The sequence below is a fragment of the Bufo gargarizans genome, chromosome 5, assembly GCF_014858855.1.
Source record: "Bufo gargarizans isolate SCDJY-AF-19 chromosome 5, ASM1485885v1, whole genome shotgun sequence".
NCBI classification, from domain to species: Eukaryota; Metazoa; Chordata; class Amphibia; order Anura; family Bufonidae; genus Bufo; species Bufo gargarizans.
The window spans coordinates 341673423-341745511 of NC_058084.1; the positions used below are offsets into that span (position 1 = coordinate 341673423).

General features: G+C 45.5%; 2 protein-coding genes across 3 annotated transcripts in view; both read left to right on the forward strand.

The window, feature by feature from the left end:
- The first annotated feature begins 2711 nt into the window (after nt 1-2711).
- On the forward strand, nt 2712-14650 carry RBFA (ribosome binding factor A). The gene is made up of 7 exons (XM_044294177.1): nt 2712-2988; nt 3099-3138; nt 5546-5719; nt 9048-9160; nt 11110-11194; nt 11875-11948; nt 14230-14650. Exons 1-7 carry the CDS (start codon nt 2804-2806, stop codon nt 14594-14596), a joined length of 1038 nt encoding a protein of 345 aa, XP_044150112.1. The 5' UTR covers nt 2712-2803; the 3' UTR covers nt 14597-14650.
- A 48778-nt stretch (nt 14651-63428) lies between these two features.
- Nucleotides 63429-72089, forward strand: part of ADNP2 (ADNP homeobox 2) — a 19488-nt gene continuing 10827 nt past the window's right edge. For both annotated transcript variants that reach the window (XM_044294584.1, XM_044294585.1), the window contains exons 1-2: nt 63429-63711; nt 70241-70358. In XM_044294584.1, the coding sequence (XP_044150519.1) occupies nt 70251-70358 (108 nt within the window). In that variant the 5' untranslated portion in view covers nt 63429-63711; nt 70241-70250. The remainder of the gene's footprint in view (nt 63712-70240; nt 70359-72089) is intronic.

The following is a 72089-nucleotide window of genomic DNA, read 5'->3' on the forward strand; positions in this document are numbered from 1 at the left end:
AAATTTCTGTAAGACTCTTTCAAATATATGTGAGTCACACATTCCAGTCTCTCTGAGAGAATGTCTATTTGGAGTGTTCGGGGATCTTAAAAGCTCTAAACAAACACAAAATCTATGTAAAATTTCACTTGCATCGGCTAGATTACTTGTTGCGGTGCACTGGAAACAACCGGAGCCCCCACCTATGCAACAATTATTTATTTCAGAGATGTGATCAACTCTATCTATTGGAACAAATCGCTCACTGGGATTCCCGAACACCCCAAAGAATCTCAAGCATATAGAGTCCTTGGCAAAAATGTTGACGTTTCACTGTATGACGAGATCAACTATGACTATTAGTCCCTTGATTCACTTAGGTACTTTAAATGTTGCAGTACATATGTTACATACACTCACCTAAAGAATTATTAGGAACACCTGTTCTAGTTCTCATTAATGCGATTATCTAGTCAACCAATCACATGGCAGTTGCTTCAATGCATGTAGGGTTGTGGTCCTGGTCAAGACAATCTCCTGAACTCCAAACTGAATGTCAGAATGGGAAAGAAAGGTGATTTAAGCAATTTTGAGCATGGCATGGTTGTTGGTGCCAGACGGGCCGGTCTGAGTATTTCACAATCTGCTCAGTTACTGGGATTTTCACGCACAACCATTTCTAGGGTTTACAAAGAATGGTGTGAAAAGGAAAAAACATCCAGTATGCGGCAGTCCTGTGGGCAAAAATGCCTTGTTGATGCTAGAGGTCAGAGGAGAATGGGCCGACTGATTCAAGCTGATAGAAGAGCAACGTTGACTGAAATAACCACTCGTTACAACCGAGGTATGCAGCAAATCATTTGTGAAGCCACAACACGCACAACCTTGAGGCGGATGGGCTACAACAGCAGAAGACCCCACCGGGTACCACTCATCTCCACTACAAATAGGAAAAAGAGGCTACAATTTGCACAAGCTCACCAAAATTGGACTGTTGAAGACTGGAAAAATGTTGCCTGGTCTGATGAGTCTCGATTTCTGTTGAGACATTCAAATAGTAGAGTCCGAATTTGGCGTAAACGGAATGAGAACATGTATCCATCATGCCTTGTTACCACTGTGTAGGCTGGTGGTGGTGGTGTAATGGTGTGGGGGATGGTTTCTGGGCACACTTTAGGCCCCTTAGTGCCAATTGGCCATCGTTAAAATGCCACGGGCTACCTGAGCATTGTTTCTGACCATGTCCATCCCTTCATGACCACCATGTACCCATCCTGTGATGGCTACTTCCAGCAGGATAATGCACCATGTCACAAAGCTCGAATCATTTCAAATTGGTTTCTTGAACATGACAATGAGTTCACTGTACTAAAATGGCCCCCACAGTCACCAGATCTCAACACAATAGAGCATCTTTGGGATGTGGTGGAACGGGAGCTTCGTGCCCTGGATGTGCATCCCTCAAATCTCCATCAACTGCAAGATGCTATCCTATCAATATGGGCCAACATTTCTAAAGAATGCTGTCAGCACCTTGTTGAATCAATGCCACGTAGAATTAAGGCAGTGCTGAAGGCAAAAGGGGGTCCAACACCTTATTAGTATGGTGTTCCTAATAATTCTTTAGGTGAGTGTATGCGGCCATAATCTCTACTTGTACCAAGGGTTCTGACACTGGTTAGCTTGTACAGTGCCCTCGCCCCACCTCCTACCTTCCCTGGTAACCCCGCTGTTCTTTTGTTCTACTATTACGATTTCTTTTCAATGATATATGGCAAGTTATTACAGTGTAGACCTCATTTAATCCTGTATAAGATGATCACTGTTAGGCTAGTTTCACACTAGCGTTCGTCGGTCCGCTCGTGAGCTCCGTTTGAAGGAGCTCACGAGCGGACCCGAACGCCTCCGTCCAGCCCTGATGCAGTCTGAATGGAGCGGATCCGCTCAGACTGCAACAGTTTGGCGGCGTTCAGCCTCCGCTCCGCTCGCCTCCGCACGGACAGGCGGACAGCTGAACGCTGCTTGCAGCGTTCAGCTGTCCGCCTGGCAGTGCGGAGGCGAGCGGATCCGTTCAGACTTACAATGTAAGTCAATGGGAACGGATCCGCTTGAAGAGGTCACCATATGGCTCAATCTTCAAGCGGATCCGTCCCCCATTGACTTTACATTGAAAGTCTGAACGGATCCGCTCAGGCATCTTGCGCACTTAGAAAATTTTCTAAGTTATTAATGCAGACGGATCCGTACTGAACGGAGCCTCCGTCTGCATTAATATGATCGGATCCGTTCAGAACGGATCCGATCAAGCGCTAGTGTGAAAGTAGCCTTACCAGCACTGTATACTTCTCTCCTTGGTTATGATGCCAATGTTTGAACTCATGTACTATTGTTCCTTGTATATGTCTTCTAAAAGCATTAAAAACTATTTTTAAAACACACTTCAATGGGGCCCCAAAAGACGCTGACAGCACTCTGTGTGCTGTCTGCATCCGTTGCTCCATTCTGTGCTTTGCAGACAAGAATAGGCAGTTATATTAAAGGCTGTCTGTGCCATTCCGCAAATTTGCGAAACGCGCACGGACGCCATCCGTGTTTTACAGATCTGCAATTTGCGGACGGCAAAACACACCATAGTCGTGTGCATGTAGCCTAAGAGAAACAAAATAAGAGTATTGCAGGTTTGACTTTTACCTTTTATCCCTAATTATATGTAACGTTATTGCTCTAGTGCGCCATCTGCTGATCGTGAACGAAAGTAGCTTGCTTCTTCTGGTAAGGTCTGAACAGTCAAACCAGCCGATCGCCTATCTACAGGAGGGCTGCCATGAGGATGTCTGCTGTCGTTTTGTCCGGACTCCTCCGTGTCACTAACTGTAGGAAGGCATCACTGTGCCCCCGCTCACTCGCCAGGCCCGAGCGGCCATCCGCATGTTGGCACAGAAGAGGTGTTCACCTCTCGCCAGCCCTGTCCGCTAAGACCCTGCTCCATAAATTCACTACCAAATCCAAGTAAGCAGAGCGCCACCTGCCGGCGTCAGTGAGTTTTGCTGCGGTTGGCATACTGTCCTTTACATCCGATGTCGTGTAACCCTTTGTTTTCTTCACCTCTGTCTGGACAGAAAGAAGCCTTGGTATGACAGTCCCTCGTTTCCCAGGCCGGTAAGTATTGTGTGGTTACATTTCTGCAGGGGCCACAATTACCAAAGTGTAACCCCCCCCACAGTAAAGAAGGGTCGATGTGCTCTGTGTTTGCCCAGTTTGTGCTTTTCTGACACAGTTGGTACTGTGTGGATTTCCAGTTGCAGATGGTCTTTATCAGAGTCTGTTCACATGGAGTGAATGTGCTGCAGTTTTTCTCTCTGGACTTGCAGCATGTTACAGTAGCAGCAAAGTGAATGAGATTTTAACCTGCGGTGCAATTCTTTCTGTGGACTTTGCAGTGCATAATGCGACATCCATGGTAATTCTGCCTGTAAAATTGGATTTTCCCTGAATTTCGTTACACATTGTTCTGCAAATTCGCGCAACAGGCACTGAAGCTCTAATTCTGCGTTGGTAGCAGCGGCTGCACGTACATAACTGTAGCAGCGCATGCGCAGCTGGTGCTCCTGAAGCTGAATTTGAGCAGCTTTGCAGGGTCCATATTGTCAAGGCCGTGCGTGGCGAGTCGTCCAGTTCTGTCAGTCAGGTGGGCGCTGTTTTACCGCGTGGACAGCCCCTTACAGCTGAAGACCTCTTAATGAGAGATTGAATCGATTCACTCATCCCTACTTTAAAGGTACGGCAATCTGTCAGCCCGATTTTGCATTATAATCTACAGTAATATGTGCGTAATACTGCAGAAAAGGAGTCCAGATCACTATTTTTATTTCCTTTCTTACTGCCCCCGGTTCCCCCACTGTCTGCGCTCAGGACTGCTGTGCTTCTCTGACATTATGGAGAGGACTCGTGCGCATGCAGTCCTGACAACTCTGAGCAATGACAGCGGAGGATTGGGGGGGGGGGGGGGGGCTTAAAAAAATGACCTGGACTCCATATCTGCAGTACTACTCATGTATTGCTGTAGATAATAGTCCAAAATCGGGGTGACAGATTTCCTTTAAAGGCTATGTACACCTTCGGGCGCAGTTATTTTTTTTTTTATGATTGTATTTTACTCATTTTGGGCTAAAAATAATTTTTTCAGTTGGTCATTATTAAAAATATTCAGCCATACTGTCACAGAGGCTTAACTGTTTTTCTAGCAGTGTGAATTGTACTTTTTACTTTTACTTTGTGCTGGTCATGTAATAAATAAATCTCTACTACTAAGGCCTCTTTCACACGGCCATTTTTTTTTTTTTTTCGTTTATGGGCCTTTTTTTGCGTTCCGTATACGGAACCATTTATTTCAGTGGTTCCGCAAAAAAAACCTGAATGTACTCCGTATGCATTCTGTTTCCGTTTTTCCGTTATGTTGAAAGATAGAACATGTCCTAATATTGCCCGCAAATCACATTCCGTGGCTCCATTCAAGTCAATAGGTCCGCAAAAAAAACAGAACACATACGGAAATGCATCCATATGTCTTCTGTATCTATTCCGTTTTTGCGGAACCATCTATTGAAAATGTTATGCCCAGCCCAATTTTTTCTATGTAATTACTGTATATGCCGAACGGAAACACAATGGATCCGTAAAAAAACGGACCGCAAAACACTGAAAAAGCCATACAGTCGTGTGAAAGCATTGTCAGTGTTTTGCGGGACATTTTTTCCAGATCCGTTTTTCAGTTTTTTGTTTCCGTTTTGATTCCGTTTCTCCGTTCCGTTTTTCTGTATGGCATATACAGTAATTACATAGGAAAAATTGGGCTGGGCATAACATTTTCAATAGATGGTTCCGTAAACGGAACAGATACGGAAGACATACGGTGGCATTTCCGTATGTGTTCCATTTTTTTTTTTGTGGACCATTTGACTTGAATGGAGCCACGGAACGTGATTTGCGGGCAATAATAGGACATGTTCTATCTTTCAACGAAACGGAAATACGGAAACGGAATGCATACGGAGTACATTCCGTATTTTTATTTTTTTAGAGACCATATACGGAAAGCAAAAAACAGCCTGTAAACGGAAAAAAAAAAACGGTTGTGTGAAAGAGGCCTTATACTCTCCTCTACTTTCGCTATTTTAGTTGTTCTGCTCCTGTAACATAGCGGAACAACAGAAATAAGTAGCGGTGATGTAAATGGCGCCTTAGACTTGTAAAGTTGCATTTGTATTAATCTAATACTACAAGAATTTCAACTCCCCTTCTAGATATGGAAGGATAAGTGTGATTCTTTTTTCAGTGACATTTTTGCCCATCTGCAGGATTTTCCGATGGTGCTTTTCAGAGTCTGTAGAAGTTTTCTACCTGCTGGCTTTCTCCATAATCCGCTGTAGGGTTAAAGGGCTCTTTCAGCCATAGTAGATCATGTCCTATTGCTTGGACCCTCATGGATCGGTAGAAGTTCCATCTTATACTTCATTCATGTAATATAATTTATACTGCAATTTGTTTTCATTGGGTTGCTTTGCAGGATGATAGGCCGCATGGGTTAATGAGTTTGATGAAGGCACAACAGAAAGAAAATCGGGGAAATAATGCTCGTGTTAAGATTCTGAATTCAATCCTGTACAAAGCGTTGACCGGTCTGCTGAGCACGGCGGAAGTCAGCGAGGAGGTTTTTGATCTTCAAATTGAACTATCAAAGGTAAGCAGCTCCTTTTTAACCCCCTTCCGCAATTTTATGTACACGTATACCATGGAATGTGGTTAGTTGCAGTATTGTCACATACATGTATGCCATGGAGATCCCCCGCAGAAGCCTGGCTATACTTGACAGATGGGGTCCTGCAGCAACAGCCGGGATTAGAGATAACCCATTAGATGCCGTTGATAACATCCACAATGACTGACCTCTCTGTTTCCCCCCTACCCCCTGCACAATGCACTCACAGAATGAATGGGTTGCTAAAACAGCCATAGGCCCAACATTGGCTTTCAGGCCTCCAAGGTGTCTGAGGCAGGGTCTATTTGGTTGCCCGTAGGCAGGGGCGTAGATAGAAATCATTGGGCCCCATAGCAAGAATTTAGATTGCCCGTTCCTAGTCCCTCCCACTATGCGGCCTGGCTCCTCTCTCTACCCTCCCTAACTTCTCCCCTGCCCCACCTCATGCAACAGTATTTTGCTCTTCAAAATGGCAGTACTAATGCCGGAACCCAACAGACCCATTATAGTAAGGCCTCCTGCACACGAACGTTGTGTGCATCCGTGGCCGTTGTGCCGTTTTCCGTTTTTTTTCACGTGGAAAAATCGGAAAATGCACCGTTTGGCAGCCGCATCCGTGAGCCGTGTTTCCTGGCCGTGAAAAAAATATGACCTGTCCTATTTTTTTCACGGCCAACGGTTCACGGGCCCATTCAAGTCAATGGGTCCGTGAAAGAACACGGATGCACACAAGATTGGCATCCGTGTCCGTGATCCGTGGCCGTAGGTTAGTTTCATACAGACGGATCCGAAGATCCGTCTGCATAAAAGCTTTTTCAGAGCTGAGTTTTCACTTCGTGAAAACTCAGATCCGACAGTATATTCTAACACAGAAGCGTTCCCATGGTGATGGGACGCTTCTAGTTAGAATACACTACAAACTGTGTACAAGACTGCCCCCTGCTGCCTGGCAGCACCCGATCTCTTACAGGGGGATATGATAGTGCGGCACCTGAAGGGGTTAATTGTACTATCATATCCCCCTGTAAGAGATCAGGGCTGCCAGGCAGCAGGGGGCAGACCCCCCCCCCCTCCCCAGTTTGAATATCATTGTGCGGCCCCCCCCTCCCCTGTTGTTAACTCGTTGGTGGCCAGTGTGCGCACCCCCCTCCCTCCCTCCCTCTATTGTTTTAATACATTGGGGCCAGTGTGCGCGCGCCCCCAACCCCCCCCCTCCCTCCCTCTATTGTTTTAATACATTGGGGCCAGTGTGCGCACCCCCCAGCCCCCCCCCCCTCCCTCCCTCTATTGTAATAATAGCATTGGGGCCAGTGTGCGCACCCCCCCCCCCCCCCCCCCCCCCCCCGATCATCGGTGGCAGCGGAGTAGAAGATTTTCATACTTACCTGGCTGCTGCGATGTCTGCGTCCGGCCGGGAGCTCCTCCTACTGGTAAGTGACAGCAATGCGCCGCACAGACCTGTCACTTACCAGTAGGAGGAGCTCCCGGCCGGACACAGAGATCGCAGCAGCCAGCAGCCAGGTAAGTATGAATCTTCTACTCCGCTGCCACCGATGATCGGGGGGGGCACACTGGCCCCAATGCTATTATTACAATAGAGGGAGGGGGGGGGGGGGGGGTTGGGGGGGCGCGCACACTGGCCCCAATGCTATTATTACAATAGAGGGAGGGAGGGGTGGGGGGGTGGGGGGGCGCGCACACTGGCCCCAATGCTATTATTACAATAGAGGGAGGGGGGTGCGCACACTGGCCACCAACGAGTTAACAATAGGGGAGTGGGGGCCCACTGGCCACCAATGAGTTAAAAACAGGGGGGGGGTCTGCCCCCTGCTGCCTGGCAGCACCTGCCAGGCAGCAGGGGGCAGTCATGTACACAGTTTTTTTGTATATTCTAACCTGAAGCGTCTCCATCACCATGGGAACGCCTCTGTGTTAGAATATACTGTCGGAAATGAGTTTCACGATGTAGCTCATATCCGACAGTATATTCTAACATAGAGGCGTTCCCATGGTGATGGGGACGCTACAAGTTAAAATATACCATCGGATTGGAGAAAACTCCAATCCGATGGTATAACAGAACTCCAGACTTTACATTGAAAGTCAATGGGGACGGATCCGTTTGAAATGGCACCATATTGTGTCAACATCAAACGGATCCGTCCCCATTGACTTGCATTGTAATTCAGGACGGATCCGTTTGGCTCCGCACGGCCAGGCGGACACCAAAATGACTTTTTTTTCATGTCCGTGGATCCTCCAAAAATCAAGGAAAGACCCACGGACGGAAAAACTGTCACGGATCACGGACCTACGGACCCCGTTTTTGCGGACCGTGTAAAAAAACGTTCGTGTGCAGGAGGCCTAAATGGGATCTGGTAGGTTCTGGCGGTGTTCAGCATATTTTGACAAGAATCTGGGGCATTAGATGATGTAATACCACCCAACTTTCCTGCTGTCCAGCATGGCACATGCGCAGAGACATGAGAAAAGTGTGAGGAAGTGAGTGCCCCCCTTCCCCCATCCTCTGTGTCATGCAGGACAGCTGGGAGACACTGACATTACTTGCTATCCTGTATGACACATGTGCAGAGACAGGAGTCTCTGGGAAAGCTGGGTGAACCCCTCAGTTACTATTAGACTGACTTACCCCATATTTAATAAGATTCAGCCCTTAGCAACCAGTCTGCATAAAACTGCAATTTCCCTATTCAGTTAAGATGGCCGCCACTGCCCTCCCCCGAGGCTAATCCTGCCTGCCCTCACTAGCCAGTAACAATAGCCCCCCAAAAGTGTCAGTGACCACAGGCCTCCCCCTAAAGGGTTAATCTCCTGCAGCACAAAGGGGTCCTCTTACCACGTTTCTTTCATTTATACACTGAGCAGACGGCAGATCTCCCTTCCCTGGTCTGCGCTGCTTCCACTCTGCATTGTCCCAGTCTGCTGAGTGAGGGAGCGTCTACCAAGCGCAGGGACAGGGAGAAGTGCATACAGCCCAGGCACTGTTATCAGCTGCTGGGGAGGACCTGGCTTTAATCATTTACTTACAGTCCCTGGCTGTCAGTAATGTGACCTTGCACACTGCTGCTCCCTATCAACACATAGACGGACCCTGCCTAGCAATCTGATTTTAAGCACAGGTAAAAGTAGGCAGTACAGGGAACAAAACTGTGGAATTAAGGGGTAATTGAATACACAGTGAAAAGTTTAAATAGGGCCACCAAGGAGATATTAATAACCACAATCCACTACTCCAAAAAATATATATATGACAGTTATACTTTAATATTTTTTTTTTTTATAATTTCAGGTGTCTGTAACGGTGGACTTTTCAGTCTGTCGTGCCTATTGGTTAACCAGCGGCAATAAAGAAACTGATGCTGAGATTGAAACAGTTCTTCAGAAATGTGCTCCTTGTTTTCGGTACTGCATTTTTTCATATTTTTTTTTGCCTCCTTTGTATTTTTGTGCAGTATTTTATTTTAAAGGGAGTCTATCAGCAGTTTTGACCATGCAAAACTGCTGACAGCATTAGGTAGGGGCTGGGGAGTGCAGAACAAGCATATTATCAGGAGTAGTGTAAATATTAACTTTTATTCTGCCAGGCACTGCTCCTGCAAGTGCACTGGAGGTGGTGCTTTGTTGTGCAGTGCTTTCTGCACTAAGCTGCTTCACAGCCCCTCCTACCTTCTCTGAGTGACAGCTGTAGTCATCTCCTGGTTGAATGCCACAGCTGTCACTCAGAGCTGAGGGGAGGGGTGGTGAAGCGGCTTAATACAGAGAAGAGAGAGCACTTCACAGTGAAGCTGCACCTCCTGGACACTTGCCGGAGCAGAATCTGGCAGAATAAAATTCATATTCACACTACTACCTATAAAAAAGCTCCACAAAAGGTATTACATAGATAGTGGCTCACCCTACCTGTTATCGCAGATAGGTGCTCTCACTATGCTGTGGTTCACCCCAACCACAATGGATTAAAGCAAGAATGTGTTGTATAGTGGGCACTCAATATCTGGCGCTACACATTGGGTACAATGTGGACAATCCACAAAAGGTACGTTTGTCCTTCTCTCCCCAGCGGCCCTACTCCTCTTTAATTATATATGCATATATTATGACATCAGGCGGCCCACTAGGTATCGGCCCTTCGGGAAGTTTCTCAATGGCTTCTATGGCCAGTCAGCCCTGCCAGTGGTGAGGTAGCCATATACAGCCATATACATATACAGCAATCAGCCATCATATTAAAACCACAGAAAGATGAAGTGAATAACATTGTTTATCTTGTTACAATGGCACCTATCAAGGAGGGGAATTTATTACACAGAAAGTGAGAAGTTAGTTCTTGAAGTTGATGTTTTGGAAGCATGACATTTGGTCGAGCAAAGGGAAAATGGCTCTTTTCAAAGTCTATGGGGTTCACAGAAATGGCTGTGAATAGGAGTTAAATGTATTTGCTGGACAACTCCTAGGGGAGCTATTAAAAAATAAAATAAAAATGTGTTATATATATTTCAAATCGCCTCCCTTTCCCCAAAATTTAAAATAAAAAAAGCATAATTAAAAAAAATAAACATGAGCATCACTGTGTGTGAAAACGCCTGTATTAAAATATATTTAAAAAAATGTGATGGGGTACCAGTAAGGAGAGACTAGTTGGGACCTGGGAAATGTTGGAGCAGGGAATCAATGAGGTGAGTATCACTTTTATTTTATTTATTTTTTAACTCCATTATGACCTTTTTTTTTTTTTTTTTTTTTATAATAAAAAAAAATTACTGGCCAGACAAAACATTTGAATGTTTAAGGCTACTTTCACACTTGCGTTTTTCTTTTCCGGCATAGAGTTCCGTCCTAGGGGCTCTATACCGGAAAATAACTGATCAGGCATATCCCCATGCATTCTGAATGGAGAGTAATCCATTCAGGATGCATCAGGATGTCTTCAGTTCAGGCTTTTTGACTGATTAGGCAAAAGAGAAAACCGTAGCATGCTACAGTTTTATCTCCAGCCCTAAAAACTGAAGACTTGCCTGAATGCCAGATCCGGCATTTTTTCTCATAGGAATGTATTCGTGCCGGATCCGTCCTTCCGGTCTGCGCATGCGCAGACCAAAATAAGGTAAAAAAAGTAAATGCCGGATCCGTTTTGCCGGATGACACCGGAAAGACGGATCCGGCATTTCAGTGCATTTTGATCAGTCTTACTAATGCCATCAGTTGGCATACGCTTTGCCGGATCTGGCAGGCAGTTCCGGCGACGGAACTGGTTGCCGGATCTCTCTGCCGCAAGTGTGAAAGTAGCCTAATGAAGCTATTTTGTATGCAAAGTACCGATACATTAAATACATCTGATTCATATTTTACAGACATCTTCTTATAACTCATCAAGTTCTTGGAAATGTTCCGACGATTGTGTTTTTAAAAGACCAAGAGGATGCAAAAAGACAAGAGGTATGTGTAATAATGTTTTCTGAACAAGGCCTATGGTGCCAGTGATAAGAAGTGTGAATTGTCCCTAATAAGATGCTTTTGCAAGACTTATTTAAAGAGGTATTCTGGTTAAATCCTGTGGATAGGGGATAACTAATAGATCAGTGGAGGTCTGACTGCTCGGAGGTGCACCATTTGTGAGAACGTGGGCCCTCAAAATGAATGGAGCGACAAGCCTGTAAATAGGGGAAAATGTGATATAACCGGAAAGCCCCTTTTTAAAGGCTTTTTAAAGCAACTTTACAAACAGTCTAAATTGAAAATATCCTACCATTTAGAGTGTACACAACCTCAGCAAACCTATGTGTATCCATGGTAACAGACGGCAAACAAATCCTGCGTAGTCTGATCCTGCAGTCATCTCTTCATCTATCCCCTGGTTTTCCTAACCTACATTTGGTAGATTAGAAAGAAGTAGGGGATAGATGGAAGAGAATGCTGATTCTTTGTTTCGATTGAATATTAGAAGGGGTCACAGAAGAGACTTATTCATGTTACCAAGACAGCCCCAGAACAAGCAGTAACTAATACACACATTACTGCAGCCCTATTTGAAATGTACATATAATTATTTTCTTTTATAACTTGCATCCTTTTATAGTTATAAATATGAAACCTTACATTTTATTTTCAAATTATAGATTGAAGACTTATTGGCAACTCTAGATTTTGGAGACAGTAATGACCCTGCAGTAAAAAGCAGTGATATATCCAGGTATTCTCATTTTTGTTTACTTCTTTATTTTTCAGATGCTTCTTAAGATAGAAGTAGAGAAATATGTGTATGTGACATTACATTTCCTTTTACATCATGTAAAATTGTGCCTGTGGCACCAACAGTGGGTGTCAGCCGCAATATATGGCCAATATCTCAGTGCAGCGGTCTGGATTTCCCTAAGTGGTTTTCCCATAACTAAAGCCCCAGGCTTGCAATGTCTTTGAGGGCATTAGGTATTCAGATCCACAAAAGTTTCCACGGTAAAAAAAAATAATTATAAAACGTTTTCTCTCCATAAAAAATGTCCTCATTGTGTGCAGTTTTCAGGCTACTTTCACACTAGCGTCTTCCTTTCCGTTATTGAGGTTCGTCATAGGATCTCAATAGAGGAAGAAAACACTTCAGTTTTGTCCCCAGTCATTGTCAATGGGTACAAAACTGAACGAAACGGAATGCACTAAAATGCATTCCATTCCGTTTGGTTGCGCTCCCATCGCTGTACGCAGCGTTTTTCTGTCCGCGATGTGGTGCGGAGCAAGACAGATCCTTTTTCTCTGACATAATAGAAAACTGATCCGTCCCCCATTGACTTTCAATGGTGTTCATGACTGATCCGTCATGGCTATAGAAGACATAATACAACCGGATCCGATCATGACGGATGCAAACGGTTGTATTATTGTAACGGAAGTGTTTTTGCAAAAAACGCTAGTGTAAAGTAGCCTTAATTTCCCACGCCGTCCCGAATACTAAACGGACTGCGCAGGCGCAGGATTTACTGGACAAAGAGGAGAACTCTCCATTCAATCAACTGGACCTGGGCGTGCCAAAGGGTGCGTAGACAGAGCCTCTAGGTGCTGAAGCAACGCCCTCATAGCACCTGGAGGCTCATTAGCATATTTTAAAAATCTTTATTTTAAGAGAACGGCAGGGAGATATAAAACACACTGTTATGTACTGCTGACATTAGCCCATCACTAATGTCAGTCAGCTACATAACGTCATTTCTGAGGACAGAAACCCTTTAAGGCTGTAATGTAACAAACTACGGAATATATTTTTATACTATGGGCGTTTTCGCACATGGCGACATCCATGATATATATTTTTTTTTGTTTTTAGGTGTTTTTTTGTTTTGTTTTTTACACTTTTTTATAGTTCCCATAGGGAACTATAACCAGCAATCATTAGATTGCTATTCCCATAGACCCCAATGCACTAGCATTGGAGTCTGTGAGAAAATGGCTAGTTTCCTATGGAACCCTATTACAAGCAAGCTCCATAGGAAATACAATGCAGCAGCCTCCTGTCATTCACAAAGACAGGGGCTGCTGCACACAAGCTCCGGGCTCCTCCGATCGCCGCAAGGGGGAGCCGGAGCATTACCAGAAGCGCGCGCTGCTGGTGTTTCACGCGCTCAGATGCCTTGGTCAGGATTGACCACATCATCGGCATTAAATGACCCCAATCGGCATTACTGTCGGTTACGGACATTAGCCGCAGGTGTTTGCTACAAGAAACAGCAGGCCTCCTGCGGCTTTGGCACCCTCTCCGCTCAGGAGTGGGCGCTATCTTTAGACCCAGCCAGCGCCGTACCATTACAGCACTGGTCGGGAAAGGGTTAAAGGGGGTTATACCATGATTAATGTAAAAAATGAAAATTGGACATCATACAGTACATTACTAACTCTTTCTAACAAAGCTAGAACCAGCCTTGTACCTCACATGGATCCAGAGATCTCCCCATTCATTGCTCTGCTAGATTTATATCAAGCTGACAGCTCAGGCTGTGTGTATTTTCTGCTGGAGCTAAGGGAGCGCTGAGACACGCCCCCTCTCACAGCTCAGGAGGCAAGTGAAGGATGAAACTGAGCATGTGCGGCCATCTCAGTGAGCGGGACAAAGAAATAAGAGGAAAACAAACAGCAGATAGCGTTATGCAGATACATTTCATTGGATAACTCAGTGGCTATGGTCAATTTTTTATTAAATTCAATTACAAAAGAATTCAGATCAAGGTGCTGGTTTAAAAACTAGAATATTTTCTGTGGGACAACCCCTTGATTAACTATTTAATTCATCTTTGGTACAGCAGTTGAACATAATAAGAGAAGTCTCTAATGCATAAAACATTCTGTTTAATACTAAGACAATTTACTGCCTTGACCTTGTAAAATGATGGTTTCTGTTGTTTTTCCATTAACATCTGGAACAATAGCATTTATTTTTTTCATGTCCATTAATCTTTTTTACATTTAATATATCTTATTTGTTTCAGGAAGCAGGATGCTACACCCCTTGCCGAATTGTCAGCGCCCTCAGCTCCTAGTATGTTTGGAATAGACCATAATGAATTTAACAAGAAAATTGCAGAGTACAAGAAAAGAGTGAAGGAGAAGCAAATCGAAAATGAAGCCACTGAATTCTCACAGCAGCAACAAGAACAGTTGGCAGAGATTAAAAAGCAAAAGATTCGAAAGAAAAAATTGAAAAAGCAAAGATGGACTGAGCTCAATAATGAGAACCCACAATACTATTTAATTGCCTCAGACAATGACTTGTCCTATGACGATCAGGAGGAGTATGATGCAGAACTTGAGGAGGACACTGAGGACAAAGATGATGGCAGCAGAAAGTTACACTAACCACTTTCCATTTGAACAGTGTATAAATAAAAGTATACATGTGTATAGATCTTCCACGCTATCCATATTGTCTGATTTATAGTAATAAAGTAATTGTTAACTAACTGAAAGTGGACTTCTAAGAACATTTAGCAAATTCCTTGTGGAAAGTGCTTAGAGGTTTTTCCGGGACTTGGATATCGATGATCTATCCTCAGGATAGGTCAACAATATTAGGTCGGTGTGGATCTGTCACCTGGAACCCCTGTCAATCAGCTCTTTTGGGACTGTGCTGGAAACTATACAGTGGATGGAACCTTCTGCTTTTATTATTTCAGGCGGCTGCCTGGAACAGCTAATTGATAGAGGTGTTGGAACCCAACAATCTGGTATTGAAGACCTATCCTGAGTACAGGTCATCCATATCTAAGTCCTGGGAAATCACTTTAAGGGTCCATTCACACGTCCGTTGTTCTGCAATTTTGGGGTCGCAAAAGATGCGGACAGCACTCCGCGTGCTGTCCGCATCTGTAGTTCTACTCCACGGCCCCGCAAAAAAGATAGAGCATGTCCTATTCTTGTCTGCAATAACGGACAAGAATAGGCATTTGTATCATTGGGTTGGCCATGTGCAGTCTGCAAAACCCAAGTCTAAGGCAAATCCCACAACACATTTGTCCACATCGTCCACAATGTCGCCCTATGAGTAAATATTATGGAATTATCAAATAGTAAATGTAAAATACCATTAGCACTATACAAATTGCCACATTTCTTAATCCAGAAAACTCTATTGGTAATCTATTCTACACATATACACACACAGGCTTAAAGCAGGATGCTCTCAGACAGAAGTGGCCACTGAGCTTAGAGTGTCACTAAGTGTCATCAGCAGGTTGCAACAGAGAGACTGGAAGAGTCACAGAAAGGCATAGAAGGGGATGTCTTTTGGCCATATCCCACACTGATGACCACTTCATTGTAAACAAAAGGTATACATCTTAGGTATCGCCGCGTCCGTAACAACCAGCTCTATAAAAATATCACATGAGCTAACCCCTCAGATGAACACCTTAGAAAAATAAAAACAGTGCCAAAAAAGGCATTTTTTTTGTCACCTTACATTACAAAACTTGCAACACCAAACGATCAAAAAGGCATATGCTCCCCAAAATAGTACCAATCAGTCACCTCATCCCGCAAAAAATTAGAACTTGCGTAAGACAATCTGTCAAAAAATAAAATAAAAAATATGACTGAAAATGGAGACACTAAAATGTTTTTTTGTTTTCTTCAAAACTGCTATTATTGTGTTAAAGGGGTTGTCCAAGTTATATTTATTGATGACCTATCCTCAGGATAGGTCATCAATATCAGATCGGCGGGGGTCCGACACCCGCTCCGATCAGCTGTTTAAAGAGAAGGTGTGCGCGGTGTCAGCGCTGCCTCCTCTTCACTGTTTAACTTCTAGCCGTTGCATCTGCAGTGGTGAGCTGGTGTAATTACACCCAAGCTTTCCTATTGAAATGAATGGGACGGCTTGGGTGTAATTACACCTGCTCACCACTGCAGATGCAACGGCTAGAAGGTAAACAGTGAAGAGGAGGCAGCGCTGACACCGCGCACGCCTTCTCTTCAAACAGCTGATCGGCGGGGGTGTCGGACCCCCGCTGATCTGATATTGATGACCTATCCTGAGAATAGGTCATCAATAAATACAACTTGGACAACCCCTTTACAGTGAACTAAATAAAAAAGTAGGCATATTGGGTATCGCCGCATCTGTAAAAAACAGCTCTATAAAAATATCACATGACCTAACCCCTCAGGTGAACACTGTAAAAATTTATAAATTAAAACTGTGCTAAAACAACCAATTTTTTGGGTCACCTTGCACCATAAAGTGAAATAATGAATGATCAAAAAATCATATGTACCCAAAAATGATACCAATAAAAAAAACGTCAACTCTTCCTGCAAAAAAACGAGCCCCTGCACCAGACGATCGGCAGAATAAAAAAAAATGGCGCTCAGAAAATGGAGACACAAAAACATAATTTTTTTTTTTTCAAAAATGCTTTATTATGTAAAACTGAAACAAACAAAGCAAGTAGACATATTTGATATCATTGCGCCCGTAAGTACTTGGTCTATAAAAATAGCACATGATTTACCCTATCAGATGAATGTTGTAAAAAATAAAATCAGTGCCTCACAAAAAATGTAATGTAGAGCAAATTAAAATATGTACCCCAAAATAGTACAAATAAAACTGGCATCAGGGGGGCTTCAAATGGGACATGGCATCTAAAAACCAGTTCAGGTAAATCTTCCTTCCAAAAACCATACGGCGCTCCTTTTCTTCAGCGCCCTGCCGTGTGCCCTTAAATCAGATTACGACCACATGTGGGGTGTTTCTGTAAACCGCAGAATCGGGGTAATAAATATTGAGTTTTGTTTGGCTGTTAACCCTCGATGTGTTAAAAAAAAAATGGATAAAAAGAAAAAATCTGCCAAAAAAGTGAAATTTAGAAATGTCATCTCCATTTTCCTTTTAATTCTTGTGGAACACCTAAAGGGTTAACAAAGTTTGTAAAATCAGTTCTGAGTAACTTGAGGGGTGTAGTTTATACAATGGGGCCATTTATAGGTGGTATCCACTATATGAGCCCCACAAAGTGACTTCAGACCTGAACTGGTCCTTAAAAAGTGGGTTTTGGAAATGTTCTTAAAAATTTGAAGAATTGCTTCTACAATTCTAAGCCTTCTAACATCCTTAAAAAGTAAAATGACATTTCCAAAATGATGATAACTAGTGTTGATCGAGCACCATAGTGCTTTTGGGTTCGGGCCGAACACATCGGGATGCTCGGGTGCTCTACCGAGCACAATGGAAGTCAATGGCAGAACCCGAGCATTAAACCAGGCACCCCTTGCTCTGAATAGGGGAGGGTGCCTGGTTCATAGGAGAAGGTCAGAAATGGTTCGGGAACAGCGTGGGGAGGATGTTGTCCGAGTAGTACGCCACTTTTACAGACTGACAATAATACGCACAAAACCAAAGATAAAATCGATTTTAGAGGAAAAATTGTTTCCTGTATGCTTACTTGTATAGAAAGTGCAAGTGCTGCCAAAATTTACAAGGAAGAGGCACTCCGATACAACCTGTATATCACATAAAGGAGGGCCTCATTCACATTATGGTACAATTGTTCAGGTAGTGGGACTCCTACACTCCTAAAGGCTATGCACTAAGAGAAAGGGCCGCCAAAAATTACAAGGAACAGGCACTACAATATACCCGTTGTTACACATAAAGCAGGGCATCATACACAGCCTTAAATAAATCTGATTGATGGCCTGCTGGTGACCCTCAAAAACATTTGGAGCAAGGTCCTGCTGATCTGACCATCTAAAACATTATGGGTGAGGGCCTGCTGCCACTATGGTGACTCTAGATAACCTGGGCCCGATGGCACGTCCCCGTGACGGCGACGATCCATTCGGATGTCTGCCCTATCAACTTTCTGTGTTATTTTCAGTGCAAACCACGGTGCCGATGGGTAACGGGGAATCGGGGTTTGATTCTGGAGAGGGAGCCTGAGAAACAGCTACCGTTACCACTTCCAAGCAAGGCAGCATGCGTGCAAATTACCTAGCGGTAGCGAAACATTTTATTGACTGCGGGCACTCCATTAACCAGCTCAGTTTTCGTGCAATAGATTCTGTGGGGCCACTTAGGAGGGGTGGTGATAAAAACAAATTACTCAGGAGGAAGGAATTGAAATTGATTCATACTTTGAGATTGGTGGATGATCCACATCAGTGTTCTATATAGGTAGTGTTTTTATGATATTCTATAGGGGGCTGAGGCAATGGCGGATCCAGGGGGGGGCAACGGGGCAATTCCCCCCCCCCCCCCCCCCCGAGAATCCCTCCCCTCCGCCGCCACAACGGGTCTCACACAGACACACACACTGTCAAATTCAAACTTCATTCAGACTTCAGACTAACTACTAGTGTAGCGCAGCGCAGGTTGCGCATGCGCAGCAGGCAGGTCTGACTGGCCGGAGCAGCAGCTGCGGGGCGCGGGGTGGGCGGCAATGTCTGGCGGCGTCTCTGCTCTGCAATGTCAAGAAGGGCAGGCTACGTCTACGTCACTCACTTCGTCAGGCCGGCAAGCGGCAGCGCCTACTCCTCCGGCTCCTCCTGCTTCATTAATAAAGTGGGAGGAGCTCGAGCTGGCGAGTGACACAGTGAGTGACATGACATGACGTGCGTGCCTGCTACGGCAGCTACGCTCTGCGTCAACGGCCAGCCGCCAGTTTATAACTTTAGTAGTGACTGTGAGGACTGAGGAGTGGAGTCAGTCACTTGAGTGAGAGACTGTGAGTCGGAGACGGAGTCCAGACTGTGAGACAGTACTACTAGTCTTGAGTAAATTACAAACTCCTATAAATGCACAGCACGCCAGCGCTGATATTCATACAAAATATTTTATTAAACACATATGCAAAAAAGTACAATACATATTAAAACTCAGAAGGAAATGCAGACAAGTGTGGATGAAAAATACCCCCTAAAACCAGTATGTATATCCATACATGCTTGCAACAAATTGCCTCTGTCTGCATGATACAGTAGGGACCCCCGCAAAATTGCTGCAGAAAATGATGATGAATCACACCAGAAAAATACTGGATGCGTCAAAGAATCTATCTATCAGCATAAACAATTGTTATGTAAACCTACTCCAGAAGGGGAGTCACCTCAGTGAAAAAATATATTCACATCACAGATGGGATACCATACTGGAGAACTGAGGAGACATTGGAGTGTGGAGAAGATGCAGCACAGCAGGGGCACCAGTGATCATACAAACAGCCAAGGCATAAAAAAGTGCATAGCAATGACGAGACCAATCTGGATAGGGGGAACAAACCCGACGACCGTTTCGCTCTCTGGCTTTTTTTAAATTAGAAGACAGTGACAGACAGACTAGAACCGGCAGTATTAGTAAATAGTGAAGTCATGAGTCATGAGTATTATATTATGTGTGTAAAAAATGTCATAATTCAAAAGGGTCAGTCAGTCAGCCGCAGCGTCAGTGAAATCAGTGGAACCGCGGCCTGGATTCCTGCTGAGAGCAGGAGCGCACGGCGTCATTGGTTGCTATGACGCCGTGCGCTTCCTGCTGCCGCCACAGTACAGTAATACACTGGTATGATCTATACCAATGTATTACTGTATTGCGGCGGCAGCAGGAAGCGCACGGGCGTCATAGCAACCAAAGGCACCTTGCGCTCCTGCTCTCAGCAGGAATCCAGGCCGCGGTTCCACGGACCGCTCATGGCCGTGAAAAATGGCCGTGGGCATTCGGCCTTAGGGTACTTTCACACTAGCGTTAGTGTGATCCGGCAGATAGTTCCGTCGTCGGCGCTGCCTGCCGGATCCGCCGATCAGTGTGACAACTGACAGCATTTGTAGATGGATTCGGGTGCGGATCCGTCTACAAATGCATTGCAAGAACGGATCCGTCTCTCCGCTTGTCATGTGGATGGACGGATCCGTCTTGCAGTCTTTTTCACAGTTTTCCCGGTCTGCGCATGTGCAGACCGGAAGGACGGATCCTTCAGTTGTTTTGCAATGCTGGATCCGGCACTAATGCAAGTCAATGGGAATTAATGCCGCATCTGGCATTCGGGCGACTGATCAGGCATTTTTGCCTGACATAATACCGCAGCATGCTGCGGTATTATGTCCGGTCAAAACGCCGGACAGTGACTAAGGGCACTTTCACACTTGCGTTTTTCTTTTCCGGCATAGAGTTCCGGCATAGGGGCTCTATACTGGAAAAGAACTGATCAGGCATATCCCCATGAATTCTGAATGGAGAGCAATCCGTTTAGGATGCATCAGGATGTCTTCAGTTCAGTCGTTGTGACTGATCAGGCAAAAGAGAAAACCGTAGCATGCTACGGTTTTATCTCCGGCGAAAAAAACTGAAGACTTGCCTGAATGCCGGATCCGGCATTTTTTCCCATAGGAATGTATTAGGAATGCCGGATCCGTCGTTCCGGCCTGCGCATGCGCAGTCCGGTAAAAATGTGAAAAAATGTACAAGACGTATTCGTCGGTCCGCATGACAAGCGGAGAGATGGATCCGTCCTTGCAATGCATTTGTGAGACGGATCCGCATCCGTCTCACAAATGCTTTCAGCCAGCGGCGGATCACACAGCTGCAAGTGTGAAAGTAGCCTAAACGGAAGACATACTGATGCAAACTGAACGGATTACTCTCTATTCAGAATGCATTGGGATATGCCTGATCAGTTCTTTTCCGGCATAAAGCCCTTTTGACAGAACTCTATGCCGGAAAAGAATAACGCTAGTGTGAATGTACCCTTAGCCCTTTAGACAGAGGACACTCAGGACAGTGGGTGTGTGTGACAAATAGCGCTGACCATGCCCCCGGCCCGGACAGGAGGAGATCGCACAGGACAGGTTGATAATGTAACCTCCCTAGTTAGTTAGTAATAGGGGCCATTCACACGTCCGTGTGTGTTTTACGTATCCGTGGATCCGCAATACATGGACACCAGCGATGTGCATTCCGCATTTTGCGGACCACACATCGCTGGCACTTAATAGAAAATGCCTATTCTTGTCTGCAATTGCGGACAAGAATAGGACATGTTCTATTTTTTTTTCGGGATCGGAATTGCGGACCAGGAAGTGCGGATCTGCAATAGAAATGAATGGGTCCGCAATTCCATTCCACAAAATGAGGAACGAAATTGCGGACGTGTGAATGGACCCTTAAAGGGGTACTGCACTTTGTTTAAACTGATGATCTAGCCTCTGGATAGATCATCAGCATCTGACTGGCGGGGGTCCGACACTCGGGACCCCCACCGATCAGCTGTTTGAGAAGGCAGCAGCGCTCCAGCAGCGCCGCGGCCTTCTCAGTGTTTACCGCTGGCCCAGTGACATCACGACTAGTATCAACTGGCCTGGGCATGGCGCCATGGCTATGCTCCGTTCACTTGAATGTTTAAGAAAAGAGACCTGTTATGAGGCTGTTGTATTATATCTATAATGAATACATCTGTGGCAAGCTTTACAGTTCTATTGTAGATGAAAGGTGGCCACTAATTTCTATTTTAATTTTTAGGATAATGGGATGCTAGTGCTACGAATTGTAACTTACACAGACCCACACCAGCATTGTGCAGTGTACTCAGGAGGTAGGTGATGCTTTCTCTGTGTCACTGCTATAAGTCAGTGAGTAAGTTACCCCCAGGGCTGGCTTAATTGGAATGTTCTGCTTTTCAGGCTCCTCAGACACTGTGTCTTACTTGGAGTAAAAGAAAAAGACATCCTGTATGTCGGGGACCACATCCTTAGAGAAATTTTGAAATCCCAAAAAAGGCAGGGCTGCAGAACGTTTCTAGTTGTGCCTGAACTGGCCAAAGAGCTCAACGTCTGGACTGAGAAGAGTGGTGAGTACCTTCCTGCCTAGAGAGGCTTTCACAGATTGTGGATTTACTTTTCTCTAGTGCAGGCATGCCCAACCTGTCGCCCTCCAGCTGCTGCAAAACTACAACTCCCAGCATTCTCAGACTGCCTACAGCTATCAGCCTACAACAGGGCATGGTGGGAGTTGCAGTTTTACAATAGCTGGAGGGCCACAGGTTGGACATCCCTGCTTTAGTGTATTAAACCTAAAGGGGGTTTTACTCCATAGAGTTAGAGCCACTGACTGGCCATAGTCTAAAGCTTCAATTTGCATGTGGTCACGCCATCCATTAGGCCATAGTGACACTATGGCCTAATGGCCGGCTGTCACCACGAGACATCTGAGAAGCTCTGACAGATGTTCTTCAGAACCTCCTTCTTGAGGTTCCTTTTGTTTTGCTTTCGTTTTCTCATCTCATTAGCCTCTCTCAGCTGTCATATAGTTGCACTGATTGCATTCCTTTAAATCCCTTCCCATACTGCATCACTTTGCGGTTTATACAACTTCTTGGAGTGTGCTGATGCTAGAAGCTGTTACTACTGCATCCACAAGATAAGTCTGTTTTCTTTATTTCTGTTTGCCTGTGGGCTTGATCCTAGGTGACCCTGACTCCCTCCGTATTAAGTGTAGGGAGCCGGTGGTCGTGTCCCCTCACTATTATAGGGTGTTCAGGTGTCATACAGTCGAGGAACGAGGATATGCAATTTTCTACCATTGAGATTTTTGCATAGGCTGAGCAGTAAGGGAGAGAGCTAGGGCTCTTACAGGGCTTACCCTCCTGTTCCTTAGTTTTGGATCAAGTCAGTCGGATCTTCATTTGTGTCTTCTAGTTTTCTGTACACCTTCCGTGACACCGGCTTGACCATATGCAAATTGACTGTCACACTATAAGAGTTCACTAAAATGGCCCTAGCCCAGCCACTTTAGCACAATTCAAGTTGCCTTGCCAGCCTGAGCTTGCTATCAGTGAGCGACAGACTGTGGGGAGGGGGGGTTACCTTAAATTATCAAACCCGGTGTACCTAGACTGACCGATCTATTAAACACAGATGTTAAATAAGCTTTATTTGATATCTGAAGTAGAGTGCAAGCTTTTTGGGCAAAATTAATTACATTAGAAGGCTAGCTTTATTGTGCTTTAAACAAGGTACTATAATGCTATTGCATTTATTTATCATGATATAACATAATGGATGTGGGCATGATGTCCTAGCAAGCCAATTACAATTATTTTACAAGGTGTGCTCTTTTGTGATTTAATTGTAGAAAGCGCAAAATGAGCCAGAAAAGGGTGAATAGCAGGACTATAGATTCCTTCTTCAGTACTAGCGCAAAAAAGTCAACAGGAGCACAGCCTGTACTAGAAAGCACTTCAACTATAGAAACTGACACTAGTCTCCCTTTCGTGTTCTGGTACACAGTCACACGTAGAGCCAATACCTTGTCAAACGGATTCTGTGTTGCCACTGTCTGTTGATACCCCACCTCAAACAGGCAGTATCCTAATGAATGACATTGGCACACATCTTGGGAAAACAATTGATGACTTCACCAAATGCTTGTTACTGCAAAATCCATGGCAACCTCCTCCTGGATATGAGCTTCCTTTCTCTGTTCAGAACACGACTTCCAAAAATGGAGAAACTTGTACAATCAAACGATACTTGTCAAAACAACATATTGACAGTTTTCCTTGGCTAGTATTTTTAGCTGTTAAGAAGGGTTTGTTCTGCAAGTACTGTGCGTTGTTTGCACAACATCGTAAAGGTGGTCATAACAAAGGCATGGAACTTGGAAAATTGGTAACTGAGCCCCTTACGAATTTTAAAAAGCTTAAGGGTAAGGAAGGAGATTTGGAAGTCCATGCAAGACTAGTTTATCACCAAGAGAGTGTAACCGAAGGAAAAGCATTTTTAAAAACCTACCATTCCCCTGACAATGAAATTGTCAATCAAATAAATTCACATCGTCTTCAGAAGGTGAAGGAGAACCAAGAGCGAATTTGTCCTATCATTGAGTCCATTATATTCTTGGGTAGACAAAATATACCTCTACGTGGCCACCGAGATGATGGTGCATTAATGGATGACTCCACTCCGGACGTGAATGAAGGGAACTTTCAGGAATTGCTGAGATACAGTGTTGCATCTGGAGACAAAATGTTAGAGAAGCACCTCCTTACTGCATCTTCACGTGCTACGTACATTTCAAAATCCACACAAAATGATTTAATCAAGTGTTGTGGTGATGAAATCTGCAATATAATTATTGGTAAAATTAAAGAGGCTTGCTATTTTAGTGTAATATTTGATGAAACTACAGATATTTCACATATAGAACAGCTTTCACTTAACTTTAGATATGTCTACAATGGATCTATTCGTGAAGATTTTATAAAATTCGTAGATGCCTATGAATTTGCAACTCAGAGTGAGTCCGGATTGGATAGTTCAGATTCAGAACTAAGGCTTACAGGACAGGTTTTAGGCCAGATGGTAATCCAACTTATCAAAGACCTCTCCCTGGATATCACTCATTGTGTTGGCATTGGAACAGACAGTTGCAGTGTTATGTCTTCAGAGGTGACTGGCGCTGTTTCAGAAATTATTAAAGCAGCACCCAACAGTTGCAGATGTCCTTGCTACAACCATTCTCCGAACAATTCAATTTTAAAGTCCTCACAAGTTTCAGCAGTTCGCAATGCAGTAGCAGTGGTCAAATCAACCATTTCATTTTTCAACCAGTCAGCAAAGCGAAATTTTGTTTTAAAGCAGGAGTTAGGCTCTCAACTGACCAGTCTTTGTGAAACTAGATGGGTAGAGCGCCATGATTCTCTTATAAGATTTCGAGATGGACTAGTTAAAGTGGTGAGTGCGCTATCAGCAATATCTCGATGGAAATGCTCAAGCTCTAGTTCATCAGCCTCTACTCTCATCCATTCTTTGTGCAGTGCAGAATTTATCTTTTCCTTGATATCACTTATCAATGTTCTGAAAGTAACACTACCTCTGAGTCGTTTTCTTCAATCTCCAACACTTGATTTGACAAGCGCATCTGAATGTCTGAATGTCACAATGACAACCCTGGAGAATATGCGATATAACGCTGATCAGACTTTTTCCACTTTGCATATGGAGGCTACAGAATTGGCCTCAGAACTTGGAGTGGAACTAAAATTGCCACGTCTTGTAGAAAGACAAGTGCACAGATCAAATTACAATGCAGGATCAACTGAAGAATTCTACAGGAAATCTTTGTATATTCCTTTGCTGGATAACATTATTAACGATTTAAAAGCTCGTTTGCCAGAAAACTCAATGCAGTGTTTCCAGATTCAAATATTGATGCCACCCGTACTTGTAAAAAACAAAATTGGAACCATGTATCCTATTGCTGTCCACTCTTTATCAAACCGTTTCCACCCTCTTCTAGCTGATGGTAGCCTTAGGATAGTGGAGACATTACTTCAGGGAGAAATTTGTCTCTGGCTCACAAAGTGGAAAAGGGAGTTATCCCAAAACAATGAAATTTCACAAACAGTCCTTGAAGTTTTAGATGTGTGCGACAAGGACCTCTTTCCAACCATCAGAAGTTTACTTCTGATCTTAGCAACTCTACCTGTAAGCGTGGCCTCTGCAGAGAGATCATTCTCAACCCTCCGTCGTGTAAAAACATGGCTTCGGTCACGAATGTCAGAGGAAAGATTAAATGGATTGAGTTTGCTTTACATTCATAGAGATGTTCCTGTGAATACTGACCGAATAATTGAGCTATTTGCAAAGCAAGGAAAACGCAGAATTGAGCTAATTCTGTAAATTATTCATGTTATTTAATGTACAAATGTGATGTGTCTGTTGCTTTTAGTGTTTGGAAAGTGACACTGTTATCAGTATATTTCTACCTTTTTACACATAATTGGGCATTGTGTGTTACTGTTTTGTCTGGGAATATTCTGTTCTATAATCAGTATACAAACTCCTGATGAAAAGGTCTCCAAAACTGTTAAATAAAGTTACATGTGGTTAAATATCACCTATTTGTTTGTAATTTTTAAAATCCGTAATTTGGAAAGATAAATGTGACTTTTTAAATCAGGTTAGAGCTGTACGATAGGTTAAATAAAATAGTCTGTTCTGTAAGCAACACATTATTTTCTGTCCGCCCCCACAAAACAATCTAGAAGTGCCCCTCCCGAGACCAGGCTCTGGATCCGCCATTGAACCAGGCATGTAGAGTCAATCCGTTCACCTTTTCTGCGTCGCACAAAGACACGGTGGTTGGAACCAAAGATCTTAAATTTGGACTCATCAGACCAAAGCACAGATTTCCACTGGTCTAATGTCCATTCCTTGTGTTCTTTAGCCCAAACAAGTTTCTTCTGCTTGTTGCCTGTTCTTAGCAGTGGTTTCCTAGCAGATATTCTACCATGAAGGCCTGATTCACACAGTCTCCTCTTAACAGTTGTTCTAGAGATGTGTCTGCTGCTAGAACTCTGTGTGGCATTGACCTGGTCTCTAATCTGAGCTGCTGTTAACCTGCGATTTCTGAGGCTGGTGACTCGGATGAACTTATCCTCCGCAGCAGAGGTGACTCTTGGTCTTCCTTTCCTGGGGCGGTCCGCATGTGAGCCAGTTTCTTTGTAGCGCTTGATGGTTTTTGTGACTGCACTTGCGGACACTTTCAAAGTATCCCAATTTTTCGGACTGACTGACCTTCATTTCTTAAAGAGGACCTTTCACCGATAATTACACTGTGAACTAAGTATACAGACATGGAGAGCGGCGCCCGGGTATCTCACTGCACTTACTATTATCCCCGGGCGCCGCTCCGTTCTCCTGCTATGCCCTCCAGTATCTCCGGTCACAAAGTTATGGTAGGCGGAGTCTGCCCTTGTTCTTCTGTAGCGCTGGCCAATCGCATTGCAGAGCTCAATAAAATAACCTCCCAGGCTGTGAGCTCTGCGCTGCGATTGGCCAGCGCTAGAGCAGAACAAGGGCAGACTCCGCCTACCATAACTTAGTGACTGAATTCTCCGCCTACTATAACTTAGTGAGAGGAGATACCGGAGGGCATATCAGGAGAACGGAGCGGCGCCCAGGGATAATAGTAAGTGCAGTGAGATCCCCGGGCGCTGCTCTACATGTCTGTATACTTAGTTCACAGTGTAATAATCGGTGAAAGGTCCTCTTTAAAGTAATGATGGCCACTCGTTTTTCTTTACTTAGCTGCTTTTTTCTTGCCATAATACAAATTCTAACAGTCTATTCAGTAGGACTATCAGCTGTGTATCCCCCTGACTTCTCCACAACGCAAGTGATGGTCCCAACCCCATTTATAAGGCAAGAAATCCCACTTATTAAACCTGACAGGGCACACCTGTGAAGTGAAAACCATTTCAGATGACTACCTATTGAAGCTCATCAAGAGAATGCCAAGAGTGTGCAAAGCAGTAATCAAAGCAAAAGGTGGCTACTTTGAAGAACCTAGAATATGACATATTTTCAGTTGTTTCACACTTTTTTGTTATGTATATAATTCCACATGTGTTAATTCATAGTTTTGATGCCTTGTTGTGAATCTACAATTTTCATAGTCATGAAAATAAAGAAAACTCTTTGAATGAGAAGGTAAGTCCAAACTTTTGGTCTGTACTGTATACTGTCATCCATTGTACAGGGCCAAGGTGGGAAATTTATATACATTCAATATAGATTACACCTGATTGGCTGCCTCTTCCGGCCACTTTATGATGTCACAGAATACTGTGCTGTTGGCTCCTCCCCACACATTCTGATTGGATGCCTCCTCCGGCCTTTTTATGATGTCACGGAATACTGTGCTTTTGGCTCCTCCCCACACATTCTGATTGGCTACCTCCTCCGGCCTCTTTATGATGTTATGGAATGTTGTGCTGTTGGCTCCTCCCCCGCACATTATGACATCACACACATTATATAAGGGGCTGCAGAGCTGACACTCCCCTGAGGGTTGTAGTTGGTGCTGGAGGTAAGTCTGCTGTGTCCTCAGCTCCTGTTGTGTCTGTCATCTTCTTCTATCATGTCTCCTCCTCTTCAGTAATGGCCGCCTCTTTCCTTTTCCTCTTCTACAGATTTGGTTGGTGAATTGCGTAGAGTCAGGTAAGTCCATCTTTCCTGTAAGTGTACAATATGTCTGATTACTCTCAGCACCTGAGTATAACCGCATGTAGAAGCTTCACAGATGGACCCAGTAGAAGAGATGCGGGTGGCAGAGGTGTACCTACCGCAGAGGAAGACTTGGTGACTGCTATGGGACAGGGGCCGCTATATGCATTTGCTTTTTCTGCTTCCTGTTGTGTTTTTTCCTGCAGTGGTCACTAGGGGGAGCTCACTGTACACAGCTCACATGCCGTTTGATTGTAGTTTTATAAATCCGTGTGCACTGAGCTCCCCCTAGTGGTGGCTGCCAGCTGCTTTGTTAGGGAAATAGGAGATTTGGAAGGGACACTCTGTGTTTTCTTATGTGGATTAGGAATATAACTGCTGGGTTTGCAGACATTTCAGTTGCTAGGTGGTCAAACAACTGAAGGCCCATTTCCAGTGAGATATAAGGTGCAGTTAATGGTGACTATAGAGGATGGAAGGGGGTGTGAAAAATAGAATGTGGCCCCGTCCTCAGTGTTATTATAGATGCCCCATGGTCATCTCTGCTGTGTGCATCCTTCCTGTGCCTGAACTTCATTATGTTTTCACCTATACAGAGTCTCTGTACTGTGACATCACTGTGTTTATTATCTCTGTATTACCCCAGTACTTATTGTGTATCGGTAACAGTAAGTGGGTCCTCAGGGTTTTGAGTGCTGGGGAGTTCCTTAGTCGCTGCTATAGGTTAGGGTTTTGATGGTCAGATAAGGGATAAAATGCAAGGACCAATAAGTGAAGGCTAACGATTTGAGGATAGGTCTTGAAGTTTAGATAATACATAAATATTGATAGAAATTTTTCGTTATAGGCTTAAATCCTGAGGTATGGTTACATGTTGAGGATAGATCTGGTAAATGGGGCTTGTCCATTACTCATTTCCACACGACTATTCATAATTTCTATACCAATAGAGCACATAGAGCATGTCCTGGACTCTCACTGTCTTATCTAATTTTAGATTGGAGGAAGTCAAGGAAGAGAAAAAGGAGGAGGAGGAGATTAAGATTGAAGAGAAGGAGATGGAGGAGATTAAGATTGAGGAGAAGGAGATGGAGAAGACTAACATCGATGAGGAGGTGGAGTATGGTAACATCAAGAAGGAGAATGAGAAGATTAACATCTTGGAGGATATAACCATGGAGGATGAGATAGAGGAGATTAACATCGAGGAGTTGCAGGAGATTAATACTGAGGAGGAGTTGGAGCAGATTAACATCAGGGAGGTTGTGGAGGAGATTAAGATTGAGGAGGCGGAGGAGATTAAGATGATAGAGGCAGAGGAAGTTAAGATTGAGGAGATGGAGGTGATTAAGATCAAGGAAGTGGAGATTAAGATAGTGGAGGTGGAGCAGATTAAGATCAAGGAGGTGGAGGAGATCAAAAATATGGAGAATAAGATCGAGGAGGTAGAGAAGGTTATGATCAGGAAGGAGGAAGAGATTAAGACTGAGGAGGAGATAAACATCGAAAAGCATGGGAAAGTGGAGGACAATACAATCAAGGAGGTAGAGGAGAAGAACATCAAGGAAGAAGAAGTACTGGAAGTGATGGTGGAAGTCATCAATACTGGGGAGGAGAATGAAGGTGCAGTGGTGGAAGAGGAAGAGTCAGAAGAAGAAAGTGAGGAGGAGAAATATCAGGCTCTCATGTAAGTACATCAATGTAAAGTTCTGTATATTGAGTTAGGACAGTGATTGAATTGAATAATCAAGAATATGGCAAAGAACCTGTGGAGCAGTTCTCCATAGCAGCTAATCAGGTCACAATTTACATTTTCCAACTGGCTTTCAGAGCTGCAATCTGATCTTGCAGTAGTTTGATAAATCTTCCACACTGTGTAGAAGAATTACTAATCTACAACATGCAGCATTTATTGTCCTGAACATCACCCCACATTCTACCTATAGGTAAAGCACCCCAAGGTCAAGAGGTCATATATAATCTATAATATTTCTATCTCTAGATCTGAATATTAATAGATCAAAGTATTCTTCATCCACAGCTCCACCTTCATATATGAGACGTCCATAGTGGAAAGGACACAGTTTAAATCTTCATGCGTTGCAGAGTGCACAGAAAACACACATCAGGCAACCACAAAACATTTCATACAGTCATCAGGCCTCATACATAAAAATGCGGGAAAATGAACACAGAGCTCTGATTGGCTGTTACTATGGAAATCTCAAATGATGTCATATTGTATCATGTCTATGAATGAGAATATTCCTAACCTGTAGATATAATCTCATTGTATTTCCCTAACAGGTGGTGGTGGACGGTGGAGGGCTCCGAGCTGCCAGTAAGGTGACTATATCATAGAATAATAGGGCGATATAGGCGTCTGCCTTACAAGGTGATCCACGAGTTGTCCCCCACTATATGTGACATGTATATTTATAAAAAAGGACAATCTCCTGTGTCCTCTATAGGAAGGTAGAAGGAAAGCTTCTGAATATGATATCAGTATATTTTTCTGAGAGACTCGCTATATAGACGACATTCTCATCATAAAACATTCCAGATGCAAGGGGTTAATTATGTTGTGATGTCATGGATATTAATTATTACTAGTAAATGTGATAATGATCACTGGAGACACCAGTCTTGCCATATCTTATATTTGGGGTGTATATTGAGCAGTTCCAGTAACCAGAGCTGTTTTCTATTATAGGATACGAACAGTGAAGAAATTGGAGCCACCCTTTAGGATGGACACTATGTAAGTGTATAAACTGGGCAGTGAGGAACTAGCAATGCTGGAGCCTGGGCAGCGGGGGGGGGGGGGGGGGGGGGGCTTTTTTACCTTAAAACCAGACCACCATAGAGCATCACACTGAGGATTATTGAGGTTTATCCCATTCTGTAAGAGGAAAAAATATCCCATCTAAACTCCTCCCCTAATAATGGTGAGAACAAAGTCCTGATATAATGTATGTTCTATGTCTAATAGCAAGGAGGAAATAGAACTGGAGGAAGAAGAGGAGGAGAAGAAGGTGGCGGAGGAGGAAAAGGCAGGAGAGGAGGAAGTGAAAGAGGAAAATGCTAGAGAGGAAATGGAAAAGGAAAAGGTGCGAGTGGAGGAAGTAGAGGAGATAGAGACTGTAGTGGAGGAACAAGCTGAGAACACAGCAAGGCGAGTACAGAGTCTATGTATAATGAGCTGATAATATTTCCAGATATAGGTAAATATAACTATGTCATCGAAGCCCATACATTGTTGTCAGAGCAGTTTTTTAAATTATAGACCATTGGACATAGAGGCGATGCCGGCCCGACCAACTGAGGAGACCACCCAGTAAGTTTATAGAATAAGTAAGACTGAATGTTAGTGGTCACATACTTTCCTGCTTTGAGCTCTGCCTCATTTAGTGTCCACAGGACAGTCTCCGTGTACAGAACTGTATAGACTGATCCTGTCATCACATGGAGCTGATCTTATCTACTTTGATCTTTCCTGTAGGACAAGACGCGGTTGGTGGACAACAAATTGCCTGAGAAGACAAAACAAGAGCAGCAGGTAAGTGATAATTTACCTTCAGTCTACCTGTAACTGCCACTTGAAGGAGCTCACTGCATAGGGGTTTACACAGTGAACTCTATGATACATCAGTATGCAATGAGCTCCCCCTATTGGCCACAGAAATAATTGATTTAATGCATTAAACGTTCATGAACTAGGGAGGGGGCAAGATTGTTTTTTGGGGCACTAGGGCCCCACTGTGTTTGCCGATGCAGGGAATCTTTTTATAAAATCTATTCTTACTTTTCCAAGCAGCATCAGAAAGAGCAGCAGGAACAGACTAACAAGGTAAGTACACAAATTAACATGACCGCCTGTACTCCTTCTATAAGGGCAAATGCAGAAAATATTTGAGGGCCCCCCCCCCCCCCATCAGCATCCTCTCTATCATCCCGAGCAGAGAGGCATCACAGAGGGCCACTCTCGGCATAGAGGACATTTCCTACACTATGGTGAACACTTGACTTTCCCAGAAGAGTTCCCTAAATGTTTCCTCCAGTGATACCAGCTGATTGTGGGGGGACTCAGCAGCAGGACTCACCGTTATCAGCTCTTATCTCTAGGACCTACTACCCCTCTCTTCATCAGTCCCTACTGTCACCACTTGACCTGTCCACTCTCATGACCCCCCTCCGGTCTTATCTCATGCAGATGCCTCAGATTCTTCTGCTGCTGCAGTTATGATGACACCGGCGAATAAGCGGAATATGAGAAGTCTGGTCCTCATGGCGTCCTCAGCAACACCATGAACTTCACCTGAAGATCTCAGCAAAGAGGAGAAGAATATGAAGATGGTGCTGGGTCCTGCACTGGAGGAAACTGCTGACATCAGAGGAAATCACTTCAATACAGGCGGCTGGAGGGCAGGCAGAGGACACACCAACCGTGTCTTCCCTGCATCTCTGTGCACAGACATTATCTGATGGCTGCCCTGAGTCCCCTTTATATAGGGACATACATCCTGCTGCCCGGACATAGATATAAAAAGAAATACATGTAATAAAAGATAGAATATAGAAATCTAATAAATGGAGAAAAACAAAAATAAAGGATAAAAAGTATAACAGTCCGTTATCTCTCGTTTAGAAAGAAGGAGAAAGGGTTTGATGAAATACATAACTCCTGGTTACTGGCCCGAGGTGCGCTTGTCTTATCCCCTTCTACGGAGACACCACAAGAATACTTCATGGCTGAACATCTTCTGGACTCTTTTATATATAGTCTCATTGTCAGATGCAGATGTCATAAATTAAATTCTATTGTTGGGGCAATAAGACGGGTAAATTATTAGCAGCCCTTACTAAATCTAGTCAACTTTATAAACCAGTCACCCAGTTGCAGAACCCTCTGACTGGCACAGTTACTGCTAATCCTGTATAAATTGCTTAAATATTCAGTAATTACTATCAAGACCTCTACAGGGCAGTCTCTGCTCTCCTCCCCATTATTAAAGTGGTTATCCAGCATTAAACCTTTTAACAGATGCCTTCAGAGTGTCCAGACCTCAGGTGGTGTTCATACTTATCTGGTCTCCCCCACTGGTTTCCGGCTCCATCGCTCCACATCCGCCTATGCAGGTCTGGGGTCTTTGAGAATCAGCATCCTGTTGACGAGGTGGCACTTGACCACTGCAGCAAATTACCGGTACTGTTGTTTCCCAGAGACCCTGGACCTGCATAGGCAGCCATGGAGCAACTAAGCCGTAGCGCAGGTACCAAGTAAGTATGACCACCCTACTGTTCCGGCTACTCTAATGGGGACTGAGTAAAAGTTTTAAGTTGGATAACTCCTTTAATTCTTTTCTATACTCATTGGATTCTGCTATCATGGAGGAGGAGGTTTGGCGGGCCTTTTTGTGGCATTGAATGGTAAAACACCGGATCCAGATGGTCTTTTGGCAGAGTATTACAAAACATCCCCTCACAATTCCTGTCCTAACTGAACTATTTAACTCGGTTTTTACTCATCTGACTCCTATTCACTGTGTTACTGACTCCTGGACAGATCTCCATGAATCTGGTAGAGATCCCTTGAAGACTCAATCTTTCTGCCCAATTTCATTGCTTGACCACGATTATAAACTGTAGGTGAAAACATTAGCCAATCGTTTCCAGCTAATACTCCCCGGTTTTCTCTGCGATGCTCAGACAGGCCTTACTTAGGGCAGAAGCAACTTTTCAACTCTTAGACTGGCCGTCGCGTCCATAGTACTGGCCCAAAACCCAGCGCAACCACCTACTATGCTTATGGGTTCTTGACAGGGCCGGCTCCAGGTTCATGTGGGCCCTTGGGCGATAAATCCCAGTGGGCCCCCATGAGGCATTTTTTTACATTGACATGTTCCCCTGTGGCTCCCACACGGTATAATGACCCCCAGTGGCCCCTATACAGTATAATGACTACTAGTGGCCCTTCACACAGTATAATGACTACTAGTGGCCCTTCACACAGTATAATGACTACTAGTGACCCTTCACACAGTATAATGACTACTAGTGGCCCTTCACACAGTATAATGACTACTAGTGGCCCTTCACACAGTATAATGAACCCCCAATTTCCCCCCCCCCCCACTGTATAATGACCACCTGTGGCCCTGCATTCAGAATAATGACCCCCAGTAGCCCCCACACTGGAGGAATACTGTATGGAGGGGGCTCTGAGGGTCATTATACTGAATGGAGAGTCATTGGTGATCATTATACTAAATGGGGGACACTGGGGGTCATTATACTATGTAAAGGGCCCTCACAGTATAATGACCCCACAGTGACCCTCCATTCAGAATAATGACCTCCAGTCGCCCCCACACTGGGGGTTATACTGTATGGAGGGGGCACGAGGGGTTATTATATTTAATGGGGGCTCTGGTGGTCATTATGCTAAATGGAGGGTCAATGGGGATCATTATACTAAATGGGGGGCACTGGGAGTCATTATACTGTGTAAGGGGCCCTCACAGTGTGATGAATGACCCCCCAGTGGCCCCCTCACATACCTATCATTGCAGGGGAGCTGGTGGCCCTGTCATTCACTAAACGCAGATCCCTGCGCTCCTTCTCTCCTCCGGCCCGCTGCATCAGTGAGCCAGGCCTGGAGGAGAGAAGGAGATGTGCAGTGATGTAGCTCGAACTGACTGGGCCCCACAGCAAATTTTAATACACCCCCCTCCCCCCCAATGTGTGTTCACATCACGTTTTTCCTATCGGTTTGATGTATACAAATGTGCAGCACTCCACGTTTTTGTATCCTGCAGAGTCAAGTAAAAAATGCATATGTTAACGTATATGTTTTTTTACCATGGAACTGTATGGTGAACGGACGCCACTGTACGGCATCAGTCTGAGGCATCTGGTAACACATACATTTTTGGTATACATTAAATGGATGGCACAAATGGGATGTGAACCCAGCCCTGGTGTCAGAATAAGCACCAGTACACAGCGGAGCAGCGCGGCGGAGAGGGGAGGCCGCCATGTACTGACAGAGAGCTACCTGGTCCTGGTGGTCAGGGATGAGGACTGTATTTACCATGGATCATTTTCTACTGGGAAATACAGGGCACAGTATAATACACTAGAATCTATATACTATAAAGATATCAGCCCTACCCCTGAATAATAATAATACAATTAGGTGGTTATTTATTATATAGAAATACATCTATATTAGGCGTATTTCTGACACAGATTGTGGCGCAAAGGTCCTTAGCACTGCAATCTGTATCTTTTCCCGCTCATGCCAGGTCTAAAAAAAGTGGTGTGGGCAGGGAAAGGGATACAGTTATGGCCATGCAGTTATTGGATACCACCGCCATATAGTGATAACACAGCCATACAATGATAAAACCACCATACAGTGACTGGATAAAAGGGTATAAGAGGGCACAGTACAGGGAATGACTATGGGCATTGCACAAGGTGTGGTAAGAGGGCACAATGCAGGGTATAAAGGGGCACAGTACGGGGTGGGGGGCACAGTCACATGACCCTGTGACGTTAGAAGGTCCTTATGGTGAATGCTGTTCAGATGCCACCATAATGAGAGGCAGAGGAGTGAGACAGGGGCCCTGGGTGGACAGGAGGGGTGGACACAGCAAGTAGGTGGAAGGGGCTCTGAGGGGGATTCATACAAGAAGTAGGGGCAGGAGGTCTGTGCAGGGCAGCAACAGGAGATAGGAGGGTGAAACAGGAGCTCTGGATACATGAGGGAGGAAAGGAGACAGCAGGGGCTCCATGCAGTGGCGGATCCAGGGGGGAGGCAACGGGGCAATTGCCCCCCCCCCCCGAGCTGGCGGCAGGCGGCGGCTGGGCACAGGGAGATGAGCGCTTGTGGAAGCGCTCATCTCCAGTCATCTGTATCGCCGTCCTCAGGACAGCGATACAGATGCCTGCCTGTGCTGCGGTAGGGAAGGGAGGGGTGTGTCCCTTTCCCTTCCTCTGATAGGCTGCCGGCCTAGTGCCTGCAGCCTATCAGAGGCCGGCGCAGGCGGCGCGATGACGTCATCGCGCCGCCTGAGACATACACCGTGGGACACAGGCCAGAAGAGGCCTGCATCGCATCACTGACATGGAGGTAAGTATGTGTTTTTTTTATTTTATTATATACAATACTTTTACTGGCGGGGGGCTGTTATTACTGGCACCTGGGGGCTGTTATTACTGGCAAAGGGGGCCTGTTATTACTGGCAAAGGGGGGGCTGTTATTACTGGCACCTGGGAGCTGTTATTACTGGCAAAGGGGGGCTGTTATTACTGGCAAAGGGGGGCTGTTATTACTGGCAAAGGGGGGGCTGTTATTACTGGCACCTGGGGGCTGTTATTACTGGTGGGGGCTGTTATTACTGGCAAAGGGGGGGCTGTTATTACTGGCACCTGGGGGCTGTTATTACTGGCAAAGGGGGGCTGTTATTACTGGCGGGGGCTGTTATTACTGGCAAAGGGGGGCTTTTATTACTGGGGGCTGTTATTACTGGCAAAGGGGGGCTGTTATTACTGGCAAAGGGGGGCTGTTATTACTGGCAAAGGGGAGCTGTTATTACTGGCAAAGGGGAGCTGTTATTACTGGGGGCTGTTATTACTAGCACAGAGGGGCTGTTATTACTGGGGGCTGTTATTACTGACACAGAGGGGCTCTTATTACTGGGGGCTGAGTTTACTGACACAGAGGGGCTCTTATTACTGGGGGCTGTTATTACTGGCACAGAGGGGCTCCTATTACTGGGGGCTGTTATTACTGGGGGCTGTTATTACTGGCACAGGGGGGCTGTTATTACTGGGGGCTGCTATTACTGGCATAGGGGGCTATTATTACTGGCAGGGGGGCTGTTAATACTGGCACATGATTGGGGGCACTATAGGGGCATCTACTGAGGCCACAAAGAAGGGGTATTTTATATGGGCTCTCTGTACAGTCCAATTTTATACTGGGACACATTATGGTGGGTACTATGGGGAAGGGGGGAGATGAGTACTATAGGGTCATCTACGGGGGGCACTAAGAAGGGGTATTTTATACTTGCAAATTATGGGGGACACTGAGGGCATCTACTGGAGCATTTTATACTGGTACATTATGGGGGGCACTAGGAGGAAGGAGGGTGTGGAGCACTATGGGGTCATTTACTAGGGGCACTATATAGGGGTATTTTATACTGGCACATTATGGGGGCACTATGGGGACATTAGCTCAACTGGGGGCATTACAAGGGGGTATTTTTTGCACTGTCACATTATAAGGAGAATTATTACTACTGGGGGGGGGGGCATTATGGTGGGCTCTATTACTGCCCCATGGTATGACCCCCTAGTAGCAGCACCGGCCTCTCCCTGCTCTGCTATCCCTCTGCCCCTTCTCCAAATCCTTATTATGAAATCTTTCTCATTAGGATAAAACAGAACATCAGCTCCACCGAGCCCCCGGCCAAGTGTGGAAGTGGCGTCCGAGATCCCCAAGGGCCAAGCCAAGTAACTGTAAGTTTTCATGGGAAATATGTTTGTTATACACATATAGCATACACTGTGTAATCTGTTCTATAAGAACCATTGTTTTGTGGCGGCGGACAGAAAATAATCTGAAAGTGCCCCTCCCGAGACCAGGCTCTGGATCCACCATTGGGCTGAGGTCCCACCCATGCTATGATCTAAAAAGGGTCAGATTTGATTATATCATGCATCACCATTTAATATATCTATGTACATAGATGATACACCTGTTGCTTGATGCAGTGCAATATGTTCTATACAGCGCACAATCTGTATGATAATAGGATAAGACGCCAGCTATCTGTACTGTATTTATGGTTTGGTCAGTATCCACTGTGCTACGCTGTAGATATTGAGCATATATGTTATCCCAAGGTTCTTCAGTTGTGGCCTATTATTATGGCTTGCTCCATACGCAGTCTCGACGCTTCTGCATCCCCTAGGTAACGCGATGCCTAGCTCCATGGCTGCGCGGGCGGGGCGGAGTTTCTGTGATGCTGTGGTCAGCTGTTTCTGAAGTCGGCTATCACGGGACTTCACTTCGGGCGCGCGCGTGTGATGTGGAGCGGGGCCAGTCGATACATGGACATGCGCAGTGTGATATTGAGGACGCGGACCACAATGGAAGACATTGTGGATAAGGAGAGGGTAAGTACAAGTGATGACTGATTAAGATAAGTGATCAGTATGGAAGTCTGTGTGCAGATAGGTAATGGGATAGGTGGATTGTATGTCTATTTCTAATTGGTTCTGACAACTGTGGGTGGTCCTGGGTGTGGGTATTTATATGCAATTCTGCCATATGTTTTTTATGCTTGACAAAGGCTGTTGTACAGCCGAAATGTTGCTGATTTTGCAGATTTTTTGTATGCTGTGAAGTCCTCATAAAGATGGAATGATGGGAGATGCTGCCACCGCTGTTTGATTTTCACGTATTCTCTGGCTGATTGGATCCGCGGCTGGTGCGGGGCTCTTGCAACTCCCTATAACAGGGACGGACCGAGTGCTGCTCCTGCACATTTGTTTCTACCTCCTTACTCATGGTCTGTGCGGCCACCAATGACTCCCGATCTTTCCATGGCTTAATCAAATTTACGTGGTAAATATGGTAGGGTCTTCTCCTTCCTGGTTGGTGCACCTTATAGTTGACCTCGCCCACTTTTTCCACAACCTCGTAGGGAACCTGCCACTTTGCCAGAAACTTACTTTCTACAGTGGAAACTAGAATCAGGACCCTGTCCCCGGGATTAAAGTCCCTTACCTTGGAAGACCAGTTATAAAATCTGCTTTGAGCCTCCTGAGCTCTTTGCAGATGTTCTTTAACAATGGGCATCACTGTCGCTATCCTGTCTGGCATATCAGCCACATGTTCAATGACGCTCTTATCGGGAGTAGCCTCAGCCCCCAAGGTTTCTTTAGCTACATCGAGTAAACACCTTGGGTGACGGCCATTTAGTAACTCAAATGGTGAGAACCCTGTAGAAGCCTGAGGCACCTCCCTAACAGAGAACATAAGGTATGGTAGGAGGCAGTCCCAGTCCCGACCATCCTTTTCTACCACTTTTTTTAACATCTGTTTCAGCGTCTTGTTAAACCTCTCAACCAACCCATCTGTCTGTGGGTGGTACACCGAGGTACAGATCTGGGTGATTTTAAACAATTTGCACAACTCTTTCATTTCGTGAGAATTTCTTTAGGGATCCCCGTGCGGGAGAACATGAAAAATAATTCCTGGGCAATATTTTTGGACGTCATGTTTTGCAAGGGTACCGCTTCCAGGTATCGTGTGGCATAGTCCAACACAACCAAGATATACTGGTGCCTCCTAGCTGACTTAACAATGGGACCCACCAAGTCCATGGCTATTCTTTCAAAAGGTACCTCAATGATGGGAAGAGGCACCAAGGGACTCCGGAAATGTAAGGTCGGGCACTTATCTGGGAGGTTGGGCAGGACTTGCAGTATATTTCCACTTCCTTGTATACTCCAGGCCAGAAAAATCTTTGTAGTACCCTCTCCTGTGTTTTGCTAACACCCAAATGACCCCCCAAGTACGTGGTTATGTGCGAGATCTAGTATCATACGTCTATAGGGTTTTGGCACCAGAAGCTGCTCCACAATGTTGCATTCATTAACTCGATGCAGCAGGTTTCCATTCATGGCAAAATGCAGAAATTTCTGGTCAGCTTCTGGTGCCTGTGGTACACCATCTATCACAGTTAGATTTCCGTGAGCACTCTTGAGAGTGGGGTCTCTCAATTGCTGTGCACCAAAGTTACCCCGAGACACCCCTAAGTCCAACACATTTTCCCCAGTTGGGGAAGCTTCATCTTCACCAGCTAACACCTGCAATGCAAAAGCCGGAATTAGACTTACCGGTAATTCAGTTTCCACGAGACCACCTCTGTAGGGGCAGGAACAGAGAGAGGGTTTAAATCCCCCCCTCCCACCACCAACACCAGTGTGTCCAAAATTACAGAGACAGAAATAAGTGGTGAGAACACAAATAATAAGTCGAGAGGGTATTACTTCATAACCTCCTCGGTAAGACTAAATAAAGGGTAGGGAAAATATGTGCCGTCGTGGTGATCTCGTGGAAACTGAATTACCGGTAAGTCTAATTCCGGCTTCCCACCTCACCACCACGACGGCTACAAGGAGATATAAAAAATTATAGCTATGGTGGGGACGACCGCCTGAAGGACCTTACGTCCAAAAGACAAGTCTGAACTAGATAGGTCTAGCCTATAGTGTTTTGAAAAGGTGTGAATGTTAGACCAAGGAGCAGTTTTACAGATATCCTCAAGACAAGCTCCGGCCCGCTCGGCCTGGGAGGAGGACATAGCTCGGGTAGAGTGAGCTCTCAAATTTGAGGGGCAAGGAAGGCCTTGGGATTCATAGGAAATGGAAATGGAATCCTTAATCCACCGTGCTAAGGAGGACCTGGAGGCTTTTAGACCCTTATTCTTACCTGAGAATAAGACAAATAGGTTGTTGGATCTACGGAAACCTTTTGACACCTCGAGATACTGTGAGACTGAGCGTCTTACATCTAGTGAGTGGAAGCTAGACTTCCTATCATTAGAGGGATTACTGCAAAAGGAGGGTAGGACTATCTCCTGGTTACGGTGGAAATCCGATACTACTTTAGGCAAAAAACCTGGATCTAATTTAAGAATAATTCTATCATCGGTGATACGGAGATAGGGTTCTTGTATCGATAGAGCTTGAATCTCGCCTAGCCTTCTTGCGGACGTGATGGCACCAAAAATGCAGTTTTTAGAGATAGATGTTTGGTGGAACAACTAGCTAGGGGCTCAAACGGGGCAAGAGTTAGGCCTGTGAGCACTGTATTCAGGTCCCAGTTAAGGATCCTGGATTTTAGAGAGGGGCGTAGCCGGGAAGCAGCTTTCATAAATCTTTTGATCCAGCGATGATTGGCTAGATCTTGATAAAAAAAAAACACGCTAGTGGTTAGTGCCGAGACTTGTACCTTCAAGGTGGAATGTCTAAGACCCAATTCAAGTCCCTGCTGGAGGAAGTCCAAGATTTTCAGAAAATTGGGCGGCTCTAAATTTGGGGCAGGGTTACCAATCCAGGAGCAGAATCTCTTCCAAACCTTTAGATAGATCGAGAAGGTAACCTTCTTCCTACTCGCTTTCAGGGTAGATATCACTTGGTCAGAAAGCCCTTGAGACTTCAACCTCTGAACCTCAGGATCCAGGCTGATAACGTGAGGAAACTCGATTTTGGGTGTAGAATTGGCCTTGATGAAGCAGGTCCCTCCTGGAAGGAAGAGGCCATGGGTCCTCTATTGATAGTTTTTTTAAGGAAGGGAACCAGCTCCTTTTCGGCCAATAGAGAGCTATTAGAATCAGAGTCCTGTCCTCTAGGTTGAGCTTTTGAATTATCCTGGGAAGCAGAGGCAAGGGTGGAAACGCATAACAGAGATCCCAGTCCCAATGAATCGTGAGCGCATCCAGCGCCCAAGGATTGTCCCATGGGTTCAATGAACAGAACGTTGGTACCTTTGCGATCTTCTTGGAGGCGAACAGGTCCACTTGTGGAGTGCCCAATTTTTCTACCAGAACCTGAAACACGTCCTGATTTAGAGACCATTCGGTATGGTCTATTAACTGGCGACTGAGATAGTCTGCTTCCACGTTCAGTATCCCTTTCAAATGAATTGCGGAGATGGACCTCACGTGGGACTCTGCCCAATTGAAGATCCTTCTTGCGACGGACATCAGTTTCTCCGATCTCGTGCCTCCCTGGTGAGAGAGGTATGCTACCGTCGTTGTATTGTCTGAAAGAATTTTTACGTGTCGACCCACGAGAAGGATTTCTGCAGCTTTCAGAGCTTTCCGGACCGCTTCCAGCTCTCTGAAGTTGGAAGATTTTCGCTTGCATCCGTAAGCACTTGAATGAAGGGAGTCTTCTCCCAGGCGACTCCCAAGGACAGATTGCCTGTGCTTTTCCACCAGTCTAGGGAGGTCTTCACCGCTAGAGGGATCATAACTTTGTGATCCAAGGAGGACTGTTGCTTGTTCCAAGTTCTGAGGATCCATGACTGTAGGGATCGAAATTGGAACTGACTCCATGGGACGGTGTCACGAGGGTATCGAGAACCACGCCTGACTCCGTTATACCCGGGGTCAGGAAGTCGCAGCGGTTGGCTGCACGCTCTATTTAAGATAGGGCTGTTTTCCTTATGGTAGCTTTCTGGGTTTGCTTTGCAAACCTTTTTGGCTCACTCAGGGATCCGTAGCTCCTTCTCCTCAGCTGTTCCTTGTCCAGCACTCCCAAACCTCCTTATATTCCTCTCTCACACTTCTCTGGTTGCCAGAGATAGAGCTTCCTGCCTGGACATCTATCCTGACCCACTGGAGCTGTGTTGCTGCGTTCTCTGACTGTTGATTCAGAACGCTACCCTCCGGATCCCTGTTGGACCTTTGTGGACAGTTGTTGTCGTCCACCTGGGTGTTTGTGTTTGTCTGCGTTTGTCTGTCCTCTCCCTGGTGTTTCCCTCTTAGTGCAGTGGTGAGGACTAGCGATCCCACCGGCTCGTTCACTATCTAGGGCTCATTTCAGGGAAAGCCAGGGTTTAGGCACGTGATCGCCGCACGGGTGAGGAACCCGTCTAGGGACGTCAGGGCAGTCAGGTGCCAGCCGCAAGGTGAGTTAGGGGTCACCACCGTTCCCTCTCCCTTAGGCAGGGCTTTCCCTGTTTTCCTCCCTGTGCGTGACACCGGTCATTACATTATCTCTGGCCCTTATTTTGTGTAGGTAAAAAAAAAAAAATATATATATATATATATATATATATATATATATATTTATATAATTTTTTTTTTTTTACCTACTTAGAATCCAGTATGGATCAAATTGCTGCTCTGTCCAAACAATTTCATGGCCTGTCTTTGGAGGTGGTAGGATTGAAGGCGTCGGTCCTCCAGCAACAGCAGCAATTACAACTGACCGCAAGCCCAGCGGTTGCTACTGGTAACCAGGTTGTTGCGGAACCCAAGGTCCCTCTCCCTGACAGATTTTCTGGGGGAAGGGACAAGTTTTTGGCATTCCGTGAGGCCTGTAAGTTATATTTTAAACTGCGCCCTCACTCCTCTGGTAATGAAGATCAGCGGGTGGGGGTTGTTATTTCCCTGCTGCAGGGGGACCCGCAGTCCTGGGCGTTCTCTTTACCTACTGATTCCCAGGCTCTTCGGTCAGTGGATGAGTTTTTCGGGGCCTTGGGTCTCATATATGACGACCCTGACCGAGTAGCACTGGCTGAATCAAGATTACGGAGACTCTTACAAGGAGAACGGCCGGTAGAGGAGTATTGCTCTGAATTCCGTAGGTGGGCTACGGATACCCAATGGAACGACCCGGCTCTCAGGAGTCAGTTCTGCTCTGGGTTATCCGAAAGGGTTAAGGATGCGCTTGCATTATATGAGACCCCCTTTTCCCTTGATGCGGTTATGTCCCTTTCTATCCGTATAGACACCTTAGGGACAGGTTGAAAGAACCGGAGAAATTGGTAACTCCTCTCAAGCAGCAGTTAGTCTGTACGGACTTAGACGAGCCTATGCAGCTAGGAGGAACTACTCGTCAGGTCCGCCCTCCTGAGGCTCGCCGTAGGCGTGGGGTTTGTTTTTTTTGTGGGGAGAGGGGTCATTTCATTAATGTCTGTCCTTCTTTCCTCAGAAACAAAAGACCGTCGGAAAAACTACTAACCCCAGGCTGTGTGGAGGATGTCAGCCGGGGGGTATACGTCTCCTCCATACGTACATCGCAATTTGTGTTGCCAGCGGTTATTGTTTTTGGTGATAAGACGGAGACTATTTCTTTATTTTTAGACAGTGGAGCAGGGGTAAATTTGATAGATGCCCATTTTGCCCGCACTTTACAGAGACCCATTCCCATATTCGCTATTGATTCTGCTCCCCTGTCTCAGAGAAACCTCACCCACATTGTTCATAATATACACCTTCGGGTAGGGGACCACCATAACGAGATGCTTTCAGGTTATGTTCTGGAGGGGCTTCCCACTCCGGTGGTGCTGGGTCTTCCCTGGTTGGTAGCGCACAATCCAGTAGTGGATTGGCAGGCCAGGGAGATATTGGAGTGGAGTGAGCAGTGCAGAGAAAATTTCTTAAATAGCAATTGCTTAGTCGCCTCCATAACTACCCTACCTACATTTATTTCGGATTTTGAGGATGTTTTTTCTGAAAAGGGTTGTCAGAAGTTACCACCTCATCGTCCTTATGATTGCCCGGTTAACCTTATTCCCGGCGCAAAATTACCCAAGACCAGGTTATATAATCTTTCGGGTCCAGAGAGACAAGCCATGAAAGATTATATCTCCGAGAGCTTGGCTAAGGGACACATCAGGCCCTCTTCTTCACCCGTGGCTGCAGGGTTTTTCTTCGTTAAAAAGAAAGATGGGGGCCTGCGTCCTTGCTTAGATTTTCGCGAATTAAATCGGATAACCATCCGAGACCCATACCCTCTTCCTCTCATTCCTGACCTGTTTAATCAGATTGCGGGTGCTAGGTGGTTCTCCAAACTTGATCTTAGGGGGGCCTACAATCTGATTCGTATTAAGGAGGGGGATGAGTGGAAGACAGCGTTTAACACCCCTGAGGGGCATTATGAAAATCTAGTTATGCCTTTCGGTCTGACCAATGCTCCTGCCGTCTTTCAACATTTCGTTAACGACATTTTTAGTCATCTAATCGGCAGGTTTGTGGTAATATACCTAGATGATATTTTAATTTATTCGTCTGATCTGAGAACACATGAGGAGCATGTCAGACAAGTACTGCAGGTCCTACGGACGAATGAATTATATGCTAAGATTGAAAAATGTGTCTTCACCGTTCAGGAAATACAATTCCTGGGTTATTTTTTATCTGCTTCAGGTTTCCGTATGGATCCTAGGAAGGTCCAGGCAATTTTAGATTGGGATCTTCCTGAGAACCTCAAAGCACTACAACGGTTCTTGGGCTTCGCGAATTTCTATAGGAAATTCATTAAAAATTATTCACTTATTGTAAAACCGCTTACTGACATGACTAGGAAGGGGACTGATTTTTCTAAATGGTCTGACGCCGCTAAAGTTGCTTTTTCCTCTCTAAAGGAGAGGTTTACCTCAGCACCTGTACTAGTCCAACCTGATGTCTCTCAGCCTTTTATTGTTGAAGTCGATGCGTCAGAGGTGGGAGTGGGGGCGGTGCTGTCTCAGGGTCCGTCTCCTGGCAAATGGCGTCCTTGTGCTTTCTTTTCGAAAAAACTATCTGCAGCAGAAAAGAACTACGATATTGGCAATAGGGAACTATTAGCTATTAAACTTGCGTTTGAGGAGTGGCGCCACTTCTTAGAGGGGGCAGTCCACCCCGTCACTGTGATTACGGACCACAAAAATCTCCTGTACCTCGAATCAGCTAAGCAGTCTCACCCCTAGACAGGCTAGGTGGTCGCTATTTTTTACCAGGTTTAACTTTGTTATTACCTATCGTCCTGGGGCAAAGAACACCAAGGCTGATGCACTATCTCGTTGTTTCCCTGGAGGGGGTAATGTGAGTGATCCGGTGCCCATTCTACAAAGAGGAGTGGTTGTCTCTGCGGTACACTCTGTTTTGGAGGGGAAGGTGTTAGAGGCCCAGGGGGACGCCCCGGTCTCTTGCCCCTCAGAGAAATTGTTTGTACCATTGAACCTACGTTTCGAATTATTAAAGGAACATCATAATTCGGCACTTGCTGGGCACCCGGGTAGTAAAGCAACCTTGGAGCTATTGTCTCGTCGTTTTTGGTGGCCAAGGTTGCGTCAGGATGTATTGGATTTTGTGTCTTCTTGTTCTACCTGTGTGCGCGCAAAAGTTTCACATACACGTCCTGCAGGGTCTCTATTACCACTCGTCATTCCCAATAGACCGTGGACACATCTGTCAATGGATTTTATCACTGACTTACCTTTGTCTGCGGGTAAAACAGTGATTTTGGTAGTAGTGGACAGGTTTAGCAAAATGGTACACTTCATTGCGTTACCCGCACTACCTAATGCTAAGACTCTTGCTCAGGTATTCGTCAGTGAAATCGTGAAGCTTCACGGGGTCCCCTCCGATGTTGTTTCGGATCGGGGTACCCAGTTTATTTCTAAATTTTGGAAAGCTTTTTGTTCCCGTTTGGGGGTACACTTGTCCTTTTCCTCAGCTTTCCATCCTCAGTCGAATGGACAGACTGAGCGAACCAACCAAAACCTTGAGACATATCTAAGATGTTTTGTGTCTGAAAACCAAGAGTTGTGGTCATCATATTTACCGTTAGCTGAGTTTGCCATAAATAATCGTCGTCAGGAATCCACTGGCAAGTCACCATTTCTTGGTGCATATGGTTTTCATCCCCAATTCTGTACTTTCAAAGAGGGGGGGGTCTTCTGGGGTTCCCGAAGAGGAACGTTTTTCGTCATCTCTTTCATCGGTATGTCAGAAGGTGCAAGCTAACTTGAAAAATATGGGAGGTAAATACAAATGCATGGCTGATAAGAGACGGTCGCCAGGTCCGGACCTAGGAGTGAATGACTATGTGTGGTTGTCTACTAGGAATATTAAATTGAAGGTTCCCTCTTGGAAACTGGGTCCTAGGTTTATTGGCCCTTACAAAATTGTAGCCATCATCAACCCCGTGGCTTTTCGCCTGGAGTTACCTCAGACTTTTAAAATTCATAATGTTTTTCATAAGTCGTTACTCAAAAAATATGTTCCACCTCTAGAACCATCACCGCTGCCACCCCCTCCTGTTGTCGTGGATGGTAATCTAGAATTTCAGATATCCAAAATTGTTAATTCTCGTCGGGTCCGCCGCTCTCTTCAATATCTGGTGCATTGGAGAGGTTACGGTCCCGAGGAAAGAATGTGGGTTCCTGCGTCTGAGGTAAACGCCAACAGGTTAGTTCGGGTTTTTCATGCCTCTCATCCTGAGAGACCTGGTCCTGAGTGTCCGGAGGCCCCTCGTAGAGAGGGGGGTACTGTCACGAGGGTATCGAGAACCACGCCTGACTCCGTTATACCCGGGGTCAGGAAGTCGCAGCGGTTGGCTGCACGCTCTATTTAAGATAGGGCTGTTTTCCTTATGGTAGCTTTCTGGGGAAAGCCAGGGTTTAGGCACGTGATCGCCGCACGGGTGAGGAACCCGTCTAGGGACGTCAGGGCAGTCAGGTGCCAGCCGCAAGGTGAGTTAGGGGTCACCACCGTTCCCTCTCCCTTAGGCAGGGCTTTCCCTGTTTTCCTCCCTGTGCGTGACACCGGTCATTACAGACGGACGGAATGCAGGACGAGAGAAGGCCCAGGAGACTCATAGCTTCCCTTATGGGACAAGACCTCCTGTTCTGAAACCGTCGAACCCTCAATTGGAGGTTCTTGACCTTGTCTGGTGGAAGGAAGGTATGTTGAGCCCGGGAATCCAGGACGACACCCAAAAACTGGATAGTGCTGGAAGGTACAAGATTTGACTTTTTCTGGTTCACCAACCACCCTAGATCTTGGATGAGAGACAGGAAGGTTAGTAAGTCTGATCTGAGTTTGTCCTCTGAATTCCTAATCAAGAGGAAATCGTCCATGTATGAAATAATCACCAATCCCTTGTGTCTCAGGAAGGCCACCATCTCCACTACTAGCTTCGTAAAGACTCTGGGCGCAGATGATATCCCAAAGGGAAGGGCCGTAAACTGTGACGGGTTACCCTCCTGTGGTCCTGAATGGCAAATCTTAAGAACCTTTGGGATTCTGGATGGATTGGGACGTGGTAGTAAGCGTCCTGAAGATCCACTGAACACATTAGGGCATTCCTCCCTATTAAAGGAATCAGGGACTTTAGGGATTCCATCCTGAATCTCCGATAAATTATGAATTTGTTTAAGGCTTTTAGGTTTATAATCGTACGGAATGAGCCTTCTTTTTTCTCTACCAGAAAAAGATTCGAATAGAACCCCTGTCCTAGCTGTGTTGATGGGACCCGTACTATCACATCCATTGCCAGAAGGCTTTGAATTCCTTGCAGAATCTTTTTGCGTATATTGGACGAGCTTGGATTTGTAACAATGAAGCGGTTTGGGGGAGATGAGGAAAGTTCGATACGGTATACGAAATTTATGATGTCCCGGACCCAAGGATTCTGGGTAATGGACTCCCAAGGAGTCAGAAAATTCTTCAATCTCCCCCCGACTCTGGCGTCATTGCTTTTCCGAGGACTTATTTTGGGAGGAAGAGGGGTTACTTCTACCCCTGCCCCCTTTCGGATAGCTCCAGCGTCCTGACTTCCCTTTATCTCTGAAGGGTTTATTCTGGCTAGTGGGGGCCCGAAAGGGATATTTCCTTTTATAGGGTCTCTCCTCTGGGAAGCCCTTTTTCTTGTCCGCAGCCTTTTCTAGGATACGGTCCAAGACAGGGCCAAAGACATACTCCCCTGAGAACGGGATGGAGCATAATTTCATTTTTGATGTGTTGTCGCCTGACCAGCTCTTCATCCACAGGGCGCGGCGGGCTGCATTGGAAAGCCCCGCGTCCTTCGCAGCAAATCTGACAGATTCGGCCGAGGCATCTGCCATAAATGCTGTGGTGGACTTCAATAAAGGGGAGGGACCTTAAGATCTCTTCCCTGGGAGTATTATCTCTGATGTGTGATTCCAGCTCATCTAGCCACAACCTCATGGACCTTGCTACCGAGGTGGCCACGATGTTTGCTTTTAAATTAAACATGGCCACTTCCCACAATTTTTTTTAAAGACTATCTGCCTTCCTATCCATGGGATCACGCAACTGGGGGGTGTCTTAAAAAGGCAAGGCAGTCTTTTTATTGACTTTTGCGACTTGAATGTCAACTTTTGGTGTTTCGTTGAAGATTTTCCCTTTGTTAGTGTCGAATAACAGACGGTTCTTAAAGGACCTGGACACCCCCAACCGCTTCTCTGGGTTGGACCGTTCGTCGAGCACCGTATCTCGTATATTCTCGTTGATTGGAAACACATGGGTCTTTTTAACCCGGAGTCTCCCAAACATCTCGTCCTGAACTGAGTGGGCTCTTGGGGTTTCTTCTACACCCATAGTGGCCCGGACGGCCCGTAGCAGGTCTGGCATCTCATCCAACGAAAAACAGAATTTCCTATCTGATTCTGTCGTCTCAATATCAGAGGATGCCTCCTCATCCTCCCAGGCTCTAGATGATGAAGCATCTTCCCCTATCGCCTCCGGGTCTGATAAGGGAGGAGATGGTCCCCTTCGCTTTTTAGGTGGAGGTGGGTCCCTGGGTAAGGAGGAAATCTGGGATAAGGAGGTCTTTACTTCCTCATGTATCATGGACCTCAATTCATCAAGGAAAGAAGGCTGTTCCTCAGCAATAACGCTAGAGATGCAGTCCTTGCATAGTCTCTTGCGGTAGTCATCCGGAAGCCGTTTGAGACAGGACACACACTTAGGCCCCATGCACACGGCCGTGTTTCACAGCCGTGTGCGGGCCGTGGAACCGCGGCCTGGATCCCTCCTGAGAGCAGGAGCGCACGGCGTCACTGGTTGCTAAGACGCCGTGTGCTCCCTGCTGCCACCGCAATACAGTAATTCGCTGGTATGATCTATACCAGTGTATTACTGTACTGTGCCGGCAGCAGGGAGCGCACGGCGTCATAGCAACCAGTGACGCCGTGCGCTCCTGCTCTCAGGAGGGATCCAGGCCGCGGTTCCACGGCCCGCACACGGCTGTGAAACACGGCCGTGTGCATGGGGCCTTAGCCTGTTTTCAGATTTTTTTCTGAGCCTCCTTAGGGACCTGGGGAGAGTAACCCCTATCAGCCATGAAAATATACATGGAGATAAATAGCCCCAAGCCAGAGATGTGGAGGAGGAGGAACAAGCAACCTGGAACAGTGTTTAAGAACAAGTAACAGAGCAGAAAAAAGCGCTTCCCCACAGGGGACTTACGGCAGGCGGCACAGAAGGGTCTCCAGGGGAACAGGGTTCAGCCGACATGACTGCACGCTGACTCCGATGTATGCCGGTACACAGAGACATTCGGCACTTGCTGGCGCCGAAATTTGAACTGGAGACGCGTCATGGATGACGTCACTTCCCCCGTCCACCGGAAGTGACGTCAGCCACCATCTGAAGCGCTTCGGCGCGCACCCAGCGATAGCCATGGAGGCCCGGCGGGAGATCGCAACCCGGGAGCAGGCTAACAAATCATAATGGAGCGAAGCCTCCCTCCTTCACCCCTGCCCAGCATTAGTACTAGGACCGCAGGAGGGCAGGGGGAACACCAGGTAAGGTGTCAGGAAATAATCCATCTTCATCTCCACACAGGGAGACTCTCTCTGCCCCTGTCCTCTGTAGGGACAGGAAACACTGGTGTTGGTGGTGGGATTTAAACCCTCTCTCTGTTCCTGCCCCTACAAAGGTCAGGGGTCAATCTCCTTGAAGCCGTCGTGGTGATGAGGTGGAAATTGTCATTATCAGGTACGTCACATAACCCCACATTTTCATCAGACATTTCAGTTACCATGATGACCTCTTCATTTTGCACCTTATCGGCACCATTCTTTTCAATGGTCTCTTCATTTAAACTATTGGAATTAATGGGCCCCTCATAGCAATGATTATTTAAAGGAGAAGACACAGATTCTGCAGGAATGCTTCTCTTCTCCCATAACTTCCAAAACGGAGTCTCCAGCTTAACGCAAGCCACCGGGTATGATTTTGCATCCCCATGGATGCACAGCACATTTACTCTTTTGTCCAGCACATAATTCCCAGCCACGAAGCTGGCTTGCACTAAGGTGACCAGACTACCGGAGTCCAACAGAGCCCTGACTGAGCAGTCATTTATCACCAGGGTACACATCTGCGGCTCAGTCTCTAGTCCTGGGGAGGCCACACACACTGGCACCGCATACAGCGACTGTCTCCAGCTCCCGACACACTCCATGGGCTCTGAGGTCAGAGGACAATAGGCAGCAATGTGTCCCCACTCATGGCACCTCCAGCACTGGGTTGCCCCAGGTCTTCTAGGTGAGAAGACCTCTCCGGGTCCGGGCTGCCCGGGAGACTCAGCCTTATGCCCACGCCCAACCTCTAGAGCCTTATTCCCTCTTGCACCCTTTCACTCACCCCGAACAGCCAGAACTCTCTTACCCAAAGATAACACGGGTCGGGCACTCCGGGGAGGTGTTGGTGCGGTAGGGACATCACAGAGGTAGTCCTCAGTCGCCAGGAACCTTTCCACCATGTTCACAAGCTGATCTGCAGTTTTGGGGTCTCCATGTCCGACCCACCATTGCAGCTCCGCCGGGAGGGCTCTGAAGTAGTGATCCACCACTACTTTCTCAACGATCTGGTCCGATGTAGAAGACTCAGGTTCCAGCCACTTCCGCGCAATATGGAGGAGGTCAAACATTTGAGATCGGGCAGGCTTGTCTATGGTGTAGCTCCATGTGTGGACCCAAACCGCCGGTGTAACGCCCAAACGATCCAGGATCTCCATTTTTATTTGACATAGTCCCGGACATCCTGCTCCCTGAGGTCATAGTATGCCTTTTGTGGTTTGCCGGACAAAAAGGGCGCAAGGATCTCTGCCCACTGTGCTATTGGCAGCCTTTCTCTTTCTGCCACCCTCTCAAATACGGACAGGTAGGCCTCGATATCATCAAGTGTCAGTTTTTGCAAGGCCCGCTGCACAGCCCTCCTCATAATTAAAGTCTCTGGGGGGCTTACCTCCACTTGTGGGGTTGGAGTTACAGCAGTCTCTCTTATTGCAGCAATAATATGCTCCATCAGCAAACGATTTGTTTCATGTTGCCAAGCCTGGGCCTCCGCCTGAGCCTGCTGTTGGGCATATGAGGCCTCTTCATGCCTCTTCTGTTGCTGTGCCATGGCCTGTTCATGCCTTAGGTTAGCCAGCACCAGCTACTTTATCACTTTCTCCATTGTTTTCGAGGGACTTTGTAACGCTGCAGCAGCTTTCACCCAGGACATTAAATCATCAACTGTCACGCCGTTGCCCTTTTTCAGCAGGGACGCCTGCCCGCATCCGACACCAATTGTAAGAGGTTACACTCTCAGGCAGGGCGGCGGTGACAGATTCTCTTGCAGACCACAGGGTTAAAGTCCAAACGTTGCTTTATTTATAACACTCCTGGCAATACAGGCAACCCTAGTTATAATTCACTGAGTTAGGCCTCATGCACACGACCATTGTGTGCACCCGTGGCCGTTGTTCTGTTTTCCGTGATTTTATGCGGACCCATTGACTTTCAATGGGTCTGTTGAAAACTCGGAAAATGCACCGTTTGTCATCCGCCTCCGTGATCCGTGTATCCTGTCCATCAAAAAAATAAGACCTGTCCTATTTTTTTGACGGACAACGGTTCACGGACCCATTCAAGTCAATGGGTCCGTGAAATAACACAGATGCACACAAGATTGGCATCCGCGTCCGTGATCCTTGGCCGTAGGTTACTTTCATACAGACGGATCCGAAGATCCGTCTGCATAAAAGCTTTTTCAGAGCTTCGTGAAAACTCATATCCGACAGTATATTCTAACACAGAGGCGTTCCCATGGTGATGGGGACGCCTCTAGTTAGAATATACTACGAACTGTGTACATGACTGTCCCCTGCTGCCTGGCAGCACCCGATCTCTTACAGGGGGCTGTGATCCGCACAATTAACCCCTCAGGTGCCGCACCTGAAGGGGTTAATTGTGCGTATCATAGCCCCCTGTAAGATCAGGGGCTGTCAGGCAGCAGGGGGCAGACCCCCCTCCCTCCCCAGTTTTAATTTCATTGGTGGCCAGTGCGGCCCCCCCGGCCTCTATTGTATTAATATCATTGGTGGCCAGTGCAGCCCCCCCCAGCCCCCCCCCTCCCTCCCTCTATTGTATTATCATTGGTGGCCAGTGTGCGGCCCTCCCTCCCTTTATTGTACTATCATTGGTGGCCAGTGTGCGGCCCCCCCTCTATTGTATTAATATCATTGGTGGCACAGTGTGCGGCCTCCCCTCTCCCCCCCCCCGATCATTGGTGGCAGCAGAGAGTTCCGATCGGAGTCCCAGTTTAATCGCTGGGGCTCCGATCAGTAACCATGGCAACCAGGACGCTACTGCAGTCCTGGTTGCCATGGTTACCTAGCAATATTAGAAGCATCATACTTACCTGCTGCACTGTCTGTGACCGGCCGGGAGCGCCTCCTACTGGTAAGTGACAGATCATTAAGCAATGCGCCGCACAGACCTGTCACTTACCAGTAGGAGGAGCTCCCGGCCGGTCACAGACAGCACAGCAGGTAAGTATGATGCTTCTAATATTGTTAAGTAACCATGGCAACCAGGACTGCAGTAGCGTCCTGGTTTGGCAACCAGGACTGCAGTAGCGTCCTGGTTGCCATGGTTACCGATCGGAGCCTCAGCGATTAAACTGAGACTCCGATCGTAACTCTCCGCTGCCACCAATGATCGGGGGGGGGGGGGGAGGCCGCACACTGTGCCACCAATGATATTAATACAATAGAGGGAGAGAGGGGGGGCCGGGGGGGCCGCACACTGTGCCACCAATGATATTAATACAAAAGAGAGAGGGAAGGGGGGCACTGGGGGGGCCGCACACTGTGCCACCAATGATAATACAATAGAGGAAGGGAGGGAGGGCTGCACACTGGCCACCAATGATATTAATACAATAGAAGGAGGGAGGGGGGGCCGGGGGGGCCGCACACTTGCCACCAATGATATTGAAACTAGGGAGGGAGGGGGGTTTGCCCCCTGCTGCCTGACAGCCCCTAATCTCTTACAGGGGGCTATGATACGCACAATTAACCCCTTCAGGTGCGGCACCTGAGGGGTTAATTGTGCGGATCACAGCCCCCTGTAAGAGATCGGGTGCTGCCAGGCAGCAGTCATGTACAGTTCATAGTATATTCTAACTTGAAGCGTCCCCATCACCATGGGAACGCCTCTGTGTTAGAATATACTGTCGGATATGAGTTTTCACGATGTAACTCAAATCCGATGGTATATTCTAACATAGAGGCGTTCCCATGGTGATGGGGATGCTTCAAGTTAAAATATACCATCGGATTGGAGAAAACTCCGATCCGATGGTATAATAGGGACTCCTGACTTTACATTGAAAGTCAATGGGGGACGGATCCGTTTGCAATTGCACCATATTGTGTCAACGTCAAATGGATCCGTCCCCATTGACTTGCATTGTAAGTCAGGACGGATCCGTTTGGCTCCGTACGGCCAAGCGGACACCAAAGCGACTTTTTCCTTCATGTCCGTGGATCCTCCAAAAATCAAGGAAGACCCACGGAAGGAAAAACGGATCATGGAACTACGGGACCCGTTTTTGCGGACCGCAAAAAAAACCGTCCGTGTGCATGAGGCCTTAGGGGAAGGTCCAGTACCACAAAACATAAACCAAACCAAAATAAACCCCTGCCCGTCTGGGCTCTGGCTAATACAGTGAAGATCCTAGCTCACCTATTGAACACAGGTCACATAGAGAATTTGGCTTCTCCAGCCAGCAGCACAGCCATCTTCCAAGACTTTCTCCAGGCTCTCCCCAGACTTACAGCCTGGACTGTGCTTTATTTCCCCTTGATGATCCCAGCTGGCTTCAGCTGGGGATCCATCAGGCTAGGAGAAAACCTGTTCCGGAATGGGGTGGACTGGGGAGGTCCCTCTACCAATCCTACCTTCTCCCAGTTCAATAAAATCCAGCCCATAAACTTAACAAAACTGTCTCAGCAACCTACACATTGCTGAGACCATTTTAGCCTTCTGGATTTTATTTACCTCACCCAGTTGAGAAAGCTGGGTAGGATATACACCCCATCTAGGACTTTACCATACACTTTTCTGTTCACCTTACCACAACTGTTTGTCACAGATACATTTTTGAAGCGCACACATTACACTGCAGATGTGGCACTGGTAATGTCACTGTCAGAAGCTGACACCTTTTTTACCACACTTTTTTTTTTGGATGCGCACACTTTACACAGGAGATGTGGCGCAACTAATGTCAATGTCCGCAGCGGACACCGTCTATGGAAAAAGTACACTGGATGTCAGATATTTTTGGGATGCGCACACTTTACACTGGAGATGCAGCGGCCTAACTATTGTGCGCTATTTAGCGCGGGATGCACTAAAAATAGATATTGCTGCCACACACAATAGTCCTTAGAAGGACTTTTGGGTCTGTAAAGTTTTAGCTATTTAGAGCAGGTTGCGCTAAAAATATAGAATGCTGCTGCCACACACAATAAAAGGACTTTTGGATCTCTGAAAATTTTTGGTGGTAATAATATTCTTAAATCACTTCCTACACTGTCTGTCCCTTCCTCACTGCAGCTCTCCCTGACTAAGAATGAGCTGAAATGCGTCATCGATTGCTCTATAGCACCTGATGGCGTGTTCCCGCCAGCCAATCACTGTAATGCCATCAACCAACATGGCCACGGCATGACAGTGAGGGCAGTACTCACTCGCACGTTTATTGGCTGCGTAGCAGCCAAGAAACTTGCGGGGCGGAGACTCGGGCATTGCGTTCAAGCACATGCGGTATTCGGCTGAAAACTGCCATATGGTGAGCTTCGAGATGCTCAAGCCGAACAGGTGTTCAGCCAAACATGCTCGATCATCACTAATGCCAACATAAAGTAGACATATGGGGAATGTTAAAGGGTTTCTACCACTTGCATATCACATATTTGGTGATCAGACACTAGCGATCCGCTAGTGTCTGATGTAGCTTACAAGCTAATTATTACCTTAATCCGTTCGGCCCATACCTCAAAAAAAGCACTTATATCTTTATGCAAATGAGCCTCTAGGTGCTATGCAGGCGTTTTTCCAGCACCTAGAGGCTCCGTCTACCTTGCAGTTTGCCGCCCATCGCCTCGCTCCAGCACGCCCATCTTCAACTCTATTCGATCCTCCCCCTGCTTCTGCCTTCCGAAATCTCGCGCCTGTGCCGTTCGTCGCGGCATTCGGCGCAGGCGCAGTCAATGTCTGACCGCTCCGTGCTCAGACATTTCCACTGCGCCTGCGCCGATGACATCGGCGCAGGCGCAGTGGAAATGTCTGAGCACGGAGCGGTCAGACATTGACTGCGCCTGCGCCGAATGCCTCCGAATGCCGCGACGAACGGCGCAGGCGCGGGATTTCTGAAGGCTGAAGCAGGGGGACGATCGAATACGGTAAGAGATGGGCGTGCTGGAGCGAGGCGATGGGCGGCAAACTGCAAGGTAGACGGAGCCTCTAGGTGCTGGAAAAACGCCTGCATAGCACCTAGAGGCTCATTTGCATAAAGATATAAGTGCTTTTTTTGAGGTATGGGCCGAACGGATTAAGGTAATAATTAGCTTGTAAGCTACATCAGACACTAGCGGATCGCTAGTGTCTGATCACCAAATATGTGATATGCAAGTGGTAGAAACCCTTTAAGTAATAAATATTTTATGAGGTATCATTTTCTGTTTTAAAAATAGAGAAATAGAAATTTTGAAAATTGCAAATTTTTCACAATTTTTGGTAAATTTGGGATTATTTTATAAAAAAGGTGAAATATATTGACTCAAATTTACCACTGTCATAAAGTGCAATGTGTCACGAGAAAACAATCTCAGAATGGCTTGGATAAGTCACGTAGGAATAAATAAGACCCTATGTGGGAAAGGATTTAACAATACACAATCACATAGCTATGCTGCCCAAACCCCTGATGAAGCCAGATTAGCTGGTGAAACATGTCGGGGGGCAGTCTTAGGTTTTAGTTTGCTGACCTCTTATGTTTATGTGCCTACAAGTGTTTGATTAATACACAGATACGTGCTATGCTATAAGCGATCAGTGTGTGCCAGTGCGCACTTCAATCAGAGTGGTGGTGTGGGGAAGTGCACTCCCAGCCACCGTCTAAAAACAAAGCAATTCAATAACAAAGTGATCTGGCACTAATAATGAGCATCAGCTAGTTTTAACCCACAGTGTTTAGAGCTCACTTATAATAGTTAATAGATATGCTGACTTCATTTTAAGCGAATCATTAAAAGTTACATTTTATTATCTGGGACAAGAAAGGAAATTAGCCTGTAGCTATGTGATTGTGTACCACATAACGTGACATATGTCAGATTACCAAATTTAGGCTCTGTCAGGAAGGGGGAAATGGCCCGGATGTGAAGTGGTTAAAAGACCAAGACTTTCAGGTTTAAATTTTTTACCATTGATATCATGGTAGAAGATTTTAGGGTTAGTTTTACTCTCTCTAGCTTGGCTGCTTTATCTCATCTTTTACATATTCTATTTTTTTCCTCATAGTTTTGTTGTCCTTCTTCACTATCTTCCTGTTTTAATCATTTAAATGATTTCTTTTTGTCATTTATCGCCCCCTTTCCAATTCATTTTATCCACATTGGGGTTTCCTTTTCTTGTTCCTGACCCTTTTATTCCCATAAAGTATATATCTCCCACAATGAGAGTTTAGGATGTCATTTTTTGGTTGTATTTTTATTTTTGAGGACATTGTCCCAGTTAGTGAACCTGATGGATTCTCTAGCTTTTTGGAAGTTTAGTGTTTTTGCACCTCCCTGAAAAAACTCTCTTTTTATATTATGGTCACTATTTCCCAGTTGTCCTCCAACCTGTACGTCTTTTATTCTGTCAGGTCTATTGGTTATTAAGTCCAGTATGCATTTTCATAATCTTTTTCATTTTTTTTTTTTGGTGCACTTTTACCAGAAAGGTAGTCTGTGAGCTTTAGGTGACCAAACAGCATGCACAGCTCACCTTTGTTTTCCTGTTGGTGGTTCCATGTCCCAAAAAGGGTTTGATCCGATATGCAGATGAAGTATCAAGTGCCCAGTTGGGTGGTCCTTAAGGTGGCCAGTTCCCAAGCCCTTCTCTCCTAACCAAGCAATTTTCCTCTCCCTTGCTCCTGATTGATATCTCTCTATTCCTGATATTACGCATCCCCACTCCAAAAACCTGTGCAGGTGTAGTGTACAGCCAGGCTGTACATTATCAAACAGGAAACCAGGATATCTGTCACCACTCAAAGGGGGTGTTTTGACTGTGAAACAGCTCAATGTGGAGAGTACTTCACAATGAAACTCCACCTCCAGTGCACTTTAAGGGCTTGTCCGAGATTATTATGGCCTATCCTCAGGATAGGTCATCAGTATCTGATTGGTGGGGGTCCAACTCCCAAAACCCCCGCCAATCAGTTGTTTGAAGAGGTTGCTGCACTCCCTTAAGTGCTGCGGCCTCTTCCTAGGCCAGTGACACCACTTTCTTCAGTCACATGGCCTAGGTGCAGCTCAGTCCCATTCCAGTGAATCTAGCTGAGCTGCAATACAAGGAAGGGGCTATACAATGTGCGCTTCTGTGCTTGGTAAGCTGTGAGGATGTTGCAGCACTCTTCAAACAGCTGATCGATGGGAGTGCAGCGACTCAGATCCCCACCAATCAGATATTGATGAACTATCCTAAGGATAGGCTATCAGTCTCAAAATCTCTGACAACCCCTTTAAGTAACATAATCTGACAGAATAAAACCTGATATTTACACTACTCCTAATGATAAATGCTCCAGAAAAGCTATGCTGTGCTGCTAGTGCTGTCAGCATTTACGCATGGTCAGCTGTGACAGATTTAACGCAGCATCTAAGCAGGGAACTTGCAGCATAGTACCAGAAAAGAAGAGCTCTAGCCATTATAAAGATTTACTAAAAAATAAGAATATTAGACATGATATAAAAGACTGACTTACTGATCTTTTACTGGTCCAGCCTATACTGCCTTGTCACATGCTGATCAGGTAGAGTGCTCTAGAATTGCTCTGCCCAATCACAGACACTGTACCAATGTACAGTTACAGCTGCATAATCCTACCCCTCCCTGTGATCGTCTTTATTATCAGAGCAGAAAGGAAATAGGAAGTTACAGCCCAAGCAACGCTGGAAACTGGAGAGGTAAGTAACCACTGGACGTAAGGTATGCAACATTAACCCTTCTACTACCAAGATTCCTACATTAACCCCTTTACTACCAAAGATAACCAGGGATGCTGACTCTAACACTTTTACTGTCATGGATGCTATGTGAAATAAAACAAAACAATGTGCCCCAAACTGCCTGAATAGAACATTTACTGTTTTAATGATTCTGACATGTTTAACCAAAAAAATCTTCAGGCTCATTGTAAGGTCTTCTTCCGTTCCGTATTGCACAAAACGTAACTGTATGGTTTCCGTATTTGATCAGTTTTTTGCGGATCGTATACATAAACAGTAACTTATTAATCACCAAACACATGAGCAATATGGGCTGGGCATAGCATTTCTACAGTATGGATCTGCAAAATACGGATGAAATACGGATGTGTTCCACGTGCGTTCTGTATTTTTTGCAGACCCGTTGACTTGAATGGGGCCTCAGACCGTGATTTGCAGACAATAATAGGACATGCACCACTTTTTTGCGGAACGGCCATGCAGACAAACGGAAACAGAATGCGCAAGGAGTAACTTCTGTATTTTCTACAGCCCCATTGAAGTGTATGGTTCCGCATACGGTCCGCCAAAAAAACGGAAAGGAAGCGGAAAGAAAATACGTTTGTGTGCATGAGCCCTTACAGTCATGAACTGCCCTGCACTGGAAACATATTTGGTGTTATAGTAATGCCTGTCTTTTAAACACCTGCAATAAGCCTGACTAGACATTTTTTGGGGTCTGAAATATATATTTTTAAACACGTCAGAATATAGTTGATTTTTTTTAAGTGTTATGTCCAGTTTTAGTTGTGGACGTTTTGTAGGTCATTATTTGGATGCCGTATGTTAATATATATTTGATGAGATTGTGTATAGCTATCACTGAAGGCAAGTATCCTAAAACATAACTTTTAATCATATATAGATAAAATAATGACACCCATGGATCCTTTGACAAAAATGACGAGCTAACAACTAAAAAAGGGCTGAGCAAGTGAGGTGCCAAGGCACAATCAGTCAAATACGGGGAATGAGAGCTATCCCTTAACTGATCCCTTACACTTCTCAACCCAGGGGCACACCTTGATGGTAGGTGTTCCCTGTTCTCGTACCTAGGACTATACTGTCCTTAACCTAACTGGGAGAAGGCTAGCAATGGTGTATACCGACGCGTCCCCCCCCCCCCCTTTTATTATTGGAGGATAATTATGGGGGTTCCTCAGGGGACAAATATACTATAAACAGTAGTAGTGTACATGCAACAATATGCACTGTATGAAACAATTGCAGCGGAACCAGATGATGCCAGGTATGTATATAGAGAAAGCCACAAGCAATGATAGTGCAGATCACAAAACATCTTATATCACCAATACAAAGTCTTAGAGGGAGCATGGGTAGTGATGCTGCTGAAAGGTGTGGCTGCCAGCTGGAACTAGTCATGTGCCTGTTAAAGGGATTGTCCAAGTTATATTTATTGATGACCTATCCTCAGGATAGGTCATCAATATCAGATTATCTGGGGTCCGACACCCGGCACCCCCGCCGATCAGCTGTTTGACGAGAAGGCGAGCGCCGTGCCAGCGCTGCCTCCTCTTTACTGTTTACCTTCTAGCCGTTGCATCTGCAGCGGTGAGCAGGTGTAATTACACCCAAGCCGTCCTATTCATTTCAATGGTATGGATTGCTCCTATACAAGTGTATGGGAACGATCCATCCCATTGAAATGAATGGGATGGCTTGGGTGTAATTACACCTGCTCACCGCTGCCGATGCGACGGCGAGCAGGTAAACAATGAAGAGGAAGCAGAGCTGGCACGGCGTGCGCCTTCTCTTCAAACAGCTGATCGGCGGGGGTGCCGGGTGTCGGACCCCAGCCGATCTGATATTGATGACCTATCCTGAGGATAGGTCATCAATAAATATAACTTGGACAATCCCTTTAAAGACGCCACCTACATTCAGGGGCAGATTTATCATTACAATATCCTACTTTTTGTGGCATTAAAAAGTGGCAAACTTGTGCAAAACTTTTTTTGCAAGTGGCATTTCTCCACTTCACATTTATCATCTTTCACGCCAGTTTTCTGAACTGGCACAAAATCTACGCCTGCCGGGGTGTACGCCTTGTTATAAATTCGGTGCAGCATCTGCCATACACTGCCTATCTATGATAAATCTGAGCCATAGAATTGTTTGAAACAATGTATAAAATCCTATATAGATAAGTATCAATTTACTTTATCATCACGGCTTCTGTTCCTAATAGAGAAGACTTTACTAATATTCTTTCTTCATCTAGCGCCAACCTATTCTTCCTATATCACGGCCAAGGCTCTTCACAAATATGATCACGGAAGCCATTCATTATGTACATCACGGCTCCCTCATCTCCCACCATCCTATTCCCAGAGACTCATCTGACAGGAAAAGAGAAAACTAAAGACTATAATGTGTGGGTTTTTTTTAAGGTCTGGGTGTGAGGGAATGATTAAATCTTCCTTTTTAATATCAAAAGATGAATACAAATTGCATGATAAGAAAATGATTCGGTGTCACGGTAACTGTATCCGGGAAAGCTGGTCTACAACTAAGATGGCCTCCATTACAGTTTTGCTTCTGTTTCTTAGACAGATTTTCCATTCAGGAATCAGCAAAAATCTAAAATGGCGACCACTCAGCTTTTTCAGAAACAGATAAACACAAGCAATAGTGTTTGAGGGAAATAATGGGGTTCTTTCTTTTTTTATACCAATATATGAATACAAATTGCATGAGGAGAAAATGATTCTGTATCAGGGTAAAGAGTCATCATTATTAACAGGAAAGAAAATGTCATATTTTTTACTTCAAAATGCCCAGTTTATCAATGTATACATTTTTAAGCCCTTTTGACAGAAATGGGAATGTAAATTAGCAGCTACTGAAATTTTTTTCACACAAAATTAAAAAAACATGGTGTCACCCTCTTCTGCCAAGCCATTCAATATTTAGCCATGTCTTAGTGTTACTGTATCTGGGAAAGCTGGGTAACAGCTAAGACGACCTCCATTACAGTTTTGCTTTGGTTTCCATTCAGGAGTCAGCAAAATCTAAAATAGAAATGGCGTTTGAGAGAAATAAGGGCTTCTATATACTGGGAGACAGCTCTTCAATGTATTTTTTACAGATTCTTTGATTCCAGTCATATTTCAATGACGTTCCCAATGGTAAAACATGACAAAGTGATATACGTCTGTCATGTTGGCTAGCACAGGATACATTTGTGCATAAGCCAAGATGGTGTTTTTTAGGTCTTTTTTTATTTTTAGGTCTATTGTGTTTTCCATGCTAGTTTAGTGAAAAGAAAGTTATTATTTTTGACCATAACTAAAAAAGTCATAGGGGAAATGTTATCAAAGCTGATGTAAGGGAAAGCTGGCTTAGCTGCCCACAGCAACCAATCAGATGCCACCGTTTATTTTTCAAAGGTGCTCTGAAAAATGAAAGGTGGAATCTGATTGGTTGTTGTGGGCAACTATGCCAGTTTTTCTTTACCCCAGTACCCCATAGAATTTTTTATAATTTTATTTCAGATTTTGTTGTAAATTGTCCAACTTCATGGCACTGTGGTCTCATGTAGCCATAATATGCCACACACATTATATTCTGCTCCTCATGAGAGCTTCATTTCTGTTGGACATTGAGATTTGCCAACAAACCAAAGTGGTTCCCTCCAATAAGACAAACACGCCCACACCATGCACAGGAGCATTTTCCTATTGGCTCTGTAGTAGTGGGCGGAGTTAAATCACACCACCTACTAAATTTGCATAAAGGAGGCGGGCATGGATGCAAATCACGGGACTGGCTGTCGTCACTATGATGAAATTTTCCCCGCCCCCAAACTTGACGTCACTGGATTTTGAGTAAGCAACGCGAGACTTTTGTAGGTAAGCTCAACACTGGGGACAATAGAGGGGGGGGTGTGGTAGGGTTATTTAGAGGCACACACTGGGGCTTTCTAGACACCCCCCAAACTTCCTGAACCCCTAATTCTTCCAATAAACCCTGACATGGGACCCTAATGTTTTTTCTTTTTTGAATGTAAAGGGGGCGTGGCCAGACTGGGCAGTAAATGCATGCAGATTATAGGGACTCTGACGTCACTTCCTTGCTATATACCCGTCCGCCATTTTCTGGCGGTGAGACAGGGGGACGGCGCACCGGTGGCGGCAGAGGAGCGGACGCAGTTTCCTGGATAGCACGCCCACCCACACGGTGACTGATACCGGACCTATCCGAGGGGAGGGGCAGGGAGAGCGGCGGCTGAAGCAGGCGGGAGGAAGCGGTGCTGGGAGGCGGAACCTCTTGGCCGGGGCTCTATTAATCGGAGCGGCTCCCTCCGGGTAAGTGCAGCACGTGCGGCCATTGTGTGCGCGGCGGCCGCTGACTGAGTCCCAGTAACGGGCGCCGGAGCGCGGGCTTTTCTCGGCTGACTCCTCCCATTGGTCTCTGACGGGGGCGCCATGTTTCTCGGTGGCCACCGGGGACCCTTCCGCGGCCCCTCGGCTCCCCCCTAGGGGGTTGTACCGAGTACTCGAGGAGGCAGAGAGTTTCCCTGCATGTTTATCTGGGACAGCGGTCGTTGTGGCGTCCACGGCTGGAGGTCGTGGCCAGTGATGTCGCCTGTGTCCTGCCGTGAAGCCGGGCGTTCTCAGGGCTCCGCGAAGAGCCACAAGAATCCTCCCCTCGTCCGGTACTAGCCACCTGGTGGTCGCCAGCCATCGTCTCTATGGAGAGGGTAGAGGCAGTGTACCTGGAGGGCGGGGACGTGGATGTGTGTGGCCTGCTCTCAAGTGTCTAACATTGCCACACCGAGCCAATGACCGGAGGGGAGTTAACATCTGAAACATTATTGTAACACAGTGTACATCATTAGTGTCTAGTTACACTACAGGACTCCCATCTAATGAAAGATACATGTCTGGTCCCAGAATGGATACAAGGGCCCTGATCTAATGTGTATGGCCGCGCTGGGTAGTTGGGCACAGTTGTCCTGTTACACTATAGATTCACATACAATTTAGTTATTAGGTTCTGCCCCCGATTCTATCAGAGCCTCTGTCGTCAATTCTGTAATGTTTGGCAGAAAGAAGAGCAATTTCTTTACAAATTGGAAAACCATAATGAATGATAAACATTATAAGTAATACACGTCTATAGCTCGGTATACGGATCGGAACTCATCCCCCAATATTTACTGAGAGCTGTAAAATGATGATAATTAACATTGCAACTATAAAAATTATCTAGTCGTGTGCTACCAGTCTTAAAAAATAAAAAAAATCACGGGACAAATCTAGTTTTTTTTTTTTTTTTTTTTCCCACGGTCGCCTATTTTACGGACTGTTCAGAAACTTTGAACGGTTGGCAACCCTGGCTTTGCCACTCCATTCATGTTTGTAGTTGGAAAACGTGGAGCGACAGATCTACGATGGAGCTATTTGATGGTATTTTTCTACCTCATACTTTTAACCCTTACACGTACTACAACATTTGGTGCAATGTAAGAAGTATGGAGCGATCCTTCCAATTGGAGCTTCCATCAGTTGCCATGACAGTCTGGGGCCTTGGGAAACTTCCCAGGGCTGTCATGGGTAACTACCTGAAAAGCCGTTCTCGGGGCACAACTTCTCAGGCAGAGTGTTAGAATCCCATAGACCATAGTAGTATTCTATTGTGGTCTATGGGACAAGCGATCAGAAGATCACATGTTAAAGTCCCCTAAGGGGACTAAAAATTAGTTAAAGGGGTTGTCCGGGTTCAGAGCTGAACCTGGACATACCCATGTTTTCACCCAGGCAGCCCCCCTGATGTAAGCATCGGAGCATCTCATGCTCTAATCTGCTCCCTTGCCCTACGCTAGATCGCGCAGGGCACGGGCTCTTTTGTTTTCAGTAACACACTGCCGGGCAGAGGCTTCCGCCCGGCAGTGTGTACGTTGAAGTCACCGGCTCTGATGGGTGTGCTTTAGTGCTGCCCTAGCAGTTTTACTGGCTAGGGCAGCACTACAGCCCGGCACGTCACCGGATCTCCAGAAAATGCCTTTGCCCTGCACAATTTCAAAGCTTTGTATTTCTTTAAAAGTATGAAACAATACAACTGTATACATTTATACAGATCTACAGAATAAGGATATCATCTCATTTTAAACGCACAGTAAAAACAAAACCCCCCCCCCAAAACTTTGGCTTTTTTTTTTTTTTGCAATTTCATCATAGAAACAATTCCTCCCCAACCCCCTAATTTTCCAATACAAGTTATGGTAAAAAAAAAAAAAAAAAACTGTGCCATTAGAAAAATCAAAATCCAACCTCTTATACGGCTATATGAACAGAAAATAAAACAAATGAAGACAGCTAGAACAAACGAAAATGAAAGAAAAAATAAAAATAGGCCACGTCCCAGAAGGCTTACATAGAAGTCTAGAGTTCATGTGTGACATTGGTGGAGGTCTGACACCTGTGATCACTATTGAGAGAAAATGATAGTTTACTGAAAGTCTCATTGGTACATGGATAACGGGAAAGCTGAGGGTTCCAGCTCGGTGGGCACCACATAGCTTGGCATTTTTCTTTAGTGTTGGGTGGAGGCATCTCCCTACCAAGCTGTTTTAGAGAAGTTTACAGTGAGATTTTTTTTTTTTTTAGGACACAATTTTTTATTGTTTCTTATATTGTTGACATAGGCACATTTGATATACGTTTTCACAAATGGTTCACGATATCAAAGATAGCTGCGCCTGTACATTGATATGCAAGAGTGTGAAATAAGGCATCATAATAAAAATAAAGAGCAATTGAACATAAAATACATAACCAAATAACATATTTGCACATGTCTGCATTCCCATATTCCCACTCTCCTCTCCTATCCCTTATACTGTCTGTAAGTTCAGTGATATTTTTTGACCACAGCTAAGGCCCCTTTCAGACGAGCAAGTTTTTCCCGCACGGGTGCAATGCGTGATGCGAATGCATTGCGCCCGCGCTGAATCCTGACCCATTCATTTCAATAGGTCTGTGTACATGAGCGTTGTTTTTCACGCATCACTTGTGCGTTGCGTGAAAATCGCAGCAGGTTCTATATTCTGCGTTTTTCATCTAGCCCGACCCCATACTGAAAAACGCATTGCATCCAGAAGCAAGTGCGGATGCAATGTGTTTTTCACTGATGGTAGCTAGGAGATGTTGTTTGTAAACCTTCAGTTTTCTATCACGCACGTGAAAAAAGCATCAGTGCGCATTTTACCCGCACGATAAGCAACTGAACGCAATTGCAAACAAAACTGACTGAACTTGCTTGCAAAATGGTGCGAGTTTTTCTGAAAGCATCCGGACCTAATCCTTATCGTTTGTGTGCTAGAGGCCTAAGAGGCTGGTTCTCTATACAGCTTTATGTAACCGTGATAGGATCTAGTGCCATCACCGTATCCGGTACAGTACTCTGTCCAGAGAGTAATACAATTTCGCACGGTCAAACTGACTATTCATTCCAGGTACTCAGAATGATTCTTGGACTAGGTGGGGCCTGTTCACACGGGCGTGGACTCAGTCTATCTGCAGAACAGCTGCTCATTGCAGACACGGCCCTTTCAATGTGAGATCTGTCATTGAGGGAAATATGATGTTGGTTCCAGTTGATTTATTTAAAGCATAAGCCACAGCTGTAAGTGACCTACTACAAATCTAATGTTCTCATAGGCCTCACAAATATGAGAAGCTCAAACGTGGGATTCACATCAATCATGCGCTCATCAATCGGATATTTGTGGCGAATCAATATGCTATAAAGATGAAAAGGGTTGTCCACTAGGGAAATTTTTTATTTTCTTAAGGGGCTCAAAGTGAGTTATAGAAATGAGTGATGTGATGCCTCATGGGTTCCCCCCCCCCCCCCCCCCAACTGCCAGAAGGGGTTGTGGCATCTCGCTCGGATATGCCGTATATGGTAGGTATGTGTCGTGGGGCCTTTACGCAGGCTAATTATCTGGAACGGGTGAACGTGGGTTTCCTATAATTGCCTTCATCCTCGGCCCATGTAAATATCTTCTTACTGGGTCGGCACTAGTAACAACATCCTAACTCTGTCTTAAAATAGGAAATCCAAGATGATGCCTGCTTAAAGGGGTTATCCAGGAAAAGATATTTGACTTCTCCTCATGATAGGTCATCTGTATCAGATCTGCAGGAGTACGACTCCCGGGGCCACCATTGATCAGCTGTTAGAATCATTAGATCATTCCATAAAGCGAGTGACAGGTAATATCCGCCGCGTCTGCCCGCCCTTGGTCTCTTCTCTATCTTTCCTCCTACTGTCCGTAATCCCGCGCATGACCGCGATATCGGCGCGTGCGCATTGAATGATCACAGTCTGGCCGGGGCATCACAGTTTACCGTGCGCATGCGCCGGCCCCGGCAAGAACGTAAGTTCACAGTAAACTGATGCTAATTCTAACTTCTACACACCTATGAATGCAGAATCAAACTAATATGAGAAGTTGTTATTCTAAAAATCTTCATCTACTTGCATATTATAAGTTTTACCAGCAAGAATTAGTCTTTATGTAGAAAACTATAATTTAAATCAAGCCTTACTGACTAGTGATTTAAATCAAATCCACCCTGTTTGGCAGTGATTATAGCCTCCAGTCTTTCCTCCCTGAGTTTGGAGGAACGGCCAGCTCTGGGAAGAGTCCTGGTTGTTCCAAACTTCTTTTATTTTTAAGAATTATGGAGACCACTGCGCTCCTGGGAACTTTCAGTGCAGCAGAATATTTTGTTCCCTTCTCCAGATCTGTGCCTCCACACAATCCTGTCTCTGGGCTCTATAGGCAGTTCTTTCCTCCTCATTATTCTAATATGCATTGTCAGCTGTGAGGCCTTCTATAGACACTGGTCTGTCTTTGCAAATAATGCCTAGTCAATTGAATTTACCACAAGTGGCCTCCAATCAAGGTGTAGAAACATCTCAAAGGTGATGAAGAGAAATGGGAGGACCCCAGAGCTAAATTTCAAGTGTCATAGCAAAGGGTCTGAATACTTACATCCATGTGAAATTTTAGTTTTTCCTTTTTAATAAATTAGCAAAAATATCCAAAATTCAGTTTTGACTTTATTTCGTTAGTCGCAGATTAACTTGGAAAATTAGAATTTTTGTTTACGTTAACACAAGCCAGCAACATAACAATGTTAAAAAGTGATGTATATAATGGGTGTGGTCAGAAGATGGAAATAGAACTAAAGAAAGAGAGACTGGGAAAAGGCATAATAGCCAGCAATATAACCTTCTTATCTGTGCGGAACTTGTCATTTGTTTTCTGAAAATACAGCTGAGATTTTGACAGCAACATTTGGCTGGCGTGTTGTTTCCCTATAGTGCAGCATGTCCTCGGACTACAGAATGATATGTAAGTGCAAACAGACAGTCCTGGAGTTGTAGACCACCTTGGGCGGGCTGAATTTTCAGAATTCAAATCGCTAACTTTAAGCACTTTTATTGTTGTCAACCTACTTATTAATACAATATGAATGTATGAAAAGGTAGTGTCCATGTACGTCCCCATTTAAACTTCTATTTAGAACAAATAAATGTGCCAGGTTCCTATAATGCAGAGGGACATGTACGTTACAATGTATAGTTGTGCAGTACATCCACAGTGAAGCACTCCAGCAAATGCTTTCACACGAGCGTGTCCCTTGCACATTGCGTGTGAGAGAGGGATCGTGCGTTCTGGACTACAGAAGCGCATGGCATTATCATGATTGATCATGTCTTTCTGTAACAGAAATATACTGACAGCTTTATGTCAGTATAACTCTGTTACAGAAAGGTCAGGCAGAGGCACACAGCATTATCAGTCATGATAATGCTTTGCGCTTCTGTAGGCCAGGCCACATGATCCCCCACTAAGGCTATTTTCACACTAGCGGCAGGACGGATCCGACAGGCTGTTCACCCTGTCGGATCCGTCGTGCTGCTCCATCCCCATTGACTATAATGGGGGCGGAGCTCTGGCGCAGCATGGCAGTACGCAGTAAGAGGGAGACAAAAAAGTCGGACATGCAGTACTTTTAGTCCGGGGGCCTTTCGCAGCACACCACCGTGCTGCGCCGGAGCTCCGCCCCCGTCCCCATTACTGTCAATGGCGATGGAGCGGCGGCACGGCGAAATAGCGGCAGGACGGATCCGACAGAACAGCCTGTCGGGTCCGTCCTGCCGCTAGTGTGAAAGTACCCTGATAAGGGAGGACACACTTGTGTGAGAGAGCCCTAAGGCTCTATTCACATTTTTGTAGGACACCTCATTGTGTGCACGCAGCACTATAATTTTCTACTAAAACATACACCATTTTGGAATCCAGTGGACCTGATTATAAAGACTCCTTTACTTAGGCCGAGCATCAGACAGAAAATCGCCAACAACAATTTTTTGTGGCGGTGTAAAGTTGCCACTGATTACCCGAAGTGAAATCCTTGTTCATGGGGTAATATGATCATTTGTACGGTCACCTAAATCAGTATTTGCTGGCAGCAGATCGTTCCGTCTAAACAGCCTCTGCTGCCGGCAGACAATGAATCTGTATGGGGACGAGCACTTTTGGCAGGAAAGAAGAAAAGGATGGGGAGAAAATATTCACTTCCCCGATCCTACTCTCCCTCAATGTCATCTGTCGGGAGCTCCCCTCACGCCGTTGAACACACCATTCTCAGCGGGTTCAGCTGACAATACAGCATTAGGGCTCTAATTTATAAGTGAACAGAGTGGAGGAAAGCAGAGATACATCTATATATACATCTTAAAGTAACAGGAAGCTGATGTAACTAGGTCTATAGTGTGAATTGTGTATAAAACGTTTTTCTGTCTTTTGTTTAGTGCTGCCAAAATGTTCCAAACGCCTGTCAATAATCTTGAGAAAATAAGGAAGGCACGAAAAAGGGTGAAGCAATTGTTACTGCAGATTGGTCTAGAAACTTGCAGAGAATCTTTTGAGGTAAGGAGCACTAGTACTTGTATATGTGGTTACTGAACCCCAAGAACCCTGTTCAGCTCCCCTTCTAATATCTATCATTATATGACACCAAAGAAATCAGATTGTTGGAATCAAGTATCAAGTGTCCTTTCTCCGTTTGTGGTGACATGCCGTATTAGAGTTTACTTACCTACACTAGTTAGTTATGTGGAGATCTTGCTAAAACAAAAAAATCCATATCAATATATTCTAACTGCGAAACACCAGAGCATAACCTCTGGAGGTCACAGTATGTGTAGGTTCTTACAGAAATATCAACAAAATTATTTAGGGTTAAGGGGCATTTTAAGAGCCAGCAGAACACTGTGTAAATCCATTTTAAAGGTCTCATTATCCGTAAGGAAGATTGGATCTCTGCTCAAAGCAAACGGGAACGTTTTATCTCCTTTCTGAGCAGATCCACACTGTACTTTTAAAATATGTGCTCCTATTCAGCTATAGGTTGAGTCCAGATGTGGTGTGGATTCTACAGAGCGAATCTGCAGCAATTTACAATACCAAACATATGGATGGTGTTTTATAAATGCCATCCACAAGTGGCAGAAAAACTATGCATGGGAAAAGTAAGCATACTGAGTATTCTCAAATCTGCAGCCTGGTCAGTCTGTGGCAGACTTACAACCCTTCAGTGTACAGGGGCGAAATCCACAGTAAAATCTGCACGTTACTGCTGCAGCCAATCACTGTCCTCAGCTGTAGACCACTGAGGACAGCTATTGGCTGCAGAGGTCACAGAGAACGTCACTGGAGAAATGGGTAGGTATATAACGTGTTTTTAAAGATATTGTAAGGGTTGTTAGAGATTTTTATTGCTCTTAGTAGCAGTTTTGTCTGGTAGTAAAATGCACTACAGCTTTATCCCACTGAAATCAAAGCGACAGAGCTCTAGTGCCAAGCATTAATGCTACTAAAAGTACAGAGCTATGCCTGGTAAGGGTACTTTCACACTTGCGTTTTTCTTTTCCGGCATAGAGTTCCGTCACAGGGGCTCTATACCGAAAAAGAACTGATCAGGCATATTCCCATGCATTCTGAATGGAGAGTAATCCGTTCAGTTTGCATCAGGATGTCTTCAGTTCAGTCGTTTTCTTTCTCCGGGGGAAAAAACGACTTGCCTGAATGCCGGATCCAGCATTTTTTCCCATATGAATGTATTAGTGCTGGATCCGGCATTCAGAATGCGCATGCGCAGACCGAAAAAAAGTTGAAAAAAATAAATGCCGGATCCGTTTTGCCGAATTACACCGGAAAGACTGATCCTGCATTTCAATGCATTTTTTCGACTGATCAGGCATTTTTAAGACTGGTCAGTCTTACTAATGCCATCAGTTGGCATACATTTTGCCTGATCCGGCAGGCAGTTCCGGCAACGGAACTGCTTGCCAGATCTCTCTGCCGCAAGTGTGAAAGTACCCTAAAACAAAATGAACATAATGTGGCAATCACAAGAGCCCCCCGGCCCTTTTAAACAGCTAATCAGATCGGATGCAGATAGTCCTGCCAGTATGATATTGATAACCTGTAACAACTATAGCTTAAAGGGTTTCTACCACTTGCATATCACATATTTGATCAGACACTAGCGATCCGCTAGTGTCTGATGTAGCTTACAAGCTAATTATTACCTTAATCCGTTCGGCCCATACCTCAAAAAAAGCACTTATATCTTTATGCAAATGAGCCTCTAGGTGC

Bases quoted from the DNA above. Each gene is read 5' to 3' on its own strand.
- RBFA (XM_044294177.1), top strand. From the start codon at position 2,804: ATGAGGATGTCTGCTGTCGTTTTGTCCGGACTCCTCCGTGTCACTAAC. The intron at 3,139-5,545 runs GTAAGTATTGTG...GTTGCTTTGCAG, and splicing joins GTCCCTCGTTTCCCAGGCCG to GATGATAGGCCGCATGGGTT. The intron at 11,195-11,874 runs GTATGTGTAATA...TTCAAATTATAG, and splicing joins AGGATGCAAAAAGACAAGAG to ATTGAAGACTTATTGGCAAC.